The following is a 72,089-nucleotide window of genomic DNA, read 5'->3' on the forward strand; positions in this document are numbered from 1 at the left end:
AGCATATTAATATTATCACAATTAAATTTATCCTATGAATCTAATCAATTTTAAACCTAATAAAATATTATATTTTACTCGAACGGATTATAATCGGATAAACAACTAACTTTATGTTACTTAAACATTTTTAGACTCTGAACTCCTTTATTCGAGACCTCGGGGATTTCACTAGTGATGAGTGGCGGTTGATTAGTGGACATGAGGGATACGTGTGTGGGTCTTCTAATCAGAGTGAGTAGTCTTATCCCCTAAACGCCTTTCTCAAATTATGATATATTATAAATTATGTACATGCATATTTTAGCCTCCAGCATGATTATATGACTTTATCTATAGATGATTTCAGTCAAACATATTTTATCATGCATTTGATTAGACTGATCTAGGATATGAATACATTGGTGATATATAGAGATGATTGGAGATGATTATATTGTTATGATTTTATACTCAGATGATTTTTAGCATGAGTGTACATATGATCGACTTGCAGGAGTATGCATGTGTTAGATATATGATTGAAGTCTACATTACATCATTTTTCTTTTGGCTTCTTTACCACCTAAATTGCTAAGTTGCATAACCTATTGTAGTACTGGATATATGCATATGATCTATCATGTATAAGAAATCATGAAAACGTTTGTGTATGTGATATGATGGCTGGAACGGTATCTGGTCCGGATTGGTACTGGACATACTCTTAGCGTATAGCAGAGTATGGTGATGGTTGATGGTTGTACTCTTAGCGTATGAGAGAGTACAACTATCATTGATATACCCTTAGCGTATGGCAGGGTATGATTACTGATACGATCTCCCCTTGAGCTAAGGTTCGATCTCTTCCAATTCTCTGATCTAGACTAGATCTTGCACAGAACTTTAAAATAATATCTCGAAAGATACCACCATCAGATTGATGTGAAATTTGGATATCTTGTTGCCCCAGAAAAGAGCTTTTCAACAAATTAAGTTTCAGGCGAATCAGATATGGAAATCTCGAGATATCGTCTGATTAGTGGATGAACGTTAGGGTTGTCAGTTTAGGATCCATGGATAGAGGCACGAGATCCTAGGTAATAGTGGTTGGTGGAGGATCGGCGTTAATGAGGTGGCACCGGTGAAAAGTTGTGATGGAAGGGTTATGGTTGATGGAAGGGTTAGGGTAAGTGTTGGATAGATTGGAAAAAGGGCGAGGAGAGGGCCACCCCTAAGGGACTAGGGTGATTGGCCAGTCGAGGGAGGTTAGAAGCGGTGTCGTCGGAAATTGAGGGAACGAGAGCGAAGAAGATGAAGGAGGCAAGGCAAAACTCAATTCTTCAATAATCAATAATGACCTCTGGTTGCCATCCACATTCTTTTAGAGGCTAACCAACAACACAAAATTAACTCTAAACAATACAATTTCACCGACCGTGTTCGAACGCACCGAGTTAGCTCTTCTCTGGAATTGCAAACGCGATGTAGGTGTTCGAACACGTGATCAAACACGCCTGTTTTCCACTTCTCTGGATTTGTAAACGCAATGCAGGCGTTCACAGTGGATTCGAACGGGGCGTTCGAATGCACTTCACCCACGTTCACAACCGTGTTCGAACTCACTCCACCCGCGTTCGAACGCGACTTACAGAAAACTTATTTTCTTAGAAATTAAACACTAAAACAAAAATTAAAGACACTCCTAAAGTGAATCCATGCTCGAGACGACATCGGTGAAGTCTGAATCGTATCAATCCACCACACTTCCGCAACCTTGTCCTCAAGGTTTGAAATTTGGGAAGCGATTCATGATATCTGACTCTAGCTCCCATGTAGACTTGTTAGTAGGTTTGCCCAGCCACTCAATCAGCACTTTAGTCTCTAATATGGACCCATGGCGTCTTCTCCTGCAGCCTAAGACTCGGACCGGTTCAGTGGGACCATCTTCCTCTATTGGTTCGGGTAAGGCCGAACCCACCACATGGTTAGGCCCGATCTAGGCCTTCAAGCCAATACATGGAAGACCAGATGTATCCTGGTTCCTTTACGTATGTCCAACTGGTAAGCTCAGTCCTATCCGCCGCCGCGAGTCTATCGTAGGCACGCAAGACAGGGGGAGTGCACCCAAAAACCGCCTCAAAGAGGGTCATGTTGATGCTAGAGTGATGAGCGGTATTGTATGACCACTCGGCCCATGGAAGGAATTTGACCCAATCCTTTGGTCGGTCCGCCACAAAGCATCACAAGTATTGCTCTAGTCCATGATTCACCACCTCGGTTTAGCCATCCGTCTCGAGGTGATAAGCTGAACTACGGTTGATTTGAGTCTCTTGCAATCTGAAGAACTCGAACCAAAACTCGCTGATGAAGATGCGATCCCAGTCTGACACGATCGTCCTAGGCATCCCATGCATGCGCGCCACTTCCCAAACGAAAATTTCAACAACTCTTTTTGCTGAAAACGGGTGAGACAATGGTATAAAATGAGCATATTTGCTCAGCCTATCCACCACAACAAACACCACCGATTGTCCTCGGACCTCCGGTAGCTCTTTGATGAAGTTTATGGAGATGTCCTCCTAAATATGCTCCGGTATAGGTAGTGGTTGCAACAATCCGCTGGGTTTGAGCGTCTCCTATTTGACTCGTTGGCAGATTTGGCATTCATGCACATATTTCTTCACATCCGACTTCATCGCTGTCCATTTACAGTTTTGAGCCAGCCGCTTGTAGGTATGTAATACCCCTTCATGACCTGCCATAGGAGTATCATGGAAGTGTGCTATCAATAGTCTCCATAGCTCTTCATTCCGGGGTACCTTGATTCGCCGGCTCTTTAGTACTAACCCATTGCGCTCCTCGTGCTCGGGGTGGCTTGAGGGGTTCTCTCTCAACTTCTCCATGAGTCGAACCAGATCACTATCCTCTGCACTGGATCTCCGCAGATCTGAGACGAAAGGAATGGTGGGTGCTGAGAAAGAAGCGAGCTCCCTTGCGTCCCTTTCGTTTGGAAGTTCAAGCAGCGATTGACTTCCATCCAGCAGCACTTTCTGGTCATTCCTCTAAGATGTTAATATGAGGCTTGTAAAATCAAATGTCACGGGCCCCAAGCTTCGAAGCCATTGGGTCCCTAAAATAAGATTAGCACCTTGTAAGGCCAACGGATAAAGATCCAATGTGAAAGTTTGGCCTTGCACCTTCAATTTCACACCTCCACAAATAGAATCCGCTCGCAATGTGGTGCCATCTCCAATCGTCACATCAAAACCTTCTGTGGGTTTTGACATAAACCTAATATTTTTAAGGAGCCTCTTATCAATGAAGTTGTGGGTGGACCCGGTGTCAATCAAGATTCTCACTATAGATGTCTTGATTACACCGTTCACCCTTAAAGTCCTTGGTGCGGCTGTCCTAGAATAGGGTGGAGGGAGATCTTGGCCATCACGTCCTCCATAGGTCGCTCCTCAACTACTCCTCCTTGTTGCCCAGCCACACCTTCATCTTCATCTATAATCTCGTCCTCAGCCTCCTCTAATCCGTCGATTAGCTTCACCGATCCTATTGGTTTAGCACAGCGATGCCCAAGTACAAACTTCTCATCCCAACGGAAGCATAGGCCTTTGACTCTTCGTTCCTCCACTTGAGCAGGTGTGAGAGCTCGTCCCGAACCTCTAGGTGCGTACTTCACATCTTGGGATGGCTTCAAGGGTGCTCGAGGAGGTACCACTGCAGCAGCATTTCTTGGTACTCCGATGATATTTCCGGCCACTATAGTTGGTTGAGCTTGATTGCGGCTCCCTTGGCTCGTCCAACTTTGTTTCAAGTGTAACTTCATGGCCCTATGTTTGTCTTCTATGAGCACCGCACCTTCGAAAGCCTCCTTTAAAGTTCTAGGCCTTAAAGCCCTCACATCGGCTTGTATGTCTCCCCGCAGCCCGGAGATGAAAGTACTATGAAGTTGTTGATCCGTCCATGGTGGATGACATCGGCTACTTATCCTCTCAAATTCTTCTTGGTATGCCCCAACTGTGGTCTTTTGCATCGTCTTTGAGAGGAGAGCATCGAAGTTTTCATACCCTAATGCTCCAAATCGCCGTGTGATATCGGCGCAAAAGTTAGCCCAAGTTTCAATAGCCTCAATGGCATTGGCTGCTCGAAACCAATGAAGCTCCGCATCCGTAAGGTGGAAGCTCGCAAGCGTCACCTTGTATTCTTCCGTCGTACCTTGGTATGCGAAGAATTGCTCCGCCCTATACAACCAATTGATCGGATCGCCACCTTTGAACTTGGGGAATTCGAGACTCACGACTTATCCACGGATGTCGTTGTCTCATTCCGGATCATGTCCAAGTCCTTGTCTAATTGGGGGAGGATGCACCATGAAGGGTTGATGATCCCTCCTTCGGTTTTGACTAACTCGTCATGGTTCCGAATCGTATTGACCCGCCCCCGGATCTTGATCTCCAAGGTGGTCTCCATAGTGGTTTGCTCATCGGATGGGTTTACCCGCAACTGGACCTTGTGTAACCATCCTTGCTTGCCTCTGCCCATAGGGTGGTGGTAGCAGCGGCTCTTGTGGTTGCAAAGGCTGAACCGGTGGCGGTGGGTTCATGGGGGTGGACTCACGTCGTGAGGTCGATGGTGCGTTCCCGTTTGCCATGGTTCCCTTATCGCCCGTAGTTCCCACATCATCTGGTTGTTGATGGCCATTTGTTCGGATAGAAACCCCAACACGGCTTGAATACTAGGTTCTTCTGTATTCCGATTAGATTGGGTGGTTCCGCGGGTGGAAGTCCTCGCAGCTGTTTCCCCTTCCTCTATTGGGAGAATCTCTTCTTCTTCATCTTGCCATACAGCCATGGCTCTGGTTGTCGTCATAGGAAGTGCGTGTCTGAGGAATGGTGGCTCTGATACCAAGCTTGATATGATCTCCCCTTGGGCTAAGATTCGATCTCTTCCAATTCTCTGATCTGGACTAAATCTTGTATGGAACTTTAAAATAAGATCCTGAAAGATACTGCCATCAAATCGATGTGAAATTTAGATATATTGTAGCCCCAGAAAAGAACTTTCTAACAAATCAAGTTTCAAGCAAATCGGATATTGAAATATCGAGATATCGTCCAATTAGTGGATGAACGTCACGGTGGTCAGTTTAGGATCCGTGGATGGAGGCACGAGATCCTAGGTAATGGTGGTTGGTGGAGGACCGGCGTTAATGAGGTGGCACCGGTGAAAAGTGGTGATGGAAGGGTTATGGTTGATGGAAGGGTTAGGGCAAGTGTTGGATAGATTAGAAGAAGGGGGAGGAGAGGGCTACCCCTAAGGGACTAGGGTGATTGGCCGATCGAGAAAGGTTAGAAGCAACGTCGCCGGAGATTGAGGGAACGAGAGTGAAGAAGACGAAGGAAGCAAGGCAAAACTCAATTCTTCAATAATTAATAATGACCCCTGGTTGCCATCCACATTCTTTTAGAGGCTAACCAACAACTCAAAATTTACCCTAAACAATACAATTTCGCCGACCGCTTTCAAACGCGCCCGACCGCGTTCGAACGAGCCGAGTTCGCTCTTCTCTAGAATTGCGAACGCGATGCAGCCGTTCAAACGTGCGATCGAACGCGCCTCTTTCCCACTTCTCTGTGAAAAAACCCCTAGACACACGTATGTATCTAAACACTAGGCAATGATATCGCTCGTTCGCTTAAGTAAAAAAAAACCGAATAAATATTAAGAACGAAAGAAGAGATGAACGCCAAGATTTTAACGTAGAAAAACCCAAAACGGAAAAAAACCACGGATCCAAACTCGGCTCAAAACCAATCACTTTGATAGTAGCAGTTACAAGACTGACTCACAAAACAACCCGTCGATCCAAACGACTTTGTTCCTCTCAGTCTTGATCGCTAGAACCCACGATTCACTATTTCTTGTGATTGAAGACCAATCTTAGTAGCCCTCGAGATTGATCTTTCGTCTAGGTAGCCCTTAAGACGAAAGATTAAATTTTTGTAGATGAGTAAAACGTTGTTCGTTGAAGCACCAATGTAGCCTCAAGAAGTCTCCTTCAATAATCTTCTTTAACCACCTTAGAGATAGGGCATCACAATCCTTATATATGATCTTCAAGATAGAGCCAAATCCAAATCTTATCCGTACTCACGAAAATCCAATAAATTTCAAACTTCATAGGTGCGTTCGAAGGCGGCCCAGGTGCGTTCGAAGGCGGCCCAGGTGCGTTCGAACGGCCTGACTTAATCTCAGGTGCGTTCGAACGGGCTTAAGTGCGTTCGAACGCAACAGCTTGAATTCTTCAGGTTGCGTTCGAACGCGTTTGTGAACACTGCTCTCGGTCTGTGTGAATCATTCACTGCCAAATAGAGATCCTGCACTTGAGTACTAAGCTGATCGAAACGGTCAGAATACTGTGGTAACTCCCCCTCAGTGTGAGATGAGTCATCGTCAGAGCTATCATTAGAACTGTCGAGGTGCGATGAACGACCAGCGGCGGAAGAGGACGGCTTGAGAGGAGAATTTGTAATAAAGATGCCAAACAGTAACCCCTCACGAGGTGCTTCTGTAACAACCCAATCCAAAAAAAAAAAAAAAAATTCATGGGCACGACGCGACCGGCCACACTATGGCCGGCCTCGTGCCCATGCCAGCTGCTCATGCAGCTTGGTGGGGTGCCACACGCCTGCGGCCAGCTGGCCGCGGTGGGCCTCGGCGGGCCCCGGCGCCGCCACTACTCCTCCTCCACCGCCTTCCCTCTCTCTCTCTTTAAATCTCTCTCTATCTCTCTCTCTCTCTCGAGACTCTCTCTCTCTATCTCTCTCTCTCGCCGAGGCCGGTCGTCGCCACCTCCACGAGCGCCGGTGAGCTCCTCTCTCTCTCTCTCTCTCTCTCTCTTGCCCGAGGGTGGGCTTGTCGGAGCCGAGCCACCGGCGAGAGGCCGGCCGCTGGCTGGCCAGCAGCGGCCGGTGCCCTCCCCGCCGGCCCGGGTCCGCAACCGCCTCCCTCACCTCCCCTCTTTCTTCTCTTTCTCTTCTGTTCTTCTTCTTCTTCTTCTTCTTCCTCTTCTTCTTCTTCTTCTTTCTTTCCTTCTTTCTTTCTTTTTCTCCTTCTTCCTCAGCTCCTCTTTTCTCTTTCTGCACAGTGTTGGGCTCGGCCCAGCACTGTAGCAGACAGTGCTGGGCCGAGCCCAGCACTGATGGCAGTTGTAATTAATTTATTAATTAATTAGTTTATTTATGTTATTTATTTAAGTATTTTGCTTCTTAATTAATGCAAATAGATTATTTAGACATTAACTATTTTAATAATATTATATATCCTTCAATGTATTTTTATTAATGATAATTTTTATCATTAATGATTAATTAGGCATAAATATAGGTAATACTTATATTTATTTATTTACTTACTTATATGTATATTAGATTAATTGATAAATTTGTAAATTATAATTATTAGATTTATATTCTAATATTCTTATAATATACATTTTTAAGTAACTCTATTAATTTATTATACATTATTATTTTGTAGCAAATAAGATAATGATTACATAGTCCCTAATTAATCAAGATATAATTTAATTATAATTAGATTTTTATCTATATTTTATTTATAATAAAAATCTAGCCAATTATAAAATTAAGTAGAAATTCTAAAATCTAATAAATCATCATATTTTACTCAAACGGATTATAATGGGATAAACAACTAACTTTATGTTACTTAAACATTTTCAGATCCCGAACCCCCTTATTTGAGACCCCGTGGACCTTGCTAGTGATGAGTGTCACTCGGTTACCTGACGGACGTGAGAGATGCGTGGTTTGTATCTTCTGATCAGACGGTGAGTAGTCTTATCCCCTAGATCCCTTTCTCAAATTAGGATTTATTATATATTATGTACATGCATGTTTTGGCCTCCAGCATGATTATATGACTTTATATAGAGATGATTTCAGTCAAGCATATTTTATCATGCATTTAATTAGACTGATCTGGGATATGAGTATATTGGTGATATATATAGAGATGATTGGAGATGATTATGCTATTATGATTTTATGTCGGGATGATTTCTATCATGAGTATGCATGTGGTAGATTAGCATGAGTATGCATGTGTTAGATACATGGTTGGAGTTTGCATTACATCATTTTGCTCTTGATTCCTATTCCACCTAAATTCCGGTTATGCATTGACTTGTTATTGTACTGGATATATGCATATGATTTGTCATTTAAAAAGGAAAGCATGAAATGTGATTGATAGGATAGTTGATAGAAAGCGTGAGGATACCCGAGTGGGCGCGAGGGTTAGGACGCGCTTGGTGGATGATTGATCGCTCGACATGGTCGCGATCCTGTTGGCCTTACGTCCGAGGTCGTTAGTCTGTGTGCGCAGCAGACATTCGGACACATGCCGTTCGCCAGGGCATATGTGGCGAGTTATCCTCACGAGATTTCTATCAGCTAGAAGGGTGCCCGGTCTGGATGGATGTTGATACCCTAGCGGATGGCAGGGTATGGTTATATTTGAGATACTCCTTGCGGATGGCAGAGTATGCTCTGAGCCTTCGGGCATGATGTTGAGACCGGGTACCGGGTGTTGACTGTGCACAGTGGTCTAGTATGATGATATTATACCGAGATGTCGGTGATGATCGTGATGTTGAGAAATGCATATGATTTCATTATCATTCGGTTACCTGATTATCGAGTGGTCAATATGCATCATATATGGTTACATTTGATATCATAGCATAGTCATGATCGGCATGCATCATGTGTCATAGTTGAGAGATAGTTATGATGATAGATGACATGGAGATTTGTTTACTCATGGTCGAGGATTATATACTTTTATCAGTTATGACATGTTATCTTCTTTTCATTTATATATTATTGAGGATACATTCATATACTCATTCATGACATGATACTCTTTCTGATTCATATTATCCAGTACATGATTTACTCTCTGTTTGGCTTCACTGATTCGGGGTAAGGTCTATTCACTGAGCCTTTTGCTCATGACTCTCTTTATTTCTTTTCTAACCCCCTCAGATATGTGGTACGTGATAGCGACTTGAGAAGATATTTTAGAGTGATGATGAGGTGAGCTATAGATGCGAGATGGCATAGATGATAGTTTATATAGAAATTGAGTTGTACCAGTATTTGATATTTGTACTCTTTTGTATTAGACGATGATTTGTATAATACAGGTCGAATCATAGTGTACTCTTGTATCAGTTGTTTAGTTGTATCTTGATGGTTTGTTGTGGCCTGTGTGGGTCCTGCCAGATTATGTAGCGGTCTAGTGTGTATTATTGTGTATTTTGATATTCATATATTAACAGGTTTATTTGGTTAAGAGTATGATTTATTTGGTGATGGATTATGTGATCATGGATATGTTAGCAGGTGTTATTTGATGATGTCATGATTGTATGTGCACAGGAGTGTATCTGTGCGTGACGGGCCCCGCCTGACCTGTCGCGTGCGTCGCGCGTGCCGTGTGGGCGCGTGGGCGTGCACGTGTCCGTGCCGGGCGGGGGCGTTACAGTTCAGGTGGTATCAGAGCTTAGGTTTAAGGATGATCTGGCAAACCATCAAGTATAGTAGTCGTCAATTTGGTTTAGGGTTACGCTAGTAGTCGATCTCGATGAGTTTGATATGAATTGGTTGAGATAGGAATCTAGGTTGTGATGTTAAGATTATTAAGTTTTAATACTTGTCGATATTGATAGAAATAAATTGTGATATTGGTATATTAAGGATTTATCTGAGCGACTAATGAATAGGAAGAGGTATTATTAAAATCATGTATTGATATTGATATTGAGGTGTCATAGTCTGTGGAGCATAATATTGGATATATAGAGTTGTTCATATGTTGTGATAAAGTGTAGAAATTTGTAAATATGTGGATATATGTATTTTGTACAGAAGAATTATTATAAGTAGATTTGAAGTTATTCTGAGCAGATATAGCATATTTTTGAATTTTTGATCTTTTATAGATATATTTGATATTAGGAGATTGATGTAAAGAGATATGTGCGCAGAAAGACTATTTTGATCTTTATGAGGGTTATAATTATGGATTGTGGATGGATGAGTAAGACATATGATGATTTTGTATAGTAGAAAAGAAATTATGTGTTGTGATATAGCTGATTGTAGATTGTATATAGAAAATAATTTTCAGATGACCAGTATGATAAATTATGTTTGCAAGATACTTGTGTAGTAGGTATGACATTGTGATTGTATCAATAAGATAGGTGATTTAGTAGGAATATATGTTTAACAATATTGTTAGAGGATTAATGTCTCGTTTAAACCTTTGAGTTGATTACCAAATAGGGTAATGGGTATAAGAAATATGACACAGATACAGTTATTGGTTTGTGAGTGATGTCAGTAATTGAGATGTAATGTATATCTTTCTGGATGACATGATAGTAGGTTTAGTTTAGAAGTTGCTGACTATGTGAATTTGATTAGATAGAAAGAATGATAATGAAAGGAATTATATAGAGTGATGATAGTTGCTAAAGTTGATAGTCTCAGGATATATCTTGTATGACAGTAAAAATATATTATGGTTATTAGTTTAGTTTTGAAAATTGATTTAGAGAATAAGAACGTTATAGCCTGAAGATCGTGTATGTTGGGTGATGAATTTTAATTACAAGTATACAGACTTATTTTATTATGATTATTAGGTGATATTAATGATGTTGTAAAAGGATGTTGATGATACTATACGATTAAATTATGCAGTATATATAGTGGACTTTGTATAGAGGATGTGATAGAATATTAAATTGAGACTCTTGAAGAAATATGAGGTTTAATTGACCTAATTAGGAATGAGATATGTTGGTATAGATGTTAAATTGAGATATTATGTGTTTTGACATGTTAGTTGTTTCGATGATACTAATTGGTGAGATAATTTGATAGCGTTATTCATAGAGCCTATAGACTTGATTATTTGTTATGATTAAGAGATGGTTTGGAAGTTGAACTAATTGCTTCATAGGACGATAATGAAAGGAATATAGAGGACTATGATATTTCATGTACAATGTATCGATGGATGTTTATTATACTGCTAGATGATAAACAGATAATGATGTATAGGAAAGTGATTATATTAGAAATTGTTTAACCTTTGGCTTACATGCTCGATTATTACTAGAGATTATTGAGCGAGCCTTTTTGAATGATTAGATTGATTTAATGATTGTAAAGACTTACAGGTTTACATTTAAGTCTTAAGATAAAGACATTTGATTGGAAGATAATGATTTCATGATTGGTTCTATTATAGTTTGTGGAAATTTGATCGTTTAATTGATTTCAAAGTTAAGGATGTGAGAATGTTGTTATCTATATTGTTGGATGTCTTCTAATCTATAGGAATCAGTTAGTGTCAGTTAGTTTATTAACAGATCATAATAGCATTATGAATTCAGGAGGTTAATCTTAGTAACTTTAGTTCATTTATAATGATTTTATGGATTTGTTTAAGATGTGTTTCTGTATTTTTTTTAAAAGATCAAGTATGATGGATTAGTATATATTGGTTTATGAATTGAATATTATATCTGTCGAGATATTGAAGAGATTATTGGATCACTTAATAGAACTCCATGGATAGTCTTTGGATCGGAATATCGATATCATTAAGCGATATTTTGGTGGATATACTAGTAGTGATGGTAATTAAATAGATAATGATCAAACTGGAATTATGTGAATCGAGGAATGAATAGTTTAGATATAGAAGTGATTGATAGAAAGATCATTATAAAGTTTATCATGTATGTTTCTTGAGATAGTTAAATCCGTTTAGATATCGCAGATTAAGAAGGAAGATAATGTGGAGAATTAAAAGAGGATATAAATTTCATTTGAGGTTGCATTAGGATTTACATTGATAGGTTGGATTTGTTGCACTATATGTTATTCTGAAGAATGTATTATGAATACACGTTGATATTGTAGTCTTATATGGATAGGTATGATCTCTTATATTGATTTATCTAGTAATTTGTATAATAGTTTAAGCATGTGAGCAATGCACTTTAAATAAGAGAGTTTGTGCTATCGCCTAAATTTTATGAGGATATCGGATGATGCTGAGTATGTTTAGATTAGTGAGATTATTTATTTAGGAAGAGAAGCATGAGTTAAGTATTTCGGATGTTTTGAAATAACTTGTATTTATCGTTCCACTTAGTATTAGTGATAGTATTGAGGAATAATCCATTGAGTATGTTTGGGATCGGAGTGTATATTAAGCAGATTGAAGATAATTTACTTAAATAGGTTGTATCATATTACCATAAGTGATTATTGCATTACGATGTGTATTATTGTAGTTAGGAGGAAAAGTGATAAATTGGTATAGCTTGAGGTATTTTGGAGTAGAATATGGCTTAAATCTAGAAAATTTAATTTTGTAAGAGAGCTACTTGTGGTGGTATAAGTTATAGATTTGAAACAGTAAGATTATGCAGTTGTCGATTTGATTGGAAGGTAGTAGAACTAGATTTGTAGATTTTCTTACAATACCAGTGTGATCTAAATTTCGGGGTCGAAATTTTTATAAGGGAGGAAGGAAAATGTAACAACCCAATCCAAAAAAAAAAAAAAAATTCATGGGCACGACGCGACCGGCCACACTGTGGCCGGCCTCGTGCCCATGCCAGCTGCTCATGCAGCTTGGTGGGGCGCCACGCGCCTGCGGCCGCTGCCGCAGCCAACTGGCTACGGCCAGCTGGCCGCGGTGGGCCCCGGCGGGCCCCGGCGCCGCCACTACTCCTCCTCCACCGCCTTCCCTCTCTCTCTCTTTAAATCTCTCTCTATCTCTCTCTCTCTCTCGAGACTCTCTCTCTCTATCTCTCTCTCTCGCCGAGGCCGGTCGTCGCCGTCGCCACCTCCACGAGCGCCGGTGAGCTCCTCTCTCTCTCTCTCTCTCTTGCCCGAGGGTGGGCTTGTCGGAGCCGAGCCACCGGCGAGAGGCCGGCCGCTGGCTGGCCAGCAGCGGCCGGTGCCCTCCCCGCTGGCCCGGGTCCGCAACCGCCTCCCTCACCTCCCCTCTTTCTTCTCTTTCTCTTCTGTTCTTCTTCTTCTTCTTCTTCCTCTTCTTCTTCTTCTTCTTCTTTCTTTCCTTCTTTCTTTCTTTTTCTCCTTCTTCCTCAGCTCCTCTTTTCTCTTTCTGCACAGTGTTGGGCTCGGCCCAGCACTGTAGCAGACAGTGCTGGGCCGAGCCCAGCACTGATGGCAGTTGTAATTAATTTATTAATTAATTAGTTTATTTATGTTATTTATTTAAGTATTTTGCTTCTTAATTAATGCAAATAGATTATTTAGACATTAACTATTTTAATAATATTATATATCCTTCAATGTATTTTTATTAATGATAATTTTTATCATTAATGATTAATTAGGCATAAATATAGGTAATACTTATATTTATTTATTTACTTATATGTATATTAGATTAATTGATAAATTTGTAAATTATAATTATTAGATTTATATTCTAATATTCTTATAATATACATTTTTAAGTAACTCTATTAATTTATTATACATTATTATTTTGTAGCAAATAAGATAATGATTACATAGTCCCTAATTAATCAAGATATAATTTAATTATAATTAGATTTTTATCTATATTTTATTTATAATAAAAATCTAGCCAATTATAAAATTAAGTAAAAATTCTAAAATCTAATAAATCATCATATTTTACTCGAACGGATTATAATGGGATAAACAACTAACTTTATGTTACTTAAACATTTTCAGATCCCGAACCCCCTTATTTGAGACCCCGTGGACCTTGCTAGTGATGAGTGTCACTCGGTTACCTGACGGACGTGAGAGATGCGTGGTTTGTATCTTCTGATCAGACGGTGAGTAGTCTTATCCCCTAGATCCCTTTCTCAAATTAGGATTTATTATATATTATGTACATGCATGTTTTGGCCTCCAGCATGATTATATGACTTTATATAGAGATGATTTCAGTCAAGCATATTTTATCATGCATTTAATTAGACTGATCTGGGATATGAGTACATTGGTGATATATATAGAGATGATTGGAGATGATTATGCTATTATGATTTTATGTCGGGATGATTTCTATCATGAGTATGCATGTGGTAGATTAGCATGAGTATGCATGTGTTAGATACATGGTTGGAGTTTGCATTACATCATTTTGCTCTTGATTCCTATTCCACCTAAATTCCGGTTATGCATTGACTTGTTATTGTACTGGATATATGCATATGATTTGTCATTTAAAAAGGAAAGCATGAAATGTGATTGATAGGATAGTTGATAGAAAGCGTGAGGATACCCGAGTGGGCGCGAGGGTTAGGACGCGCTTGGTGGATGATTGATCGCTCGACATGGTCGCGATCCTGTTGGCCTTACGTCCGAGGTCGTTAGTCTGTGTGCGCAGCAGACATTCGGACACATGCCGTTCGCCAGGGCATATGTGGCGAGTTATCCTCACGAGATTTCTATCAGCTAGAAGGGTGCCCGGTCTGGATGGATGTTGATACCCTAGCGGATGGCAGGGTATGGTTATATTTGAGATACTCCTTGCGGATGGCAGAGTATGCTCTGAGCCTTCGGGTATGATGTTGAGACCGGGTACCGGGTGTTGACTGTGCACAGTGGTCAAACCGACTTAGTATTGAAATTTTACACTTTTCGACTTATTCTCCACAACATAACAGGAATTTTTCTTGTATTTTTTTTTATACTGAAACATATATGTGCAATGATGGCTTTCACATATGAGTAGGTAGCCCTTTTCTTGTAGTACAAATCAACAATGTGCAAGAAGAAATTCACATATGTTATTTTTTTTAATTTTGCAAAGAATGTACTGAGTCAAACTGGACTCTAAATAAGACGGCTTTCACACTAACTCATTGTAGCCCTTTTCATTGATCTTTTATGAATAAATTTTTGATGACTAAGCATGAGGTCAAACTGTGCAAATCAAGGTTAATAGTGAGTTATTTAAAAAAATAATTTTTGATATCATGCTTACTCAAGAATATACATACGTTATGAGTGCATTAAGTTTAGTTTCATTATAATAGAAGTCGAGGGAGTGACAAAATCAAAATTGATACAATATACTACAAGATGACAAAATTGACTATAATAACTCATAATCAAGAGAAAAATCATATTTTTATGTCAAGAGTATATTATTGAATCTAGGAGTGCATCAATTTTTTTATGACAAAAACTCTTGGCAAATCTGAAACTAAAACCAAAGAAAATTTCAGAGTAAAAGAAAACCAAAGAAAAAAAAACGAAACGAAAGAAACTCACAAACTAAAAAGAACACAAATCCCAATAAAATCAGTCTAAAGCACAAATCCCTAAAGAAGTACGAAGATACTTAAATCTTTGTAAATCCAAAGGTTTTGTAAACAAATCACCCAACTGTTTCTCCGTCTCAACATGTTCTAGTGCTATTGTTTTGTCTTCAACTAACTCGCGTATAAAATGATGTCGGATATCAATATGTTTTGTACGCGAGTGTTGAACAGGATTTTTCGATATATTAATAACACTCATGTTGTCACAATAAAGCACCATAGTATCTTGTTCAATGCCATAATCCTTGACCATCTGTTTCATCCATAGTAACTGAGAACAATAACTCCCTGCTGCAATGTACTCGGCCTCCGCAGTAGATAAAGATATCGAGTTTTGTTTCTTACTGTGCCAAGCAACCAGATTGTTTCCAATATAAAAACATCCACCTGAAGTACTTTTTCTATCATCACATGAACCTGCCCAATCAGAATCCGTGTATCCTGATATGATAGCACCCGAGTCATAAGTAAACCAGATACCTAAATCAACTGTGCCACTGACATATTTTATGATACGTTTCACAGCAAACAAATGTGACTCCTTAGGTTCAGACTGAAACCTACCACACACACCGACACTAAATGCAATGTCAGGTCTACTAGCAGTTAAGTACAAAAGGCTACCAATCATGCTCCTATACAGCGTCTGATCAACACTTTTTCCTGACATGTCCTTACTTAGTTTGGTAGTTGTACTCATAGGAGTTCTAGCATGTTTTGCATTTTCTAAACCAAATTTAGTCACAAGATCCTTAGCATACTTGGTTTGAGCGATAAAAATTCCTCTCTCCAATTGAGTAATTTGAAGTCCTAAAAAGAACTTCAACTCACCCATCATGCTTATCTCAAAATGACTATGCATGAGATCTGCAAACTCCTTAGCTAATAATTGACTTGTCGCCCCGAAAACAATGTCATCCACATATATTTGTGCCACAACTAAACTCTTGTTTTCATGTCTAATGAATAATGTCTTGTCCACTACCCCTCGAGTGAACCCCGCATCCACTAAAACAGTGGTCAACTTTTCATACCAAGCTCTTGGAGCTTGTTTTAGCTCGTAAAGAGCCTTTTTCAATTTAAAAACATGAGAAGGAAATTTTTGATCTTCGAAACCCTTAGGTTGTTCCACATAAACATCTTCATTCAGGATACCATTCAAGAAAGCACTTTTAACATCCATTTGAAACAATTTAAATTTTAAATGACAAGCAATGGCAAGCAGTATACGAATAGACTCTAATCTAGCAACAGGAGCAAATGTCTCATCAAAATCTATACCCTCAACCTGAGTGTATCCCTGTGCTACTAGTCTGGCTTTATTTCGAACTATATTGCCATGTTCATCACTTTTATTCTTGTAAATCCATTTTGTCCCGATGATGTTCACATTCTTAGGTCTAGGAACTAAATACCAAACATCATTCCTAGAAAATTGCTCTAATTCCTCATGCATAGCATTAACCCAAGAATCGTCTAACAATGCTTCCTTCACATTTTTAGATTCAAAAGAAGATGTATAACAAGTAAATGATACCTCACTTTGGATTTATCGTCTTGTCTTAATTGGTTCATTCACGTCTCTGATCACTTGTGACAGTGGATGATTTGATTTCACTCTCGCAGATGGTTCCGTTACGTTGCAGTCATTTTTGTTCATTTCAACTTTGTCCTCGTTATGATTCTCAATTTCCAGATCAAGCTCCTTTCCTATTTCTTCGTAATATGTATCTGCAGAAATAGAAATAGGAGTAGTTTCAGTTAAGTCAGTCGTGGATTCATCTATCATAACATTAGCAGATTCCATAACAGTAGAAGTGTCAAGTTTAAATACTCTGTAGGCTCTACTACTATTCGAATACCCCAAGAAGATGCCTTCGCTACTTCTAGTGTCAAATTTAGTCAAATATTCTCGATCACGCAAGATATAACATTTACTATCAAAAACTCGAAAATATTTAACACTAGGTTTCTTACCTTACTAGATTTCATAAGCAGTCATTTTTGTACCTGGTCTTAGATAAACACGATTTATCACATGTACCGCTGTATTGACCGCCTCTGCCCAAAACCTTTGAGTAACCTTTTTAGCGTGAAGCATAACCCTAGTCATTTCCTGCACAACTCGGTTTTTTTTTTCAACAATCCCGTTCTGTTGTGGAGTTATAGGAGCTGAAAACTCATGTTGAATACCAAGAGAATCACAAAATATAGAAAAATTTTCATTTTCAAATTGTCTACCATGATCAGAACGAATCCTAACTAGGGTTGTAGATTTTTCATTCTGCAATCTTAAGCATAGTGATTTAAAAACTTCAAAGGTTTCAGACTTCTCATGTAGAAAGGCAACCCAGGTATATCTAGAGTAATCATCGACCATTAAGAATATATAGCGTTTACCTACAAGACTTTCCATTTTTATTGGACCCATCAAGTCCATGTGAACTAATTGTAGCACACGGTTAGTGGTAGCTGCATTTACCTTCTTGTGTGAGATACGAATTTGTTTTCCAATTTGACACGAACCGCACACTCTTTTTGACATTTCTTTCATCTTAGGTATTCCTCTTACCACTTCATGTTTGGATAGAGTAAATAATTCCTTGTGATTCACATGTCCAAGACGTTGATGCCAAAGATCTGCAATATCGAAAGAGGCACTGTTACATTTCAGTTTATGTGAAGTTCCAACGACATAGCAATTATCAGATGTTCTAGATCCATAACATATAACATTACCATCATGATCTAGAATAGTACAATCATTTCTGGAGAATTTTACCTTATAATCTTCATCACAAAATTGACTGATGCTCAGTAGATTTGCTTTCAAGCCCTTAACATAAAGAACATTTTCGAGACTAGGAATCCCTGGAGTACTTACCTTTCCTTTACCTATTACCTTTGATGAATTACCATCTCCGAATGTCACAACTCCCCCTTCATGTTTTTCAAGATTAGAAAATAATGACTTGTCACCCGACATATGTCTTGAACAGCCACTATCTAAATACCACAAATCAGAATTTAAAGCTTTCAAGGCTGTATGCACAACATAACATTTCAAATCACTTTTCTTGACCCATATGGCCTTTGTTTTCATCCCATAAGTGAAAGCATTTTTAAGTTTTTGCAAAAATTTGCAATGAGGTCGAATATGCCCTAGAATGCCACAATGATAGCATGTCGGAACAAACCCTTTTCTACTCACCTTTCGTCGAGGAGTGTGACTAGAGTTTACCTTTGGTACCGTCGAAGATTCACCAGTTTGTAGATTCAACTTCAGTTTAGAAGGATTCATCCAGGATTGCTTTGAAAATGCGATTGATGGCTTCAGGTATTCTTCCTTTTGTATACCTGCAGAAACAAAAACAGTTTTATTATTATTTGAATTACCAGTGTATCCAACACCATACCTGTCTTTTCCAGAGATCTGAGCTTTTAGAATCTCGTCCAGTTTGTTCTTCCCTTTTAGAAATGTAACTTCCTTATGCAATCGCTCTAGTTCAATTTCATCAGCCTTCATTTTATTTTTCGTATTGTCAAGTTGTTCAGAAAGGTCTTTGACACGTTCAAGCTCCAATTTGTACTTCTCCTCAAATTGAATTCCTTTTGGTTCAATTACCTTGAGTCGTTGAAGTAGTCTAAGATTGCTTTTCTTGAGTTTAAATGACTCTAAGTACAAGTCATTATATGCCTTTTGAATTTCAGATTCATCTTCCTCAGTTGGTAGCATATCAAAATCATCTGTACTATCAGTATCAACAACAGAGTCAGTATTAAATAGAGAAGAGGCAAAGGCTACAAAGTTTTCTTCATCCTTTTCAGAATCATTATTAGATTCATCTGAGTCATCCCAAGTAACTTTCATAGTTTTGCCCTTCCTCTTAAGACGATTAGGGCATTCTTTTGCGATGTGTCCAAAACCAGAACATTCAAAACATTGAACTTTATTCTCAGAATTCTTATTTTTCTGTTTGACATTGTTGTTGCTACCACTTGTATTCAAACTCACAGTATTCTTCTTTTTCACAAAAGCTTTGTTTTTTTCAAATTTTTCAGCATTCAACTTGTTTGGCTTCCGAAAGAATTTATTAAACTTTTTGACAAACATAGCCAACATCTCAACATCTAAATCACCTTCATCATTAAACTCCTCTAAATTTTGTTCAATAGTGGATAGAGCCATCCCTTTAGACTTCCTTGGTTTTGAAAGACTGGACTCAAATGTTTGTAGATTTCCTACCAATTGTTCAACTTTCATAGAATCGATATCCTTACTTTTCTCAATAGCTGTAATTTTTGCTTGAAACCTTTCTGGAAGAGACCTAAGGATCTTACGGACAATTCTGTTTTCAGGAATTTTCTCTCCTAGGTTGAAACTGGAGTTGACTATATCACTTAACTTTGCTTAGAATTCATCAAACGTCTTATTCTCCTCCGTACGTAGAGTTTCAAAACTAGTAGTCAACCTCTGAAGTTTCGAAAGTTTTACAGCCATAGTTCCTTCATGAGTTGTTTCTAAGATCGTCCAGGCTTCTCTTGCTATTTCACAAGTAGAAATTCTTCTAAATTCTTCCGAGGAAACATAACTAAAAATTACATTTATTGTTTTGCTATTCCAGCCAACTTTTTCATAATCTCTCTTATCCCATGACTCAATCGGTTTCTCAATAAACTCATCATTCACCATGTACATTGGTGGACTCCAACCGTTCACAATGGCCATCCATACTCGCTCATCTATAGACTTCAAATAAGCTCTCATCTTAGCTTTCCAATATCCATAATTTGATCCATCTAGAATAGGAGATCTAATAGATGAGGGTCCATCTCTATGAAAACCCATGCCTATATGATCTCTCTCAAAGGGTGAGAGAACCTGCTCTGATACCAATTGAAAAAACCCCTAGACACACGTATGTATCTAAACACTAGGCAATGATATCGCTCGTTCGCTTAAGTAAAAAAAAACCGAAGAAATATTAAGAACGAAAGCAGAAATGAACGCCAAGATTTTAATGTGGAAAAACCCAAAACGGAGAAAAACCACGGATCCAAACTCGGATCAAAACCAATCACTATGATAGTAGCAGTTACAAGACTGACTCACAAAACAACCCGTCCATCCAAACGACTTTGTTCCTCTCAGTCTTGATCGCTAGAACCCACGATTCACTGCTTCTTGTGATTGAAGTCCAATCTCAGTAGCCCTCGAGATTGATCTTTCATCTAGGTAGCCCTTAAGACGAAAGATTAAATTCTTGTAGATGAGTAGAACCTTGTTCGTTGAAGCATCGATGTAGCCTCAAGAAGTCTCCTTCAATAATATTTTTCAACCACCCTAGAGATAGGGCATCACAATCCTTATATATGATCTTCAAGATAGAGCCAAATCCAAGTCTTATCCGTACTCACGAAAATCCAATAAATTGCAAACTTCATGGGTGCGTTCGAACGGCCTGACTTAATCTTAGGTGCGTTCGAACGGGCCCAAGTGCATTCGAACGCGACAGCTTGAATTTTTCAGGTTGCGTTCGAACGCGTTTGTGAACGCTGCTCTTGGTCGGTGTGAACGTAGTACCCGCGTTCGAACGCGTTTCTGAATGCTACTCTCGATTTGTGTGAACGCAGTACCCGCGTTCGAATGCGTTTGTGAACGCATCGCGTTCGGACACGTTTGTGAACGTGGTGTGAACTCAATAGATTTTCTCCACTAATCTTGCAATTCTTCAAACCAGAGATATTCTAGACTTGTGTAAAGCTCATATACATGAAAAAATACACTTAGAATATTTTGTACATAATTGCCAACAAATAAAAATCTAACACTCTGGATTTGCGAACGCAATGCAGACATTCACAATGCGTTCGAACGGGGCTTTCGAACGCACAATGCACACTCTTCACCCACGTTCACAACCGCGTTCGAACTCACTCCACCTGCGTTCGAACGCGACTTACAGAAAACTTATTTTCATAGAAATTAAATACTAAAATAAGAAACAAAGACACTCCTAAAGTGAATCCATGCTCGAGACGACATCGGTGAAGTCCGAATCATATCAATTACTTTCTTCTGAGATACCCTTAGCATATGGTAGGGTATGATTTATCTCCAGAGATACTCTTAGCGTATGACAGAGTGTACTCTGAGCTTGTGGCATAATGTGTATCGAGTTTAGGGCCGGGTACTGTAGTTGTAATAACCCAGATAAAAATAAATAAATAAAATAAAATAATAATATTAATAACAATAATAATAATATATAAATTAAATATAAAAAAAGAGACAAAAGAAAGAAATTAAAAAAAACATTTGTTGCATGGCACAAGCTCGTGCCATGCAAATTATAGGCGCACGTTGAAGGCGCCACATGTGCCCACAACCGCCGGCCGGGCCCCGTCGCCGTCGCAGCTACCGCCTTTCCCCTCCTTCACCGCCTCTCTCTCTCCCTCTCTTTCGGTCTCTCGCTCTCACCTATTCTCTCTCTCTCTCTCGTCAACGCCGGCCTACCACCGCCATTGCTGCCACCACCATCGCACCCTCCCTCACCGCCCCTCTCTCTCTCCCCTCTTTATCGGTCTCTCTCCAACTCTCTCTAACTCTCTCTCTCACTCTCTCTCTTACCCTCCTCTCTCTCAATCACCTCTCTCTTTCTCTCCTTCTCTTGCCGACGCTGGCCTACCGCCGCCATCGCTGCCGTCACCGCCACAACCCTCCCTCACCGTCTCTCTCTAACCCGCTCGTTCCCTCTCTCACTCTCTCTCTTACCCTCCTCTTTTTCTCTCTCTTTATCACCTCTCTCTTTCTCTCCTCGCCGACGGCTTCTCGCCGTCACCATCGTCGTCGCCGCAACCCTCACCACCTTCTCTCTCTTTAGTGCTCTCTCTATAACTTCTCGTTCTCTCTCTCTCTTACCCTCCTCTCTTTCTCTCTCTATCACCTTTCTCTTTCTCTCCTCGTCGACGGCTTCTTGCCGTCGCCGTCATCGTCGCCGCACCCCTCACCACCTTCTTTCTCTTTACTGCTCTTTCTCTAACTCTCTCTTACCCTCCTTTCTCTCTCTCTCTCTCTCTCTCTCTCTCTCTCTCTCTTTCCCTTCGCTTACCGACACTGGCCTGCCGCCGTCACCGTCGCCGCCACCACTGTGGCAGCCTAGGTGAGCCTCCCTCCCTTCCCTTCTCTTCTTCGTCTTCTTCTTCTTCTTCTTCTTCTTCTTTTCCTCTACTCCTTTTTCCTCTCTTCGTTTTACCTTCTGTGGCAATAAAACACATGTCTAAATTAATTATGTTATTTAGTTATTCTAAATTAGATTTTTAGTTTAATTTTTCGAGAATAGATATATTTAGTAACATGGTTATTAGAAAAGTGTAGTTAGTGTAATTTTAATTAATTATAATTATAAATATTTGTACATAAATATATTTTTAACTTTATATATTTTTATTAGATTAATACATGTCTTTATAATTAGGTATATATATGTACAACTTATTATACATTATTATGCATGTAATATAATAGTAGGCTTACTTAATGTTTATATTACATGATTAAGTAAAGATTATTTTATATGCAACTTTTAATTTGCTTAGTAAGGGTAGTAGTGACAAAATAATTATAGTATAATTATATAATATTATATAATATAGCTGCTTGTATTTTAAATTATATTATTGTGCATGTAGCTCTTTTACGTTTTTTTTTTATCAAAAGAGATTGACTATTATATACTTGATATATAATTAGCAAACTATGGTTTTATAAATAAATCTACAATTAGAATAATAACATATTAATATTATTATAATTAGATCCATCATATAGATCAAATTATTTAATAAAAACAAAAGAAGAAATTTTAAACCTAATAAATCATCATATTTTACACAAATGAATCCCAATTGGATAAATAACTAATTTTATATTACTTAAATATTTTTAGATTCCAACCCTCTTATTTGAGACCCCGTGGATCTTGCTAGTGAAGTATTTCAGATTCCGACCCTCTTATATATTATGTTTATGCATGTTTTGGCCTCCAGCATGATTATATGATTTTATCTAGAGATGATTCCAATCAAGCATATTTTATCATACATTTGATTAGGCTGATCTGGGATATGAGTATGATGATGATAGATAGAGATGATTAAAGATGACTATACTGTTATAATTTTATGTCTAGTTGATTTGTAGCATGAATATGTATGTGATAGATTAGCATGGGTATGCATGTGTTGACTATATGGTTGAGACTACATTGCATCAGTTTTCTCTTAATTCCTATTCCACCTAAATTTCTGTTATGCATTGACTTATTATCGTACTAGATATATGCATATAATCTGGCATTTAGAAGGAAAGCATGAAATGTGATTGATAGGATAGTTGATAGAAAACGTGAAGATACCTTAGTGGGCGCGAGGATTATAATGTGCCTAGAGATGATAGATCGCTTGACATAGTCGCGATCCTATTGGCCTTATGTCCAAGGTCATTAGTCTGTGTGCGCAGCAGACATTCAGACACATGCCGTTCGCTAGGGCATATATGGTGAGTTATCCTCACGAGATTTCTATCAGCTAAGAGAGTGCCCAATCTGGATGGATGTTGATATCCTAGCGGGTGGTGGGGTATGGTTATACCTGAGATACTCTTGCGGGTGGCGGAGTATGCTCTGAGCCTTCGGACATGATGTTGAGACTGGGTACCAGGTGTTGACTATGCATAGTGGTCTAGTATGATGATGACATATAGAGCTGACATTGATGACTGAGATATTGGAAAATGCATATAATTTTATTATCATCTGATTACCTGATTTTCGAGTGGTCAATATATATTATATATGGTTGCATTTGATATCATAGCATCGTTATAGTCGGCATACATCATGTATCATATTTGAGAAAAAGTTATGATGATAGTATGACATGGAGATTTGTTTATTCATTATCGAGAATTATATAATTTATTAGTTATGACATGTTATCTACTTTTTATTTATGTATTATTGAGGATACATTCATATATATTCATTCATGACATGATGTTCTTTTCGATTCATATTATCCAATACATGATTTACTCTCTATTTGGCATCACTGATTCGGGGTAAGATCTATTCAGTGAGCTTTTTGCTCATGACTCTCTTTATTTCTTTTCTAACCCCCATAGATATTGTGGACTTAAATATTCATATGTTAACAGGTTTATTAGGTTGATAGTATGATTTATTTGGTGTTAGATTATGTGAGCATGGATATGTTATCTGGTAGTATTAGATGATATCATGATTGTATGTGCATAGGAGTGTATCTGTGCATGACGGGCCTCGCTTGTTCTGTCGCGTGCGCCAGGCATGTCTTGTGGGCGTGTGGGCATGCACGTGCCTGTGTCGGGCAGGAGCGTTACAGTAGTCCAGCATGGTGGATGATATTCAGACATATATGATTATCTAGTGGTTGGCATGCATCATGCATCATTATTAATGTGACTAGTATCATTGGATCGTAATTGTTATACATCATATGTTGTTATATTCGATGATGTTTATTGTAATTTCATTATGAGATATATTTTTGGTTGAGGATATAATATGCTCATTCATGAGAATTGATTCCATTTATATATATGTCATTAAGGATACATATATACATGCTCATACATGGTATCATGCTGTTTGCTGATTCATATTATCTAGTACATGATTTACTCTCTATTTGGCATCTCTGATTCGGGGTAAGGTCTATTCACTGAGTCTTTTGCTCATGACTCTCTTTATTTCTTTTCTACCCACCCCCCCCCCACCCCCCAACATATTATGATACGAGATAACGACTTGAGATACCCTGAGGAGATATTTTAAAGCAAAGATGAGGTGAGCTATAGACGTGAGATGGTATAGAAGATAATTTAACCAGATATTGAGTTGTACCATTATTTGATATTTGTACTTCATTGTATAGACGATGATTTGTATAATAATACATGTCAGATTATAGTGTATTCGTATATCAGTTGTTTAGTTGTATCTTGATGGTTTGTTGTGGTCTGTGTGGGTTCTGTCAGATTATGTAGTAGTCTAGTGTATTTTATTATGGACTTAGATATTCATATGTTAACAGGTATATTTGGTTGATAGTATGATTTATTTAGTGTTAGATTATATGTGTATAGGAGTTTATCTCTGCGTGCCGGGCCCCACCTGTCCTGTCACGTGAGCCGTGCGTGCCCTGTGGACACGTGGGCATGCACGTGCCCATGCCGAGTGGGGGCGTTACAATTCAGATGGTATCAGAGCTTAGGTTTAAGGATGATCTGGCAAACCATCAAGTACACTAGTTATCGATTTGGTTTAGGGTTACGCTAGTAGTCGATCTCGTGAGTTTGATATTAATTGGTTGAGATAGAGATCTAGGTTATGATGTCAAGATTATTATGTTTTGATACTTGATGATATTGATAGAAATAATTTGTGATATTGGTATATTGAGAATTTATCTAAGCGAGTAATGAATAGGAAGAGATAGTACTAAATCATGCATTGATGTTATTGATGTCGAGATGTTATAGTCGGTGGAGCATAATATTGGAGAGGTCGACATGTTCATATGATGTGATAAAGTGTAGAAATTCCTAAACATGTGGAGATATGTATTTTGTGCAGAAAGATTATTATAAGTAGATTTAAGGTTATTCTGAGCAGATATAGCATATTTTTGGATTTTTGATCTTTTATGGATATATTTCAGATTAGGAGATTGATGTAAAATGATATATGTGTAGAGAGACTATTTTGATTTTTTATAAGGGTTACAATTATTGATTAGGGATGGATGAGTAAGATATGTGATGATTTGGTATAGTGGAAAAGATATTAGGTGATGTAAGATAAATGATTGTAGATTGTATATGGAAAAGAATGTTTGGGACGACTAATATGATAAATTATGTTTGCAAGATACTTGTGCTACTAGGTATAAAATTTTGATTGTACAGACAAGATGGATGATATAATAGGGATATGTTTGTCCAATAGAATTACTAGAGGATTAACGTCTCATTTAAATCTTTAAGTTGATGATTACCAAATAGGGCAATGAGCATAGGAAATATGCCATTGATACAGTTATTAGATTATGAATTATTTCAGTAGTTGAGACTTAATATATATATTTCTGGATGACATGATAGTAGGTTGGTTTAAAAATTGCTAATTATGTGAATATTATAAGATGGAAAGAATGATAGTGAAATGAATTATATAAGGTGATGATAGTTACTAAGTTGATAGCCTCATGACAAATCTTGTATAATGCTGAAAATATATGTTGACTATTAGTTTAGTTTTGGGCTTTGATTTAGACGATAATAATATTATAGCATGACGATCGTGTGTTTTGGGTGATGAATTTTGGTTACAAATATACAGACTTATTTTCTTATGATTATTAGGTCATATTAATGATGTTATAGAAGGATATTGTTGATGCTATAAGATTATATTGTGCAGTATATGTAGTGGACTTTGTATAGAAGATGTGATAGAATATTAAGTTGAGATTCTTGAAGAAATATGAGGTTTAAGTTATTTAATTAAAAATGAGATAGGTTGGTTCTTAATCATAGATGTTAAATTGGGATGTTATGTGCTTTGACAGGTTAGTTAGTTTGATGATACTAATTGGAGAGATAACTTGATAGAGTTATTCATAGAGCCTATAGATATGATTATTTATTATGACTGATAGATGATTTGGAAGTTGAACTAATTGCTTCATAGGACGATAATGAAAGGAATATAGAGGATTATGATATTTCATATACAATGTATCGATAGATGTTTATTATACTACTAGATGATAAACAGATAATGATGTATAGGAAAGTGATTATATTAGCATTTGTTTAACCGTAGCTTACATGTTCGATTATTACTAAGGGTTATTGAGTTGAGCCTATTAGAAAATAATGAGATTGATCTTAATAATTGTAAAGACTTATAGGTTTGTATTTAAGTCTTAAGATAAATGTTAGGTTTTTTAATTGTTGGCAATTGTGTACAAAATATTCTAAGTGTATTTTTTATATGTATATGAGCTTTACACAAGTCTAGAAAATCTCTGGTTTGAAGAATTGCAAAATTATTGAAGCAAAGTTGATGAGATCAAGTCATACCAACGAAGTTTGAAAATCTTGGACTTTCGTGAGTACGGATAAGACTCGGATTTGGCTCTATCTTGAAGATCATGAGTACGGATAAGACTCGGATTTGGCTCTATCTTGAAGATCATGACTACGGATAAGACTCGGATTTGGCTCTATCTTGAATATCATATATAAGGATTATAAAACCCTATCTCTAGGGTGGTTGAAGAAATATTATTAAAGGAGATTTCTTGAGGCTACATCGGTTCTTCAACTAACAAGGTTCCACTCATCTACAAGAATTTAATCTTTCGTCTTAAGGGCTATCTAGATGAAAGATCAATCTCGAGGGCTACTGAGATTGGACTTCAATCATAAGAAACAGTGAATCGTGGGTTCTAGTGATCAAGACTGAGAGGAACAAAGTCGTTTGGATCGACGGGTTGTTTTGTGAGTCAGTCTTGTAACAGATACTATCATAGTAATTGGTTTTGATCCGAGTTTGGATCCGTGGTTTTTTTCCCGTTTTGGGGTTTTCCACGTTAAAATCTTGGCGTTCATCTCTGCTTTCGTTCTTAATATTTCTCCAGAATTTTACTTAAGCGAACGAGCGATATCATTGCCTAGTGTATAGATACATACGTGTGTCTAGGGGTTTTTTCAATTGGTATCAGAGCAGGTTCTCTCACTCTTTGAGAGAGATCAGATAGGCATGGATTTTCATAGAGATGGACCCTCATCTATTAGACCTCCTATTTTAGATGGATCAAATTATGGATATTGGAAAGCTAGGATGAGAGCTTATTTGAAGTCTATAGATGAGCGAGTATGGATGGCCATTGTGAACGGTTGGAGTCCACCAATGTACATGGTGAATAATAAGTTTATTGAGAAACCGATTAAGTCATGGGATAAGACAGATTATGAAAAAGTTGGCTGGGATAGCAAAGCAATAAATGTAATTTTTAGTTGTGTTTTCTCGGAAGAATTTAGAAGAATTTTTACTTGTGAGATAGCAAAACAAGCCTGGACGATCTTAGAAACTACTCACGAAGAAAACTTTGTTGCCTTTACCTCTTTTCTACTTAATACTGACTCTGTTGTTGATACTGATAGTACAGATGATCTTGATATGCTACCAGCTGAGAAAGATGAATCTGAAATCCAAAAGGCATATAATGATTTATACCTGGAGTCGTTTAAACTCAAGAAAAGCAATCTTAGACTACTTCAACGACTCAAGGTAATCGAATTAGAAAGAATTCAATTTGAAGAGAAATACAAATTGGAACTTAAACGTGTCAAAGACCTTTCTGAACAACTTGACAATGCAAAAAATAAGATGAAGGTTGATGAAATTGAACTAAAGCGATTGCAGAAGGAAGTGACATTTCTTAAAAGGAAGAACAAACTTGACAATATTCTAAAAGCTCAGATCTCTGGAAAAGACAGATATGGTATTGGATACACTGGTAATTCAAATAATAATAAAACTGTCTTTGTTTCTGCAGGTATACAAAAGGAAGAAAACCTAAGGTCATCAACAGCTTTTTCAAAACAATCTTGGATAAATATCTCTAAACTGAAGTTTAATCAACAAACTGATAACTCTTCAACGGCACCAAAGGTAAACTTTAGTCATACTCCTCGACAAAAGGTGAGTAGAAAAGGGTTTGTTCCAACATGCTTTCATTGCGGCATTCTAGGGCATATTCGACCTCATTGCAAATTTTTTCAAAAACCTAGAAGTGCTTTCATTTATGGGATGAAAACAAAGGCCATATGGGTCAAGAAAAGTGATTTGAAATGTTATGTTGTGCATACAGCTTTGAAAGCTTTAAATTCTGACTTGTGGTATTTAGACAGTGGCTGTTCAAGACATATGTCAGGCGACAAATCCTTATTTTCTAATCTCGAAGAACATGAAGGGGGAGTTGTGACATTTGGAGATGGTAACTCATCCAAGGTAATAGGTAAAGGAAAGATAAGTACTCCAGGTGTTCCTATTCTTGAAAATGTTATTTATGTTAAGGGCTTGAAAGCAAATCTACTAAGCATTAGTCAATTTTGTGATGAAGGTTATGAGGTAAAATTCTCTAAAAATGATTATACTATTCTAGATCATGATGGTAATGTTATATGTTTTGGATCTAGAACATCTGATAATTGCTATGTTATTAGAACTTCACATAATCTGAAATGTAACAATGCAAAACATGCTAGAACTTATATGAGTACAACTACCAAACTAGGAAAAGACACTTTACGAAAAAGTGTTGATCAGACACTATATAGGAGCATGATTGATAGTCTTTTGTACTTAACTACTAGTAGACCAGACATTGTATTTAGTATCGGTGTGTGTGCTAGGTTTCTGTCTGAACCTAAGGAGACTCATTTGTTTGCTATGAAACGTATCATAAAATATGTCAGTGGCACAGTTGATTTAGGTATCTGGTTTACTTATGACTCGGGTGCTATCATATCGGGATATACGGATTCTGATTGGGCAGGTTCATGTGACGATAGAAAAAGTACTTCAGGGTGGATGTTTTTATGTTGGAAATAATCTGGTTGCTTGGCACAGTAAGAAACAAAACTCGATATCTTTATCTACCGCGGAGGCCGACTACATTGCAGCAGATGGATTGTTAGGTTTTTTAATTGTTGGCAATTGTGTACAAAATATTCTAAGTGTATTTTTTACATGTATATGAGCTTTACACAAGTCTAGAAAATCTCTGGTTTGAAGAATTGCAAAATTATTGAAGCAAAGTTGATGAGATCAAGTCATACCAACGAAGTTTGAAAATCTTGGACTTTCGTGAGTACGGATAAGACTCGGATTTGGCTCTATCTTGAAGATCATGAGTACGGATAAGACTCAGATTTGGCTCTATCTTGAAGATCATGACTACGGATAAGACTCGGATTTGGCTCTATCTTGAATATCATATATAAGGATTATGAAACCCTATCTCTAGGGTGGTTGAAGAAATATTATTGAAGGAGATTTCTTGAGGCTACATCGGTTCTTCAACTAACAAGGTTCCACTCATCTACAAGAATTTAATCTTTCGTCTTAAGGGCTATCTAGATGAAAGATCAATCTCGAGGGCTACTGAGATTGGACTTCAATCATAAGAAACAGTGAATCGTAGGTTCTAGTGATCAAGACTGAGAGGAACAAAGTCGTTTGGATCGACGGGTTGTTTTGTGAGTCAGTCTTGTAACAGATACTATCATAGTAATTGGTTTTGATCCGAGTTTGGATCCGTGGTTTTTTTCCCGTTTTGGGTTTTTCCATGTTAAAATCTTGGCGTTCATCTCTGCTTTCGTTCTTAATATTTCTCCAGAATTTTACTTAAGCGAACGAGCGATATCATTGCCTAGTGTTTAGATACATACGTGTGTCTAGGGGTTTTTTCAATAAAGATATTTGATTGGGAGATAACGAATTTATGATTGGTCCCATTATAATTTGTGAAAATTTGATCTTTTAATGAATTGCAAAGTTAAGGTTGCGAGTTGATCTAAAGTAAAATAAAAAATATACTAGTAAGGTTGTAATTTATATTTTTAGGATGTCTTCTGATCTATATGAAATTAGTTACGGTCAGTTATTTGATTGGTAGATCATAATAGCATGACCAATTCGGGAGATTAATCTTAGTAGCTTTAGTTCATGTAAAATATTATGGATTTGTCTAAGTCATGTTTATGTATTTTTAAAGATCAAGTATGATGGATTAGTAAATAATTGTGTGGCAATGGATTAATATTATAAATTGAACATTATATTTGTCGAGATATTGAAGAGATTATTGGATTACTTAGTAGAACTCAGTAGATAGATTTTGGATCTAAATATCGTTATCATTAAGTGATATTTTTGGTGGATATACTAGCAGTGATAGTAATTAAATAGATAATGATTAAACTGGAATTATGTGAATCGAGGAATAAATATTTTCGATACAGAAAATGATTGATAGAAAGATCATTATAACGTTTATCATGTATGTTTCTTGAGATAGTTTGAATTTAATCTTTCAGATATTGCAAATTAAGAAGGAAGATAATGTGGAGAATTAGAAGGGTGTATAAATTCATTTTGAGGTTGCATTAGGATTAACATTGATAGGTTGGATTTGATGAACTGTATGTTATTTTGAAGAATGTATTATGAATACAAGTTGATATTGTAGTCTTATATTGATTTATTTAGTATTTTGTATAATGGTTTAAGCATATGAGTGGTGCACTTTAAATATGAGAGTTTGTGCTATCGCTAAAATTTTATGAGGATATCGGATGATGCTGAGTATGTTTAGATTAGTGACATTATTTGTCTAGAAAGAGAAACATGAGTTTAGGTATTTCGGATGCTCTTGAAATAACTTGTATTTATCGTTCTACTTGGTATTAGTAATAGTATTGAGGGATAATCCACGGAGCATGTTTGGGATCGAAGTATACATTCAGTAGATTTGAGATAATTTACTTAAGCGATAGATTTGGACAGCTTGAGGTATTTTGGAGTATAATATAATTTAATTAATAAATGACAACACTTTTTATATTGTAGAATGAATGTACTTTGTCTTGCCGACCAATGGTATTATTGATGTCTATAGACATGGTATGATTACCTAACTCACCTAGATCTAGAAATTTTATTTTTTGTAAAGGACTTACTTGCGAATTGTGTAATGTTAAGGGTTAATAAGTAAACTAGTAAACAAAGTATAAGTTATGGATTTGAAAAACTTAGATTACATAATTGTCGATTTGATTAGAAGGTAGTGGAACTAGATATATGGATTTTCTTACAATATCAGTGTGATATAAATTTCAAGGTCGAAATTTTCTATAAGGGGGGAAGGAAAATGTAACAGCCTATTCCAAACAAAAAAAAAGAAAAAGAAAAACAGAAAGAGAAATTGCATGGCACAATGTGGCCGGCCTCGTGCCATGTTGGGCTGGCGCGAGCTGTGAGTGCCACGCACTCCCAGCCGCTAGCCCAGCCAACCAGGCTGGGCCAACTAGCTCTGGTGGGTCTACCGGCGCCGCAATCGCAGCGCTGACATCCTCACCGCCTCTCTCTCTCCGCCTTTATAAATCCCTCTCTCTCTCGGTTGCCCTCTCACTCTACTCTCTCTCACTCTCTTTTTCTCCTCATTGGCGGCACCGGCCCACTGCTACCTCCCCTGGAACCGCCATGCAGGTGAGCTCTCTCTCCTCTTCTTCTTTCTTCTTCTTCTTCCTTTCTTCTTCTTCTTCTTCTTCTTCTTCTTCTTCTTCTTCTTCTCCATTCTTGGTCCCTCCTCCTCTTGGTGCAATAGTGCTGGGCTCGGCCCAGCACTGTATCAAAGAGGATTATTGTTTTTTTTATATATATAATTATTTCTAATGTTAAGTAAATTAGTCTATTTAGATAATTAATTATTTTAATAATTTATACTCACTAATATAATTTTACTAAGTATTTTAGTATAATAATTTATTAATTACAATTATAAATATTGCCTATAAATTTATTTATTGTTTAGTTATTATTTATTAGTTAATATATGTAGTCTTATTGATAATAATCTTATATGTATATTTAATTCATATTTTATATGACTATTTTTAGTATATTATTATTGTCTAATAGTTTGTATAAAATGGGATACTAGACTTGCAGATTATTTTTGTATAATAGGATAATGATTATTTTGCATATAATTTGTGATTAGTTAAATAAGAGTAAGTATGACAAAATAATTAATAATAATATTATTTTGTAATTATATTTTTATTAAATCATATATATATAGTCGTCTTTAGTTATTTATAGAAAGAAGATAAATTACTATATACTTATTATTTATTCTATAATTAGCAAACTAGGCTTTTTATTAAATAAATATAAATTATGGTAATAGCATATTAATATTATCACAATTAAATTTATCCTATGAATCTAATCAATTTTAAACCTAATAAAATATCATATTTTACTCGAATGAATTATAATCGGATAAACAACTAACTTTATGTTACTTAAACATTTTCAGACTCTGAACCCCCTTATTCGAGACCCTAGGGATCTCACTAGCGATGAATGGCGGTTGATTAGGGGACATGAGGGACACGTGTGTTAGGCTTTCTGATCAGAATGAGTAGTCATATCCCCTAGATGTCTTTCTCAAATTAGGATATATTATATATTATGTACATGCATATTTTGGCCTCCAACATGATTATATGACTTTATCTATAGATGATTTCAGTCAAACATATTTTATCATGTATTTAATTAGACTGATTTGGGATATGAGTACATTGGTGATATATAGAGTTGATTGGAGATGATTATATTATTATGATTTTATACTAAGATGATCTCTAGCATGAGTGTGCATGTGATAGATTAGTAGTATGCATGTGTTAGATATATAGTTGGAGTTTGCATTACATCATTTTTCTCTTGACTTTTTTACCACCTAAATTTCTGAGTTGCATGACTTGTTGTAGTACTGGATATATGGATATGATCTATCATGTATAGGAAATCATGAAAACATTTGTATATATGATATAATGGCTGGAACAGTATCTGGTCCGGACTGATACTGGACATATTCTTAGCATATGGCAGAGTATGGTGATGGCTGATGGTTTTACTCTTAGCAAATGACAGGGTACAACTATCATTGATATATCCTTAGCATATGGCAGGGTATGATTATTTTTTTCTAAGATACACTTAGCGTATGGCAGGGTATGATTTATTTCTAGAGATACTCTTAGCGTATGACAAGGTATGCTCTAAGCTTGTGACATGATGTGTATCGAGTTTGGGGTCGGGTACCGTAGTCCAGCATAGTGGATAATATTCACTATGTAGATTATATCTGACTCTGACATATATGATTATCTAATGATTGACATGCATCATGCATCATCATTGATGTGACTAGTATTATCTGATCGTGATTGTTATACATCATATATTGTAATATTCGGTGATGTTATATTATAATTTCATTATGAGATATATTTTTGGTTGAGGATATAATATACTCATTCATGAGAATTGATTCCATTTATATATATGTCATTAAGGATACATATATATATGCTCATACATGGCATCATGCTGCTTTCTAATTCATATTATCCAGTACATGATTTACTCTCTATTTGGTATCCCTGATTCGGGGTAAGGTCTATTCACTAAGCCTTTTGCTTATGACTCTCTTTATTTCGTTTTTAAACCCCTAGATATTATGATACGAGATAGCAACTTGAGATACCCCGAGTAGATATTTTAGAGCAAAGATGAAGTGAGCTATAGACGTGAGATGGTATAGAAGATAATTTAACCAGATATTGAGTTGTACAATTATTTGATATTTGTACTTCATTGTATAGACGATAATTTGTATAATACATGTCAGATTATAGTGTATTTGTACATCAGTTATTTAGTTGTATCTTGATAGTTTGTTATGGCCTGTGTGGGTCCTGCCAGATTATGTAGTGGTCTAGTATATATTATTATGAACTTGGATATTCATATGTTAACAGGTTTATTTTGTTGATAGTATGATTTTTTGGTGTTAGATTATATATGCATAGGAGTGTATCTATTCGTCCCGAGCCCCACCCGTTCTGTCACGTGAGCCACGCGTGCCGTGTGGGTGCGTAGGCGTGCATGTGCTCGTGCCGAGCGGGAGCGTTACAAATTCACATACTACTTTTATTATTATTACATCTGATTTCATAATTAAATCACGTGCTACTTTTGTTATTATGGTATTATAGTAAATATTTACTAATATTTAAATAGCCATCAATATAAACATCTTAATTTACAAATTTCGTATATAAGTTGGTTGGCTAATAATATTAATTTCACTATCAAATCAGACATTGGCTGGAACCATTTTGATACGATCTCCCCTTTTGGCTAAGGCTCAATCTATTCTGATTTTCAAATCTGGATAGGATCTGATACGAAACTTAGAAAATGGATCCCTAAATATACCGTCATGGGATTGAGTTAAGATTTTGATATGTTGTAGGCCTGGAAAAGAGCTTTCTAACAAATCAAGTTTCAGGCGAATCGGATGTAGGAATCTCGAGATATCATTCGATTAGTGGACGAACGTCAAGAGGTCTGTCTTAGGATCCATGGATAGAGGCACGAAATCCTAGATGACGGTGGATGGTGCTGGACCGGCGTTACTGGGGTGGCACCGGTGAATAAGTAGTGGTGGAAGGGTTATGGTTGATGGAAGGGTTAGGGCAAGTGTTAGTTAGATTGGAAGAAGGGGGAGGAGTGGGTCGCCCCTAAGGGACTAGGGTGATTGGCCGGTCGAGGGAGGTTAGAAGCGATGTCGTCGGGGATCAAGAGAATGGGAGAGAAGAAGACGAGGGAGACAGGCAAAATACTCAATTAATCAATAATGACTCCATGGTTACCATCCATATCCTTTAGAGGCTAACCAAATAATTCAAAAATAACACTAAATAGTACATTTTCGCCGACCGTGTTCGAACGCGCCCGATCGCGTTCGAACGCACCTATTTCCCTCTTCTTTGGATTTATGAACGCGATGCAGGCGGTTGCAGCGCGTTCAAACGCATATATTTTCCACTTCTTTGGATTTGCGAATGCAATACAAGCGTTCGCAGCGCATTCAAACGTGCCGTTCGAATACACAATTCGCACTCTCTGGATGTGCGAATGTGATGCAGGCGTTCACAACCGTGTTCGAACGCACTCCACCTGCGTTCGAACGCGACATACAAAAAACTTAGTTTTTTAAGAATTAAGCGTTAAAACAAGAAACAAAGACACCCCTAAAGTGTACCCATGCCGGAGACGACATCGGCGAAGTCCGAATCGTATCACTTTTATAAATAGCTGATTATATTCGCAAACAACCACAAGAAAAAGAGAAAAGAAAGAAGAAGAAGAAGAAGAAGAAAAAGAAGAAAAGCTAGTGATATTACAAGTATTCTATCCGTAAGATTGACTTGCACATCTACAAAATTAGTCATTTTTTTACAGCTGAACAAAATTTTGGAAATGTTGCAAATCAGCCTGACGAAGAGAATACTCCTCGTTTCAATGTAGAAAGAGTAGAAATATATTGTACTCTTCATGCAACATATTTGTACATTTTTTTTTCATGTGCAAAATGTCCAACGAAGATCACGTGACCAAGTCATGTTAGTTGATAAACATGTGTGAACTAGCATATGCCATGTTCTATGTGGTTCTTAGCAGGGTGATCTTCGTTGGGCACTTTTCATATTTTCCAATCCTAGCCAAGAAACACATGTTCTATGTGGTTCTTGACTCTTCCTCTGATGAGTACTATAATCTTAGCATTTTTTTTATTGTCGTGCTTAATAATAAGTGTCTTTATACTTAACATATATACAAAACTGGTGTTCATTATTATACCAAAGAAATTTGTACTTAAATTACAAACTTCGTTGATATGTTTGAAGCATCTTGAACACTAGTAAATAATTGATGCTTGACACATCATGTATATGACAAATATGTGTTAACTCAAATACATCATCTATAAAACAAATTTATCCGTAAACGCATTATATATAAAACACATTGATTCCTCAACACATCATAGACACACAAAAATAAACACATGCATATCTAGATAGTTTGATAAATTGTGGCAGGTGACTGTAAGCTTCCACTACAAATTACCTATGAATTTGTGAAAGACGTAAAGTTATGCCCCAGTTCTTTACAGTTCGAGCACTTCTTCCTCTGTACTTCTTGGTTTTCACCCTACGACGGTTTCTTTTTTTTTTTTCTTCTGACCAGGTTGAAGTCTCATTAAGGGAGATAGCATTTCAATCTCATTCGAGGGACCAGGTGACCAAAATTCCCTTGATGTAGTAGGTGAAATTGAGTCCAAATATGTACCTAAATATATTTCTTTTGTGAAATATCTCTCAGAGAACTCATAAGGATCAAGATGCCTGAAGCTTAGAGCAGCAACATCGTGTGTGTATGGAATTTCAAGGATATCCCATGCACGACAACTACATGTTTGATAGGTTACGGAAGTATTCCTTCAAAATCTGAATTTATTGTAGGAAGTAGTCCACGCAATTGAGAAAAAATATTCACCAAATATTCTTCCGTAGTCATAAAATTACTAAACTAACTAGGATCAATCCGTAACTCCCTGATCTACGTTTTTTATATTTACACTCTTCACAGATTCAAACTGCAACTAGGACGAAAATACAATATAATACGGATGATGGTGGTGGTGACAGGTGGAGTGGATGTTAGGGACATGGATGATAATGGAGATGAGGGTAGATGTCGAGATCCCAATAAAGAGAGAGGACTCGATAGACGAGAAAAATTAGAAGTTAGAAAAGACCTTGCCAACGGTAGAGGTGGTAGGTTGGTGAAGAAGGAGGGAGATTAGGGTAGAGAGAAGATAGAGAGGCAAGAAACCAGTATTCCAATAGCATAATGATTTTGGTTGCCATCAACACCTTTATAGAGGTTAGCCAATAAGCCAAAATAATAATTATTAACCTTCATTCTAGTGGACTCACGTCGATCGCATTAGAACGCGACCAATCGTGTTTGAACACACAAAAGACATTCTCTGTCGATGCGAACGTGATGGGATGTTCGAATGCGCCTATTTCGCGTTCTCTGTTTTTGCAAACCTGATGCAGGCGTTTACAAAGGTGTTCAAACACGCTCTCAACCGCGTTGGAACGCGGCCTATAGAAAATTTATTTTAATAGAAACAAATAACTAATGCAATAAGAAAAGACTCTAACTAAGTATATCAAAGTTCTTTTTTCAATGTTCACAACATAACTTCTATCAAAGGTGTTAATCTGAAATTCAGAAATAGAGGACAGAATGACATTGACAAATCAAGCATTTTCACAAAAATATCTAGAGCATCTTCAATTTTTTAAACCATATGAGTACTACATTTTTCAACAAGTGCTATTCGATTAAAATATAATTCAGTTATGTTTTGTCTTGTCGTCTCCATCAAAGATTATACAAACATAGCCTTCAATTGACGAATATTATTGTTTAGGCTATCAGACATATTGATTGTTAGTGTAAACTATCTTTTACCTAGAAAACAATAATTAGCCCACGTACTTGTAGGAATTTTACTTATGTAAGCATACTGTTGAGGAAACTCTTATTTCATCTTCTCCATGAGGTAATTAAATTCCATGTCTCTATAAACTTGTGTTGCTACCTAAAATTTATTGCATTGAGGAGAACCCTTTGGACCATTTGGAAGGTTTTGGGAGAGGCGCATCATACAATATCCATGACAAGCTTTAGGAAATACATCATCCAATACATGAATCAGCCTCTTTTATCTATATAATAATATCGTCATATGTTCGAACGGTTTAATTGATATCCGAAAATGATATAAAAACTAGGTCCATGGTTCAGTATTTTCAGCTTCGACAACACAAAATGCTATTGGACGGATTTGATTATTGGCATCCAAACTTGTCACCGCAAGTAAGCAACTTTTATACTTGCTTGTTAAGAAAGTCGCGTACATGCCGAGCAATGACCGTAAGTGTAAGTAACTTGAATTAACGCAAGCATACACTAAAAGCCCAAATTACACGCTTAAAACGTTCACAGTCAGCCCATTAAAGTTTAGTCACTGTATCAGGATCCCTCATTTTAAGCTCATAGAAATAGCCTTGCAACCACTTGTAATGTTCCTCATAGCTACCACGAATCTCTTCTATTGCCTTCTATTTAGCACGATAGCCTTATAATAACTTACTGAAACACTATATTTTTTCTGCATTTCAAGTTGAATCATTTTTTATGTGTATACTTCAGTACTCTTCAGCACCTACTTACGTACTTTATTGCGTATGAATAAACTTGTATATTACTTATGATCCCTCCAGATATACCTCTACTACATGTGTGTTGTCTAATAAGATACTTTATTCTGAACGTATCAACACCTGCTATTCCTATAGCCTTTATCTTCCATGGACATTCCTCTAAACTATATCGGGCAATAAACTTCTAAGGGTTAGTTTTAATAGGTTTTAATTCAAATCTATGTTTGATAGCAAATGATTTCAATGCTTTTGCAAACTCTGATGAGTTTCTAAATATCTATCATATAAATAAATCATCTGATGTGATATATTGTGCCACTTCAACTTTAGGAGTTTCTAAATGTTGTACTTGAAATATGTTCATTATCACTATAAGGTTGGACGGACAAGTTTGTAGAGATAGATCAATAGAATCAAAGATAGGGAATTCTTCTTGAAGATTGCGATCTGTTTTCTCATTTAAAGACGAATCAGTACAATTAATAATAGAAAATTCTTCACCAAGATTCTCATTGTCGTCATGGAAATCAATAACATTTGCTGTGACAATATTATGAGGATCATGTACAGGAGAATTAATCTCTCTATCTAGTACATATTGTCCATTTAAGTTGAAGGGCTCATCATTAGGATAATTGAGAAGAGATGATCCTTTTGCCCCTAAAGTATCCAAGTTAATATTACTAGGATTTGGAACATTTAAAACAATAGGCAGCTGCTCATTTATGGAATTTTTCATCTGGATTGTCCTAAAATAACATTAATAACATGATGATGTCAAATATTAAGAAATTCGTAGCTAAATTCATAGTTTAATTATGAGATTCGTAACTAAATTCATCGTTTAATTATGAAATTTGTAGTTCAATTACAAATTTAGCTACTATATTTGTAGTTTAATTACGAAATTTATAGATAATTAATAGTTCAATTACGAAATTCATACCTAAATTACGAAATTCATAGCTTAATTCGTAGTTCAATTATGAAATTCTTAACTAAATTACGAATGCTGTCATTAAAGTACGACATATGTTAATTAATAATGACTTTTATGTTTAATGTCGTCACTAAAGTAGGCAAAAAGTAATTTTCGTGCATCTGTTCAATGTAATCATAAACATAAAATATTAACTCACCCGAATAAATTCTTCTCTTTCCTTATTCCAAAAATTTGTATGGCTCGACATTGATTATACATTTTTACAACATCACTATCTTCGAAGATATCAATAAATATATCGTGGTTGTCAAAGGGAATAGAACTTCAAAGAAACTTCAAACTCATCTGGAGGGATTCATATCACTTTGGAGAACTTCGACTTCAAATCTAACAAAGTGATTGTCTGCTTATACTTTTGTGAACGATACAACTGCCCTCATAGTGCAAATTTCTTTTATTATCGTTCAAAATAATAGTATCATTATAGTGAAACAAAATCGTCACATTACGGTCAGATAGATATTCTATTCTTATGAATATAATAAATGAAACAAAGGTGAGACAAGATGATGAAGATAAGTTTCGAAATGCACAAATTGAAAGAAGAAGAAGAAAAAGGAGAAGAAAAAGAAGCTCAATTCATTCCTACAACGTTTAGTCAATCATCTTCACGTTAAAAATATTGCTTTCTCTGTCTATGACATGTAACGAGAGACTCGAATACAAAAAAAAAAAAAAACAAAGTTGAAAAAAATAATAAGAAAAAAAAAATCTCTAAGTACAAGAAAAACTAAAAATAACCCTGTCAAATTAAAAACCAAATAAATTTTTAGTACAAAAAACCATAAACAATAAGAAAAGATAAATGCTTCCAACAAATGGATTCTTATTTCACATGACAAGTAATTTAGTTAAACGTTCAATACAAGCTGGTAGATAGTTAAGGACTGAAAAAGAGAACTTTTATTCTCAATATCCACAAGGTAAAAAAAGGAAAAGGAAAAGGAAAAAGAATAAGAATAAAACAAAATCAAAAGAAAAACCACTTCTTGGTCTTCGCCGTGGCCTTCCTCTTCTCCTTCCCCAGACTCTCCTCTTCCTGCTCCTCCTCCTGCTCTTTATCTTCCTCATCACCATGACTACTGCCATCCTCATCCTCACCCACCTCACCATCGCTGCTATCTTTCGACTTGGCATCGAGCCGAGCCACATCCATCGCCCACTGCAACACCTTCTCCACCTCCTTCTCCGACCCCTCACCACCACCATCGTCACAGAACCCACCACGATCCGCGACAGGATCCGAACCCGGAGATGCCTTGAGTGCAGCGAACCTAGCCGCGAGATCGTCGCCGAGGATTCTTCCCACCTCCTCATCGCCGTGCTTTCTGCTCTCCGAGGGAGCTGAGGATTTGACGGGTTGGAATCTGAGGGCCTGGAGGCGGCGATCTAGGTCGGGATCTAAGGAGGAGGAAGAGGAGGAGGAGATCGGGTGGGAATTGACCTGGAGCCGGAGGAGGAGATCGTCCTCGGCGGCGCGGAGGAGATCGTCCACGTCGGCGTTAGGGTCGATAAGGGAGCTCTTCTTGGATTTGGCGGCGGTATTCCTCCTGCCGTTCATCTTGCTCGTGTGGTAAGGCGATGAGAGAGAGATCAAGAAATGGAATTCGATTTGAAGAGTTCGGAATTTGGGAAATCTCGCAATTCTTAGAGCGTCAACTTAATGGATCCTAAGTACTTACCCGATTTGCAAACATATGTCTCGGTTGGACCTGTCGGATGCTAACTTAATTGAGATGATCATTGGACGTGCAGCGCCTGTGTCGGACTAGAACGCTATAGACATTATCGGCATCACTCACTAGACCATGCATGGGCCGGGCGTAACATAATGGGCTAAATTAAAAACATTATATAATGGGCTTTCATGAAGACATTTTAATTTCTTTTTATAAAAAAAATAATGAAAATAGACATACATAATAGGTTGGGCCATGATCAAGCTTAATGGGTTGGGCTTTCATGTTAAGTCGGGTAGGCAAAAAGGCCTAGCCAATTCTGCCTATTTACCATCTCGAGCTCTAGTCAGCCTGGGATCAAATCAGGTTCAGATCAAGCCGGACTTAAGCTAGTTAAAATCAAGTAGGTTTGGCCTAGGCTTGGACCGATCGTTCCAATGATCACCACTACCACAGGATAACAAACACAGTAATTAGGACATTTGAGAAATAGAATTAAGAGTGGACACGATTAAGATTGTCGAATATATGAATGTGTTACGCGTGCATTTTACAATGCACCTAGATTGACCTACGCAGGATTGTGCCAATTAAATTTCAATCCTAATTTTAAATCTAAGTTAATTTTAACCAAACAACAACTAAGAAACTAAGGATGTTTCATTTTTTTATAAATAAAACAAAAAAGTGAAATATATAAAATATTCCTCAGTTTGGTCTTAAAAATCTGATTCCCTCATATTTTATTATAATCTTTAAAATTTACTTAAGGATATTAATTTAATTAGCATATATATTTAACTTCTTAATGATTTGTCAAAAAAAAACTATTTTAGAATGTTTTTAAGGAATTAAAAAACGTGCAAATGTTAAATGCTAAATTTTTATATGGTAGAATGTGAATATAAAGACAAAAATTAAGGCCTTTTTAATACATTACTAAGAAGATAGGGTGATTCGTATTAAAAGCACACTTTATTTTTCTGATTTTGTCGGAGAGACCCAATTTTTGTTTTCTTTGCATGATTAGCCATTTCATTATTTCTTTTCCAGACTGTCCTCAGAAAAATGGAACGAGAGATATACAAGTCATTTATTCGTTATATTAAATGTGTCTTACACTTGATTAAAAATATTGTTATTCTATTCTAATAAAAAAATTATATTTTTCTTCTCCCTCCTTAAGGAGCAAAACTTCTGTTCTTCTTCGTACCGCCTTCTCTCTTCCTTCTTACAAGTAAAAAAAATCGCTCTTTTACAGATTCCCGTTCTATTTTTATGATTCCTTAAAATTCTAAGAGGAAATTACACTTAACTTCTTAAACTATTATTATCTTTTATATCCACACCCTGAGCTTTTTTATATCTGCTTAGATCTCCTGAACTTAAAAAGAATATCCACATAAGCCCCTTAATTCTTTAGTCTATCTGATAAAAAAATTCTTAGTTTATGTGGTAAAATTTTTTTAAAAAAAATATATATAAAAAATAATAATAATTCAAAGGAGCTATATAGAAAATTAATGATAGTTCCTGAGAGCTATATAAAAAATAATAAAAGTTTACAGAAGCTAATATAATTAACCTACAATATAATTAGAACATAAAGAAGGAATATATTTTGTGGTGGCCTATAACTTTATTCATGAGTCATCAATGTAATACATTATCAAATAACGTATTATATTATGAATTAGCGTAATACAAAGTGATTCAACATAATACACTGAAAAAAGTTAATTTTTTTTTATAGAAGTCCTTAGACATAGAATATTTATTTAAATTCGAAGTTAGTGGATTAGTCTATTCTGTCAAGATACAATCTTGAATCGATAGATTAGTATATTGACTCGTGTACCTTACTCCAATCGAACGAAGAAAAGAAATCCACATTTACAATCATCCACAATATAGTAGATTAACCAATCGACCTTATCAATCTGCACGTTGATGGTCTTAACCATAAAGAGACAATCACTAAAGAGCCAACACCTACTATGTCTCCAATGCTTTGAAATAAGCTTGAGTCCTTCCAAAACAACTTATGGTTTCCTAGCTAGGCATTATCATATTGACTGAGGATTACACATCTGGTTCAGCAAAACTAACTAAAATAAGCATATTGACTGAAGAGACCCAATCTCCCATAAATGCCTTCGCACCAATAAGTATGTTGCGGTTCTTCATTAAGATACATATTAGATATGACCAACCTGCTTCGAATTGGATCATTTTATGTTTTTGATTTGGAAAAATAAGACGACTTCTAGCGGATGCATTCAAACATGACCAAAAGGTGTTCAAATGCCCGTATAGCATTCACACATACATAACCTTATATTTGGCTGTTCGACATCGAAGGGCGTTTCAATGCCCATTAGTTAAGTTGTTTCATATTAGGATTTGTTTAAAGTTTTTAGATGATTAGCTAGCCTCTAATATGTAGAAAAGCAATCACCTTGAGATTATTAATTATTGGAACTTTAGTTTTGCATCTAGGGTTAAGCCAATCTTCTCCCTCCTCCTTCCTCCCCCTCGATATCTACCTCGAGCTTCCTTCTATGGCTGAGGTTAATTTTCCGTCACTTCTTCCTCCTCACTCTACCGACCGGCCATACCTTGAAGCTTCCTTCTCCTCTATCTTATTCAAGATACTATTCCATCCACTACAGCCAACATCATCTCTCACAACCCTAACCACATCATCCACATCTATCTCGTCATCTCCTAACCTTTGGTCATTATTTTTCTATATCTTTTAATCTACATACCCAATCAACGAGATTCTAGTTGCATTGTATTTCTAACTTCCAGAGAAACAATATATTTGAATCTCAGATCATTTCAACAATTCAATAGACCCCTATTGCCTTCAAAAGTTCTATATTAAGTTCTTTCCAGAATAGCAACTCGAATCGACAATCATCTTCCACGAGGGTAAATGCAACAAAATACTAACCTAACATGCTAGAATTAATTCAAGTATGTTGTTAGGTTTTATTTGTACTAGGCAAATTGTGTTTCAAAATATATGAGCATATGCACAAGTTATGACGAGTTATGAAATATTTGATAAAGAATATTAAAGTGAAAGATTAATTTTAAAGTCAAAGTATTCAAAATGATTTTAAAATCGTTATTGAAGTGATTAAATAGTGTCATGTTGGTTGAAGAAGTATGAAATTTTATCTAAAAACATAGGAACAGGCACTCTGCATTCAATTGTCTAGGCTGCTATTTGAACATGGCGTTCGAACGCATTTTGGTCCTGTTCGAACACACCCTACATCCTTTAACACCGCATTCGCTCTGTGTTCGAATGCGAAATCAGGCGTTCGCACATATAGATAATACGTTTTAGCCGTTCGAATGCACTCGGGTCGTGTTCGAATGCACCCACGTACCATGCAAGTTTTTGGACTTTCAAGAGTTCTATTTTGACTTAGATTTAACCTTATCTTATTAATCTATATAAGAGTTGGGATGTCCTAACTATAGAGATGTGGGTGATTGCTTTTGAAAAGGATTTCTTAGAGCTAAAATGTTCTTCCACCAACAAGGTCCATCTGTTCTCCAATGCACTAAACTTTCATCTTAAGGGTCATCTAGACAAAGGATCAATTTCGAGAGCTACTGAGATTGGAGATCAATCACAGGAAGTAGTGAATTATGGATTTTAGCAAGCAAGACTGAGAAAAATAAAGTCGTGAGGATCGACGAGTTGTTTTGTAAGTCAGTCTTGTAACTGTTACAAGTTTAGTGATTGGTTTTAATCTAAGTTTGGATCTGTAGCTTTTTCTATTTGGGTTTTTCCATGTAAAAATTTTGGCACTCATCTTTGCTTTACTCTTTGATATTTATTCCGTATTTATTTAAGTAAAGGGTTGATATCATTGCCTAGGGTTTATATACATACGCGTGTCTAAGTTTGTTTTTTCATATGTAATGCCTCCACCTGCTGGCCACGTTTACTCCCGCACGGCATGTGTGATGCACATGATATGGATGGGCGAAGTCAATCACATAAAGACAAACCTATACTTGAGATAATCCATTCTAAAAATAAATTATTACTACAATTCAAACAAACATTTTAATATATAAACATCTAAATTTACAACAATAATACTGGATGGCTACATAATTTGGCAAGGCTCACAGATGCTATAATAAACTATCATATTACACCTAGTACGCAAATAAAATTAATTCAACTTGTATTATACAAATCACAGTCTAATGTGCTTAGTTGAATAATCTAAATTATATTGTATCCATAGGATTGGCACTAATTTATTCTAATATGGGTAGGAAAATGGTAAGTTTTCAAGTTAGAGATAAGCCTTTTCCTCACTATTTTATAGTAGATATGCTATTAGATGGTATGCATGCTACTAGTAGTGGTGGATCTGGAAGCTCAAAAGGCAAGGATCTAACCAATGAAAGCATATCAACTTGTTACAAACTAGATCCTATCTAAATGTAAGAAATTTATAAATATTTATGTGGTGGTAGTCTCATGAGTTAGGATTTTAATAACTCTAATTTCATGTGAATCCGACATCAATATAAAAAGCTAAAAATAAAAGAGTGGAGAAAGGTCTAAATATGACAGAACAGTAAATATCTGACGTTGCAGCTATCGTCAGAGGGTGGTGGACGGTCGTAAAGTATGGCGGAGGTTCTAAGGCTATGATATACTCGTAGAAAGATAAAGGTAATCTAACGACAACGGTAAAAGATAAAGATGATAAGAAATATTTGGCTAAACTCAGATTCATTCAATGATAATTATCAACACATGTCCACTCCTATTTATAGGAGTAAAAATTCTAGCGGATCAGATTCACATGTGGATTATCTTATATTTTTGAAACTTAAAATAATAAGATAAATCTAACTAACTTAAGTTGACTTAAACAACTCGACTGACCTAACCCACATTGTTGGATTGTAACAATCCAGCATGCTTCTGACACTTTATCCTCAAGGTGACTAGTCTCTCACGTCTTTATACCCATACAACTTACCGTGCCAATTAGTGGACTCATGTTCATCCTTTTCGAGTCTATCTAGGAATATGACATGGGTTGATTAATGCTTGCATTTATGATCGAGGGTAAATTGGTCATCACAGTAAATACACAAGTCTTTCTTTCTACACTCCTCCAAGTCATAGGGTATAAAGTAGAATAAGATCATCTGTTAGTTAGGCTGAGCCATCTGTGCAAGCTGAATCAAGGTAGATGCAATCTCTAGTGGGCTGTGGGCATGGGCCATCTTTTTTCTCTTCTCCTTGCGGATCTGATTCAATTGATCCAACTTGGGCTCTATCAAAAAAGCTTCGAAGAAGACATCATCGAAAATAGTTGGCCTTAAAGCCTTGAACTCAATCTAAATGTCAAATCTGACCCCACTAATGAATATTTGCTTTCGGGCTGAGTCTGACCAGTTAGTGACCCGATTGCAAATCCACTAGAATTCTTCTCGATAAGCTCAAATTGTTGTTGACTAAGTCAGCTTAGTCAACATGGCCTGAAAATCCTCATATTGGGTCGGACCGAAGCAAGCACAAATTGCATCTGCAAAATCTTACCAAGACTTGAATGGTCAAGTCCACTCAGTCGACCAGTACCACCTAATCGCCATGCTCTCCAAGTGAAATGATGCTAACTGGACCTTCTGGTGAGTGAGTGTATGTGAAAATTTACTCCGCTAGATAGGTCTAGTATAATGAATCTCCTCTAGAGAATTTTGGAACATCATGCTTGACGATTCGAGATTGGATCTCAAAATGTGACTTGTTAATACCGACCAAGTGACCTCATGGTCGAGGCTAGTCACATAGGTCATAGGTCCACAAGTTCGGCTCATGTCGTGCATAGGCTACATACGGGTTCGGTTGAGTCTGATGGGGCGGGCCCATTGGGCTCATAGGCCCACCAATCATCCTTAACCCATACTCATACTCTGGGTTATGTACACAAGTTTAAAACTAGTTCACATGATGTGGTCAAACTAGTTAGCAAAAAATTGACCTGCCTCAAAAATTGTGCACTTCATCACCTTCATGCAAATAACCTAACCCTAACCCTAGGGTTAAATTTGGAATTTGGCCTAGCAATGCTACCATAGGTTGCATGGGGGATGGCGGTGGTTGGGTTCGGTCTTGGATCGCTAGTATAAGATGGTGGAGGGAGATTATTCTCTACGATTCTAGCTACTCCTTGCGATGGTGGAATGCTAGTATAAGACGGTGGAGGGATATTATTCTCCATAGTTTTGGCTAGCTGCATGGGCCACCACGGCACACCTCTAGTGGTCCCCACTGATCCTAGTGGCTGTGGCTAGTACCCTTGGCCCTATTATAGTGGAGCTACGGTGGTGGGATGAATGGTGTGCGGCGCTCTGTATGAGGTGGGGCTCGGGAAAGGCTGCAGCGTATAAGGGTATCGCGCTTGGCCATCCAACGCTCACTAGTGGCTATGAAGTCAACCATGGGATTGTAGTCGGTTAGTGGAGAGAACTGCCACAGGTGGTCTATCGGCTGTCTCTTGCTACAGCCGTCGACCGTCTCTTACGGCAGCCGCTGGCTTGGCTCGGGCATGAGGATCCCGTGGAAGAGACTTGGCATTGTGGCATGGGCCAGTGGGGGCTGAATCGCCGTCGGTGGAAAGCTAGAATTTTTGGCTCTACCTTCCATAATGGGAGGAGAAGATGACCTTGCCCCCTCTTTGGCCTGCTACTTTGACGTTTCTATGGCGGTAGTCTGAGTTTGTGGTGTTTGGACAGTGTCCACGGTGGCTAGAGGAGGACTTTTCGTCATGGTTTGGGACTTCCCTCCACCTCTCTCCTAGGTGGAATCCTCTAGCCGTGGCTAGCCATTTCCACCATGGGTCGTGGTGTTGGCAGCGCGGGGTGGCCGTGCTGGGCTTGGAGAATGGCCATTAAATTTTAGATCACCTTTTCGATCCCCTTGGAGCTCTCTTTTGTTGACTTTATTAATGTCCTCACCCACATGGGTGGCTCATCACTAGCGGCTGCAAGTAGTGGTGGAGGCACTGGGAAACACCCATAAGAACATAGATGAGTCCCTAATCTTCCAAGGTTGCTCCTTCCTCGTTCATCTTCTTCGATATTATGCTAACTATCAGCTAAGGTGTTAGGTTTTTTATTTATTGGCAATTTTGTACAAAATATTCTAAGTGTATTCTTTCATGTATTTGAGCTTTACACAAGTCTAGAATATCACTGGTGTGAAGAATTGCAAGATCATTGGAGAAAAGCCTCACGTTCTCACCGCGTTCACAAACGCGTTCGAACGCGGGCACTGCATTCACAAACGCGTTCGAACGCGGGTACTGCGTTCACACAGACCGAGAGCAGCGTTCACAAACGCGTTCGAACGCAACCTGAAGAATTCAAGCTGTCGCGTTCGAACGCACTTGGGCCCGTTCGAACGCACCTGAGATTAAGTTAGGCCGTTCGAACGCACTCGGACCGCGTTCGAACGCACATATAAAGTTTGCAATTTATTGGATTTTCGTGAGTACGAATATGACTTGGATTTGGCTCTATCTTGGAGATCATATATAAGGATAGTGTTGCCCTAACCTAGGGTGGTTGAAGAAGATTATTCAAGGAGACTTTTTGGAGGCTACATCGGTTCTTCAACAAACAAGGCCCTTCGTATCTACAAATCTTAATCTTTCGTCTTAAGGGTGATCTAGACGAAATATCAATCTCGAGGGCTACTGAGATTGGACTTCAATCACAAGAAGCAGTGAATTGTGGGTTCTAGCGATCAAGACTGAGAGGAACAAAGTCGTTTGGATCGACGGGTTGTTTTGTGAGTCAGTCTTGTAACTGCTACTATCATAGTGATTGGTTTTGATCCGAGTTTGGATCCGTGGTTTTTTCCCGTTTGGGTTTTCCACGTTAAAATCCTAGCGTTCATCTCTACTTTCGTTTTTAATATTTCTTCCAACTTTTACTTAAGTGAACGAGAAGTATCATTGCCTAGAGGTTAGATACATACGTGTGTCTAGGGGTTTTTCAATTGGTATCAGAGCGGGTTCTCTCACTCTTTGAGAGAGATCAAATAGGCATGGATTTTCATAGAGATGGACCCTCATCTATTAGACCTCCTATTCTAGATGGATCAAATTATGGATATTGGAAAGCTAGGATGAGAGCTTATTTGAAGTCTATAGATGAGAGAGTTTGGATGGCCATTATGAACGGTTGGAGTCCACCAATGTACATGGTGAATGATGAGTTAGTTGAGAAACCGATTGAGTCATGGGATAAAACAGATTATGAAAAAGTTGGCTGGAATAGCAAAGCAATAAATGCAATTTTTAGTTGTGTTTCCTCGAAAGAATTTAGAAGAATATCTACTTGTGAAATAGCAAAACAAGCCTGGATGATCTTAGAAACAACTCATGAAGGTACTATGGCTGTAAAACTTTCAAAACTTCAGAGGTTGACTACTAATTTTGAAACCCTACGTATGGAGGAGAATGAAACATTTGATGAGTTTTATGCAAAGTTAAGTGATATAGTCAACTCCAATTTCAACCTAGGAGAGAAAATTCCTGAAAATAGAATTGTCCGTAAGATCCTTAGGTCTCTTCCAGAAAGGTTTCAGGCGAAAGTTACAGCTATTGAGGAAAGTAAGGACATTGACTCTATGAAAGTTGAACAATTGGTAGGAAATCTACAAACATTTGAGTCCAGTCTTTCAAAACCGAGGAAGTCCAAAGGGATAGCTCTATCCACTGTTGAACAAAATTTAGAGGAGTCTGAAGATGAAGGTGATTTAGATGTTGAGATGTTGGCTATGTTTGTCAAAAAGTTCAATAAATTCTTTCGGAAGCCAAACAAGTTGAATACTGAAAAGTTTGAAAAAAACAAAACTTTTGTGAAAAAGAAGAATACTGTGACTTCGAATACAGGTGGTAGCAACAACAATGTCAAACAGAAAAATAAGAATTCTGAAAATAAAGTTCAATGTTTTGAATGTTCTGGTTTTGGACACATCGCACAAGAATGCCCTAATCGTCTTAAGAGAAAGGGCAAAGCTATGAAAGTTACTTGGGATGATTTAGATGAATCTAATGATGATTCTGATAAAGACGAAGAAAACTTTGTAGCCTTTGCCTCTTCTCTGCTTAATACTGACTCTGTTGATGATACTGATAATACAGATGATCTTGATATGCTACCGGCTGAGGAAGATGAATCTGAAATTCAAAAGGCATATAATGACTTGTACCTGGAGTCGTTTAAACTCAAGAAAAGCAATCTTAGACTACTTCAACGACTCAAGGAAATTGAACCAGAAAGAATTCAATTTGAGGAGAAGTACAAATTGGAGCTTGAACGTGTCAAAGACCTTTCTGAACAACTTGACAATGCGAAAAATAAAATGAAGGCTGATGAAATTGAACTAGAGCGATTGCATAAGGAAGTTACTTTTCTAAAAGGGAAGAACAAACTGGACGAGATTCTAAAAGCTCAGATCTCTGGAAAAGACAGGTATGGTGTTGGATATACTGGTAATTCAAATAATAATAAAACTGTTTTTGTTTCTGCAGGTAAACAAAAGGAAGAATACCTGAAGCCATCAATCGTATTTTCAAAGCAATCCTGGATGAATCCTTCAAAATTGAAGTTGAATCTACAAACTGGTGAATCTTTGACGGCACCAAAGATAAACTTTAGTCACACTCCTCGACAAAAGGTGAGTAGAAAAGGGTTTGTTCCGACATGCTATCATTGCGGCATTCTAGGGCATATTCGACCTCATTGTAAATTTTTGCAAAAACCTAGAACTGCTTTCATTTATGGGATGAAAACAAAAACCATATGGGTCAAGAAAAGTGATTTGAAATGTTATGTTGTGCATACAGCCTTGAAAGCTTTAAATTCTGATTTATGGTATTTAGACAGTGGCTGTTCAAGACATATGTCGGGTGACAAGTCGTTATTTTCTAATCTTGAAAAACATGAAGGGGGAGTTGTGACATTCGGAGATGGTAATTCATCAAAGGTAATAGGTAAAGGAAAGGTAAGTACTCTAGGGATTCCTAGTCTCGAAAATGTTCTTTATGTTAAGGGCTTGAAAGCAAATCTACTAAACATCAGTCAATTTTGTGATGAAGATTATGAGGTAAAATTCTCCAAAAATGATTGTACTGTTCTAGATCATGATGGTAATATTATATGTTATGGATCTAGAACATCTGATAATTGCTATGTCGTTGGAACTTCACATAAACTGAAATGTAACAGTGCGTCTTTCGACATTGTAGATCTTTGGCATCAACGTCTTGGACATGTGAATCACAAGGAATTATTTACTCTGTCCAAACATGAAGTGGTAAGAGGAATACCTAAGATAAAAGAAATGTCAAAAAGAGTGTGCGGTTCATGTCAAATTGGAAAACAAATTCGTATCTCACACAAGAAGGTAAATACAGCTACCACTGACCGTGTGCTACAATTAGTTCACATGGACTTGATGGGACCAACAAAAACTGAAAGTCTTGGAGGTAAACGCTATATATTCTTAATGGTCGATGATTACTCCAGATATACCTGGGTTGCCTTTCTACGTGAGAAGTCTGAAACCTTTGAAGTTTTTAAATCACTACGCTTAAAATTGCAGAATGAAAAATCTACAACCCTAGTTAGGATTCGTTCTGATCATGGTAGAGAATTTGAAAATGAAAATTTTTCTATATTTTGCGATTCTCTTGGTATTCAACATGAGTTTTCAGCTCCTATAACTCCACAACAGAACGGGATTGTTGAAAGAAAAAATCGAGTTGTGCAGGAAATGGCTAGGGTTATGCTTCACGCTAAAAAGGTTACTCAAAGGTTTTGGGCAGAGGCGGTCAATACAGCGGTACATGTGATAAATCGTGTTTATCTAAGACCAGGTACAAATATGACTGCTTATGAAATCTGGAAAGGTAAGAAACCTAGTGTTAAGTATTTTCGAGTTTTTGGTAGTAAATGTTATATCTTGCGTGATCGAGAATATTTGACTAAATTTGACACTAGAAGTAGCGAAGGCATCTTCTTGGGGTACTCGAATAATAGTAGAGCCTACAGAGTATTTAACCTTGAAACTTCTACTGTTATGGAATCTGCTAATGTTATGATAGATGAATCCTCGACTGACTTAACTAAAGCTACTTCTATTTCTGTTTCTACAGATACATATTACGAAGAAATAGGAAAGGAGCTTGATCTGGAAATGGAGAATCAGGACAAGGACAAAGTTGAAATGAACAAAAATGACTGCAACCTACCGGAACCATCTGCTAGAGTGAAATCAAATCATCCACTGTCACAAGTGATCGGAGACTTGAATGGACCAATTAAGACAAGACGACAAATCCAAAGTGAGGTATCATTTACTTGTTATACATCTTCTTTTGAACCTAAAAATGTGAAGGAAGTATTGTTAGACGATTCTTGGGTAAATGCTATGCATGAGGAATTAGAGCAATTTTCTAGGAATAATGTTTGGTATTTAGTTCCTAGACCTAAGAATGTGAACGTTATTGGAACAAAATGGATCTACAAAAATAAAAGTGATGAACATGGCAATATAGTTCGAAATAAAGCCAGACTAGTAGCACAGGGATACACTCAGGTTGAGGGTATAGATTTTGATGAGACATTTGCTTCTGTTGCTAGATTAGAGTCTATTCGTATACTGCTTGCCATTGCTTGTCATTTAAAATTTAAATTGTTTTAAATGGATGTTAAATGTGCTTTCTTAAATGGTATCCTGAATGAAGATGTTTATGTGGAACAACCTAAGGGTTTCGAAGATCAAAAATTTCCTTCTCATGTTTTTAAATTGAAAAAGGCTCTTTACGGGCTAAAACAAGCTCCAAGAGCTTGGTATGAGAAGTTGACCACCTTTTTAGTGGATGCGGGGTTCACTCGAGGGGGAGTGGACAAGACATTATTCATTAGACGTGAAAACATGAGTTTAGTTGTGGCACAAATATATGTAGATGACATTGTCTTCGGGGCGACGAGTCAATTATTAGCTAAGGAGTTTGCTGATCTCATGCACAGTCATTTTGAGATGAGTATGATGGGTGAGTTGAAGTTCTTTTTAAGGCTTCAAATTACTCAATTGGAGAGAGGGATTTTTATCGCTCAAACCAAGTATGCTAAGGATCTTGTGACTAAATTTGGTTTAGAAAATGCAAAACATGCTAGAACTCCTATGAGTACAACTACCAAACTAGGTAAGGACATGTCAGGAAAAAGTGTTGATCAGACAGTGTATAGGAGCATGATCGGTAGTCTTTTGTACTTAACGGCTAGTAGACCTAACATTGCATTTAGTGTCGGTGTGTGTGCTAAGTTTCAGTCTGAACCCAAGGAGTCACATTTGTTTGCTGTGAAACGTATCATAAAATATGTCAGTGGCACAGTTGATTTAGGTATCTGGTTTACTTATGACTCGGGTGCTATCATATCGGCATACACGGATTCTGATTGGGCAGGTTCATGTGATGATAGAAAAAGTACTTCAAGTAGATGTTTTTATATTGGAAACAATCTGGTTGCTTGGCACAGTAAGAAACAAAACTCGATATCTTTATCTACTACAGAGGCCGAGTACATTGCAGCAGGAAGTTGTTGTTCTCAGTTACTATGGATGAAACAGATGGTCAAGGATTATGGCATTGAACAAGATACTATGGTGCTTTATTGTGACAACATGAGTGCTATTAATATATTGAAAAATCCTGTTCAACACTCGCGTACAAAACATATTGTTATCCGACATCATTTTATACGCGAGTTAGTTGAAGACAAAATAATAGCACTAGAACATGTTGAGACGGAGAAACAGTTGGGTGACTTGTTTACAAAACCTTTGGATTTACAGAGATTTGAGTATCTTCGTACTTCTTTAGGGATTTGTGCTTTGGACTGATTTTATTGGGATGTGTGTTCTTTTTAGTTTGCAAGTTTCTTTTGTTTCATTTTTTTTTGTTTTCATTTACTCTGAAATTTTCTTTGGTTTTAGTTTCAGATTTATCGAGAGTTTTTGTTATAAATAATAAAAATAAAAAAAAAATTGATGCACTCCTAGATTCAATAATATCCTCTTGACATAAAAATATGATTTTTCTCTTGATTATGAGTTATTATAGTCAATTTTGTCATCTTGTAGTATATTGTTTCAATTTTGAATTTGTCACTTCCTCGACTTCTATAATAATAAATTTTTAATGCCTCATAACGTATGTGTATTCTTGAGTGAGCATGATATCATGAATATTTTTTTTAAATAGCTCTCTATTAACTTTGATTTTCACAGTTTGACCTCATGCTTTGTTATCAAATATATTTTTATAAAAGATCAATAAAAAGGGCTACAATGAATTAGTGTGAAAGCCGTCTTGTTTCGAGTCCAGTTTGACTCAGTACATTATTTGCAAATTTAACAAAAAAAAAATGATATATGTGAATTTCTTCTTGCACATCATTTGATTTGTACTACAAGAAAAGGGCTACCTACTCATGTGTGAAAGCCATCATTGCACATATATGGTTCAATAAAAAAATTACAGGAAAAATTCCTGCTGTATTATAGAGAATAAGTCGAAAAGTGCAAACTTTCTATACTAAGTCGGTTTGACTACTGTGTTGCATCATTGTTTATATAGTAAAGTTTGTTTAAGAAGATTGGTTCATGTTATCTATGCTCATCTTGCATATGTATATCGTTATGATCAATCAAGATTAATGTAATTTTGAGTGATGCATTCGAATTGATTATAATATGCTTTTGATGATTTGATTGATCTTGTATGACTTATCTCATTTAATTGTCATATTCTATGCCTTGATTATATTTTGGAATTCTAGAAGTGCATCTCCAAAAATATTTTTACCTTGTTTTTAGTTTAAAAAAAAAAAAAAGGGCGTTCGAACGAGGATTGTTGAGTTCAAACGCGCGGACTGGTGCGTTCGAACGCACGCATGGGTTCTTTAAATATTGCGTCCGAACCCAAGGGTTTCATCTTCCATTCTCCAAACCCTAAAAACCCTTCATTTTCCCCTTCTCAAATCTTCAAGATCTTGGTGTTTTTCATCGAATTTTTCACTTCAAATCCTTTTTGGGGGTCGATCTCCTCCGGATCTAGTGTCTTTCAACCAAAATTTTGAGTTTCTCCCCACATTTGCAAGGTATGATCATCCATTATTCTTTTTCAATAAACTTGTTTGATTTTGAGTGATTTGTGCGTTCTCAACTTTTGATCACGTTAATGTTCAACTCTTGATGATTTTTGTGAGATTGAACGTGATATCTTAGCATTTTTCAAGTGCAAGATGTTTTTCCTTTTGGGGCTTCATGGTTTTTCCCATTTTTCTTTGGATTTCTTGCTATTTTTTTTTGTTGCTTTCGGAGATGTATTGAATATTGAAACGTGTTTTCTTTTCAAGAATGCCTAAGAAAACGACGGTGACCAAGAAACCAAGGCCGCCTTCCTCGCCATCCTCGGCTCCCAAGTTTTCTTCATCAACAGCTGAGGGTCGTTACAAGCATAATTTTGGCACCCATCCTGTTATTTGTGAAAGACCCGTAGTTATATCTGATTTTTCTGAGTTGGGGATTGAACAGATTTTTACTGAACGTGGATGGTTATCAGTGTGTCGGATGAGCGGGACTGCTTATGTGGAAGTTGTTCGAGAATTCTTTAGTAATGCCACGATTTATGATCACTGTATACGTTCTACTGTTCGTGGTGTATCTATATACCTGGATTCCGATGTTATTCGTGCTGAACTGAGTTTGTCTGATGGTGAGTTTCAGTATCCGACGTCTGCTCCTCTCCCTGATATAAATGACTATGCCGGTACAGTCCTGATCAAAGGGGAACGTTGGAAAGGTAACATGATGCCACATACAAGGCTGACATCTGTGGCTCGCATGCTTCACCTCTTTTGTCTGTACAATGTCACCCCCAAGACTCGACATTCTAGCATTAGTTTGGATCGTGCGTTCCTTCTTCATGCCATGTTATCGGGAGTCTCTATTGACTTAGCTGTAGTGATCTATGATTCCATTCTCTCAGCTGCACAGAAAGAAGCACCTCGTGAGGGATTACCTTTTGGCATTTTTCTTACCACTTTGTGCACTCAGAGTGGGGTGCGAGTAGATGCTTCGAAACCTTCTCTTACTTCGCAGAAACCATTGGATCGGATCTGAAGCGGAGTCAAGCTCACGACCAGCCGTCTCCTCTCAAACCGTCCTCTTCCGCCACTGGTCGGTCATTGCATCTCAACAGTTCTGATGATAGCTCTGCTGATGACTCATCTCCCACTGAGGGGGAGTTACCACAGTACTCGGACCGGTTCGATCAACTTAGTACTCAAGTGCAGGATCTCTATTCCGCGGTGAATGATCTACGTACTGAGCAAGTCCGTCAGGGAACTGTACTTGATTCCGTGTTGACGATTCTTCATCGTCAGTTTCCTCCAAGTTCCTAGTCTTTGGCATTTGTGCCAAAAAGGGGGAGAGTGTCTCAGTGTTTAAGTGTCTAGGTGTGTAGGGGGAGTATGGGCATAGGGGGAGTTTAGTGGAGTTTACTTGATGGTTGAACTTGGCATTTGAAACTTAACTTAACTTGAAGTAATTGTGATAACGTGTGTTTAATCTTTGTCTGTTTAAATTTTTGCTCTTGTGATAACTTGTGTTTTGATTTTTTTTATTTCAAGTTATTTTCACTTGATCTTGGATTGGTATATGTTTCCTTGCAGGGATTGATGTGCAAAATATTCTAGACTTGTTGATTGCTCAGTTTGAAGTCATTGTAATATCTTGTAACCTAAGTGTTTTGTCACAAATTGCCAAAGGGGGAGATTGTTAGGTTTTTTATTTATTGGCAATTTTGTACAAAATATTCTAAGTGTATTCTTTCATGTATTTGAGCTTTACACAAGTCTAGAATATCACTGGTGTGAAGAATTGCAAGATCATTGGAGAAAAGCCTCGCGTTCTCACCGCGTTCACAAACGCGTTCGAACGCGGGCACTGCGTTCACACAGACAGAGAGCCGCGTTCACAAGCGCGTTCGAACGCGAGCACTGCGTTCACACAGACAGAGAGCCGCGTTCACAAACGCGTTCGAACGCGGGTACTGCGTTCACACAGACCGAGAGCAGCGTTCACAAACGCGTTCGAACGCAACCTGAAGAATTCAAGCTATCGCGTTCGAACGCACTTGGGCCCGTTCAAACGCACCTGAGATTAAGTTAGGCCGTTCGAACGCACTCGGGCCGCGTTCGAACGCACATATGAAGTTTGCAATTCATTGGATTTTCGTGAGTACGAATATGACTTGGATTTGGCTCTATCTTGGAGATCATATATAAGGATAGTGTTGCCCTAACCTAGGGTGGTTGAAGAAGATTATTCAAGGAGACTTTTTTGATGCTACATCGGTTCTTCAACAAACAAGGCCCTTCGCATCTACAAATCTTAATCTTTCGTCTTAAGGGTGATCTAGACGAAAGATCAATCTCGAGGGCTATTGAGATTGGACTTCAATCACAAGAAGCAGTGAATCGTGGGTTCTAGCGATCAAGACTGAGAGGAACAAAGTCGTTTAGATCGACGGGTTGTTTTGTGAGTCAGTCTTGTAACTGCTACTATCATAGTGATTGGTTTTGATCCGAGTTTGGATCCGTGGTATTTTCCCGTTTGGGTTTTCCACGTTAAAATCTTGGCGTTCATCTCTACTTTCGTTTTTAATATTTCTTTCGACTTTTACTTAAGTGAACGAGAAGTATCATTGCCTAGAGGTTAGATACATACGTGTGTCTAGGGGTTTTTCATAAGGAATGTCAACTCTGATACCACTATTACAAATCAGATCTGGATAATACACCTTGCTAGAGTATTTTCTTATTGCATTATTTATTTATTTTTATTAAAATAAACTTTCTATAGGTCGTGTTCGAACGCAAAAGGGGGCATGTTCGAATGCCTTTGTGAATGCTTGCATTAGTTCATAAAAACAAAGATCATGGTATGTGCATTCGAATGTGGTCGGGTGCGTTCAAATGCCTGCATGCGAATGCCTACATTAGTTCACATCCATAGAGAACTTTTGTGCGTTCGAACGTGGTCGACCCTGTTCAAACGCGATCAGCGGGAGCCCACTAGAATTAAGGTTAATAATTGTTATTTTAGCTTGTTGGCTAGCCTCTATAAAGGTATTGATGGTAGTCAAAATCATTATAATAAATGAATATTGGTTTCTATCCTCATCTATCCTCTCTCTAGTCTCTCTACCCTAATCTCCCTCCTCCCTCTTTACCAACCAGCCACCTCCACTGTTGGCAAAGTCTCATTTATCTTCTAATCTATCTCGTTTGTCGAGTCCTCCCTCCTCCTTGGGATCTCGACCACTTCTTCCCCTTCGTCCTTATCCCTTAACTACATTGATGCGAAGTGGATCAGATCGGATCGCATCAAGGAGAGATTGAGCTCAATGGATTAAGTCTAGTTATCTTATATACTTATTTGCTTTAATTAGAATCTTATTAGGTTAGAATTTGTTAGTTAACTAATTCAGCTCTATACAGTTTGGAAAAAATATTCGAAGGATATTCCACAAGCGACCAAATATTATGGAACTACTTGGAAAAGATTGAAGACATCATGATCTACAACTTCTGTATTCAAGGTTTCTCCATATTCAGACTCTATCTATGGCAGAATGAAGAATCAATCCGAGAAGGATAAGGAAAGGCTGATTTAGCTAAGTTATGTTTATCTCTTATGTAAACAAGCACTTAAGGCAAGTCTAATTAAGTCATGTAAGCCTCCAAGGGAAATCTTAGTTTGAGTCATATTTAGGGTTAGTCTAAGATAAGTCCTAATTCGAGTCGTATTTAGGGTTAGTCTAAGGCAAGTACTAGTTTGAGTCGTATAAGCCTTAAAGGCTAGTCTGAGTAGAACTCATTGTACCCCACTCTATATATAGAGGGCTAGGCTTCTTTTTTGGGTAATCCAAGTAAATCCAAGCATTGAGAATTAATTAAATTTAGTTATTTTCTTATTACCGCATTTACCGTTTTATCGTAACCGTTAGGTTTTCTTTATTTTTCTAGGAGTATATTTAAATTAGAAACCCTAATTCTACCTCTAAACCATAGCCACCACCACATCCAGCAGCCACCCTATTATATGGCTGTCCACCACCACCCTTCGACGACCGTCGTAACATCGGATATTTACCGTTACCCTATTTTGACCTATCTTCACTGTTTTATTTTTAACTTTTTCATCTTGACCTCCAATTTAGGTGAAGCCAGATCCATTAGAATCCTAACTCATGACGCTACCACCAAATAAATTTTCATAATTTTCTTACTTCCGGATCAGTCCAGATCTGGTTCGTAACATACATTAATCATCCACCCTCATCTCCATTATCATCCATAACCTTATCATCCACTCCACCCATCACCACCACCATCACCCCCACTCTAGCATATTTTAATCCTAGTTGCAGTTCGAATCTACAAAGGGCATAAATACAAAAAATATAGATCAGGAAGTTATGGATCGATCAACCTTAGCTTCGTAACTTTCTGACTACGGGAGAATATTTGGTGAATATTTTCCCTCGATTGCACAGATTGCTTCCTAGAATCAATCCAGATCTTGAAAGGATCATTCCGTAACCTATCACTGGATTTATCTAAATATAAAAAATTTATGTAGTGGTAGCCTCATGAGTTAGGGTTTTAATGACTCTAATTTCACATGAATCTAACATTGGTATGAATATTAAAAATAAAAGAGTGAAGGAAGATCAAAACGGGACAAAATAATAAATATTCGACATTGCGGCGGTGGTCGGAGGGTGGGGGATGGCCGGTGTGGGATGGCCAAGAGTGGTGGTGGACGACCATACAGTAAAATGGTGGTTAAAATTTGGAAGCTTGAAGGTTTTACGAGTATGATCTACTTATAGAAAAATAAAAGCGATCTAACAACTACGATAAAAGATAAAGACAATAAAAGATATTTGACGAAATTCAGATTCATTCAATGATAATTATCAACACATGTCTATCCGTATTTATGGGAGTAAAAATCTAAGCGAATCGAATCCATATGCGGATTATCTGATTTATTTGAAACTAATAATAAGATAAATCTAACTAACTAACAAACTAACATAAGTTGACTCGACTCGAATCGACTCAACTGACACGACTGACTTCATGCACATGATCGGATCATAACACCAATCCACATGGTGTGGATTTTGTTCCTGCATCTGCATCAAGGATTTAGGAGTTGATGTTAAATGGTGTGGATTTTGTTCTTGCATCAACCACACAATGGAGAGGCAACATTGCCAATACTTCGGTGGATAGTGGCACATTAACATCTAGTGGTAGGCGACCATGAGTAGAGCATGATCCAAGACACAGTGGAAGAAAAAAAGAAACTAGTATTGGAAGCTTGTCAATCCCTAGCCAATGTACTAAGTGAAAAGGATACCACCAAAAAAAATTGTATCTTAGAGCTTACAGAGGGCCATTACATAGTTCGTGAGTGCATAGAGACAGTCAAGTCATTGCCAAATATAAAGAAATTGAGAAGATTTGTAAGGCTGTCAAGACAAATGTGCTAGCGATGTGTTTATGAGCTCTGGGGATCAAGAAATTCAAATGACGTGGATTATAGAAAATCTAGGACTAACATCTGCTCCAAATGAAGCATCTGTTCCAAGACATTTGAGCACCTCAAACATCTCATAAGCTTTCCCAATAACTTTATGGACTTCTTAAATCATTTGTATCAATATGGCGGTGAGTACAATGATTGTTCAAATCATTAATTTTTATTGTGTTTTTTTAAAATAAATAAATAATTTCGTGAATGGATGTTTAGATAAGACATTTTTATGATTATAACTAATTATTAGTTATTTAAGAAGCATATTTTCAATTGCATTTTTTTTATTTTTTAACTACCCTAACTATATTTTAGTTCTCTAATAGTTAGTAATTTATTTATTTTCTATACATGGAAGATTATGCTATTATTTTGAATAATTAAAAATACCTTAGTGGTTGCTGTTACAATTTGCTCTTGTTTAGATCAAGGGTTTAATTTTGTGAGTTGCACCTTAATTCGTGAGGGTCTTATATCTTGAGAATATATTACTTTTGTAATTTCTAATCACAACAGGTGAATGATAAATTTGTTTAAAGATAGATTAATCTTCGCCTGACCTGTTGCAAGAGTCTAGCCATTTGATTTTATTAATCTTCAATTTTCAATTATTTCCAACAATTCTTGAACAAACTTTCTTACTTGGTGATTTCAAATGTTTACTTCGAATAGTACATTTTTATCTATATTACCGCATGACAAACTTGATCATTTGATGAAAATAACTATATGCAAGGGAAGGAGAAAATTTGGTTTGTTCTTACAGTGATGAAGACACGCTGTGCTGAGTTTTGACCGAGAGGTCTACTGTAGAAGAAAAAGTCCCAAAGTAAAAATAGGGCGAAGATAATATTTTGTGCTGTGGTACTATTCTTGGATACTTTACCAATCATCTATTTGATATATATTCTTATATATAGACTATAAAAGAGATTTGGATAGCCTTAGAGAATAAATATAAAATAAAAGACTTTGATAACAAAAGCTATTTGTTAGTGATCCTAACGGATATATATGTGTAACTTAATTGTATTATGTTTAACAAGGTCATGTGTGACAACCTTAATGTTGTACCAAACTATGTATTGTATATTTAAGAAAGCCACGGTGACCTTGATGTTGTTATAATTGAAAAAGTTTTCTAACTAATTCTGCAATTGATATGTACTTTGACTTCAACCTTCAGTTAATGTAAGGACTATCTCCTTCATTTTAATGTACAGTATTAAATATTATTGGAGACATTAGATTCTATGATACATGCATTCAAGAGGGGAACATCTTCATAATTCTTTTTGATATGTTTTGGCATGCATTAGACTCTTTCGTTCAATGCCACAACTTGATCAATAGGGAAGCTATTAAATTTGATTAAATGATGAGTAATTTTAACTTTGAGAAAGCATTTCGAACAGTAGAGCGAGAGTGCATTTGAAATCATGGGTTAGCATTTGCTACTTTGGCCCGCTAACATTAGATGAAATGCACCACTGTGGCAATTTTTGTCATTCTGCTAATCTTGCAATTCTTGCTTGTCAAATTCTTGCAATGTTAACCTTGATCGGTGAGTGGCAATAATAGCAGCAGGAATAGGCATTCTGTCCCTCACCAAAAGCATATTAACATAACTTTTGACAAGAATTCTTGCTTGTAAATTTCTCTGTCCAGCTTCATGCAATTTGATGAATGAGTTATCTACATATAATCCTAAAAAAGCATTATCCAGAAGGAGTTGAATAAAAATGGACCTAAGACAGACTAATTATTTTTGTGGAATGTTGGAACATCTCCGACGGCACTCTATTTGAAACACCATGTCCAACTATGTAAAAAATATAGAAAATTGCTTCTCAATTGTCATATTTAGTTTGTGATACCATATTTTCTCTTATAAGAAAATCACACAATATCGAGAACAGCAGATGAGACACTTAACCATCTCATAACAACAACTTATAACAACGAATACGAATAGGATGGCTATTCAAAATATCAACATATCAACGACTAACTAATGCCTAGAAAATGGTCTTGTCTTATAAGGCAAATTAGGTCATGAACATCTTATAACATCAGCTATTAAGTTTTCTATAAATAGAATCTACTTTCTCCTTATCAAATGATATTCATATAAGAGCTATGCTAGAAGATGCCACGACATTCAAGACAAATTTAATGATACATTGATTACACAAAAAAAAATAACACAGTAAAATAATTATATTTTTTCAGACAAATCCAAGATGAGAAACTACATAATACACATCGAATCAAATAAAATAAAAAAATTAATCAAAATTTGACATGTAAAATAAATTTTTTCAAATTTTGTCTGACATGAATCTTTCCAAATTCGATTTTAATTATTTTATTAGAACGAAAATAAATTAGACTCAGATTAGAGATGTCAAAACATATGAAAATCAAGCACTTTATTATAATGCATAATTTTAAATCTTAAATTCAATGAAATCCATCATGATATAGATAACTTGTGAATAATCAATTTAGATGTCAAATACAAGATGCATAACAAATACCTAAGATTTGCAATAACAAGCTTCAATTTAAAGTTAGGTGACAGTCTCCATGAATCTTTTTAAAGCAATTTTCATGCACTTTGTGAAGCCTCGCGGAGTCAAGATTTTCTTAAATATTTATATTAATGTGGCTTTTATGCTAATCCTTTTCAATGCATTAATATTATTTTTTTTAACATGCAATTGTGACAAGATTAATGTCAACCTAAAATGATCAAATATAGACAATATGCAACCTATTAGATAGCTTGGATCTTAACCAAATTTAGATTTGATACGCATGCATTCAGATAGGTCCGTGATAAATATGACTTAAAAAGGTAATTTTTCAAAATAAAATATTTTAGATATTTTCAAATTTTCAAAATTTTTCTAAAAATTATATGAACTCGAAAAGGAAACTAATCCCTTTTATAAATATGTCGAAGAAAAAACCAATAAAATTCAAGAAATAAAAAAACATGGCCAATAAATAGAAATTATGAGATCTGCCAAAAAAATCTTAGCCCCACTTACCTTATTGATCACTTATACTTATACTGATCACCCTATTAGAATGCACATATACTGCCTCTTTTGCGCGCAGCTTCAGTATTTGCTTCTTGAATTTGTCATCCGTGGTCTCACTTACACTACTCATGATTTGCTTCGTCTTTTTGACAACCTTTATTTTACTTTCTTTTATTTTTTCCTCGGTATCACACTTATGACACATGTAGTCCTCGCAAAATCCTGTATTCGAATGACAAGTGTTCATAAGAATAAAGCACCTAGTAGTAGTGTGACTTCTAATACTCATGTAGGACTAAAAAGTATCCTAACATATTTATTTCTATTCATAGCATGTATATCATAACATCCATTAGTCTTTCAAATATTGGAGTAGAATGTAAATCCCCTTGCTTTGTCGAAGTCAATGGTGCATCCAAGGTGCTTTTGGAGTAATTAAGATGTGCTTCAAAATTCTACGCAGCATACTATAAAGCTGTCTTTACGTATTAAAGTGCAATGTCTTTCGTCATGGCATGTTTGTTATCCACTTTATCCAACAAGAAGAAATTAGTGATCTTTTATTTAAAAATGACAATGACATCAACCTTGGATTTGAAAATAACGTATTTGGTGAGGATCCAAATAGTGAAGCAATAGTGGGTGAATCTCAGCAAAGTGAGCTTAGGCGCAATAGTATTATAAATTAAATATGGCAGAATAGAAAAATTAACAGATACATGCTATTAGAACAACATTCTTATTTAAGACTTCTTTTTATATATGTGATAGACAATTTGAGACTGGTATGGGAAGTTTGTGCCTTAAAATTTTCATAATTATTTGGTATACATGGCATACTATGTGTTGCATGTGGGTCAAAGACCAAGCATATATACCACATGATATGAATATCATGCCCAAGTTAATGGATATTTGGGAGCATGCTATCATAAGTTCAAAGTTCTCCAAGAAAAATTGATTTATATTCTTCAATGTCTACTACTAATTTCAAACAAATTGATCATCCTAGATACATTAGTCCAAGCTCAATAAATCAGTATGTTCTCGATCCCATATAAGTATTAGTACTTATTTTATCATATTTGTTACACTTTTATTTAAGTACTATTTATGGTGATATATTGTTTTATATTTTGAAGTTCATATTCTCAAGTTAAACATTGTAATATATGATGATCCACTACAATAATATTGACTAATGCTGACATTTCTAATTGTCAGAAAAATAATTCCTAAATATTGAGCAATAACTTTCTCAATGATCACGATACCTTGCAAAAATGCTTTTAAATGTGGTGTCAACAATTTTTTTGCTAACTCTATATATATATATATATATATATATGTATGTATGTATGTATAAATGTATGTATGTATGTATATATATGTATATATATTTTCTACCATTTATAACTTATGGCAAAAGAAATTTAGAGACTATGTAAGTGTATTTAATGAATGTATTTAATGACACTATATAAGTGTCAAAAATTAGTTGATAGTTATAAAACTATTATAGACGTTTACAAATTTCGGCAAATATAGTTTCGCATATATTTTGGGATATCTACAAGGACATATTCACTGGCAATTATAATTGCCAGAAATAAACTGCCCGATTGATAAATATTTTTAGCGACATTCTAAGATACCCATAAATACATTTGAATGATATTTAAAAACATTGAGACATACATATTTAGTGACATTTATCGATATTAAATTTGTTCACGAAATAAATTCCAAACAATTTGCAAATGTTGGTAGCAAACTTAACTAATATATAAATTTACTATAATAATTAACCAATTCTACGCACAAAACATATAAGAGAAGTAAAACAAATTATCAAAATAATGAAAGTTCACGTATTAACTGATATGTCAACCTTGTAACTCAATCATTTGAACGTTAAATAAGAAAATCAAATCATTACATGTTAAGTCGCCATTGTATATAATTATCCATTCATCATAAAGAAGTAAAAAAAATAAAATATTGTTTTCATCAATTATCATGCTGTGACTCTATCTTTAGATGTTATAGCAAAGATCACTTCATCTTCCAATATCTTTAATCAGCAAATTAAACATGATTAATATAAAAATAATTATTTCCCAAGCATTACAATTAAAGTTAAATATGACAAACACGAGTGAAGAAATATCCCTCATTACTTTGTATATTCAAAAGTTTAAATTAAATTTTCAGTAGGAGCCATCGCAACTTCAATGTAGACCTAGTTCTAAATAAATAAATAAATTTGTAGTTGGGCACGACGTGACCGATCACGTTGTGACCTTCTCTACCTCCTATCTTTCCTTTATCTACACTTTTCTAAGGAACCCAAACAAATTAAGCAGACAGTAGAGAAGGGAGCCTATAGGCCACAAAGAATCCATCCATCATACAAATAAAAAGGGGGTAACCATCCCCTACAAAAGTACATGCTTAGAGTAGCTACAATACGGGGACATAAATCCCTTAACATGAGTTCAAAATAAAGCATGAAAGTAAAAGGCCTATCGCTCTACTAGCTAACTACTACCAAGCATCCTGCTAGGCTACAAGTCAATGTGTATCCAATATTAATATGAAATAAGCCTAACGCTCAGTAAGTGACACTATCACTAGTTAATCATCATGAATAATAATATGCCTGGCTTAAAATAAGTTAATGAAAAGAGCAATATGCAAGTGAATATATGACATAAATTGAAGTATACATGTCATGAAATGGCAAGCATGGTCCGACAAGACTATAGTTATTTTATCCATTGTTTATATATGGCATGCCTCCTATATAAGCCCTTAGCCATCCAGACTTGCTTAACAATCATAGTGGCCCTCAAGAGAACGTAGACCCTAGTGGTAGAATCGCTTACCCGTAACTAGGCGAATAGCATGACTAGTCATCTACCTCTGTAGACTAAGGACCCTAGTCGTAAGCCCATCAACGAAGCAGTATTACATATCGAAGACGGGCTTTGAAAGGATCGAGAAGGAGATCCAAGCCTTGACGGCCATTCTCCTAGCCCAGCACGTCCAACTCACACTGCCAGCACTGCCAGCACGATCGACCATGGCTGAAACTGGCCCCCACGGCATGAATGATCCAAGCCATGAAGGAGGGGACCCCCGCCCTCATATATAAAGGCGTTCGAATAGGGTGTTAGAATGCGACAATCGAAGAAAAAAATTATTTCAGTAATACACTATGCTTCCACCATCTTGTCCTTAATGTGTGAAATTAGGGAAATGATCAATGATGTTCGACTCAAGCTCCCATGTAGACTTGTCGGACGGCTTGCTAATCCACTCCACCAGGATTTCTATCTCTAGTCGTCTTGCTCGCCATCTCCTATGCTAAGCCAACACACAAACTTGCTCTAGAACTCTCATCTCTTCAATCAGCTCTAGTAGATCCGACCCCACCATCTAGTAGACGCCTACTCGAGTCCACAGCAAGAACATGCGGAATATGGGATGCACCCGCGACCCCTTCGGAAGCTCCAATCTGTATGCAACGAGGCCAACTCGCTCTAGTACGCGAAAGGGCCCAAATTAGTAATGCGCCAAATTTTGATTGTGCACCAGTCTCAGCGACACTTGCTGGTAAGGTTGAATGCACACAAACACAAGATCTCCAATCGCAAACTTTAACTCATAGTGTCGGTGGTCATAGATTTGCTTCATGCGATTTTGTATCGATGACATATGAGTCCTAAGCCTCTATAAGGTTGCATCTTGATCTACCTTTATCCGCACTACTGTCGCCTCTGGGTCATATGTTCGTAGGGAAGTGGGGGTTTGCCATACACTGTTTCAAACAACGTTATCCCTATGTTGGTGTGAAACACAGTGTTGTATGACCACTCTGCCTAAGGAAAGTAATCACGCCATCTCCTTGAACACTCTCCAATGAAGCACCGCAAATACTACTCAATGCCCCGGTTAACCACCTTGGTCTGGCCATTCATCTGACGGTGGTAAGCCGAACTAAGGTTTAATTGCATCCCTTAAAGTGTGAAATACTCCGTCCAGAAGTTGCTAATGAAGACTTTATCACGATCGGACACAATCGAGCGCGTCATGCCATGAAACTTAGCCACAGTGCGCATGAACACCTCTACAATTGCCTTTGTCAAATATGGGTGCGCTAGGGCTGAGAAGTGAGTATACTTGCTCAACCTGTCTACCACGATAAAAATGGCAAAATACCCTCTCACTAATGATAGCCCCTCAATAAAATCTATGGAGATATCCTCCCAAATGCACTCCGGAATGGGCAAAGGCTATAGTAGTCCAGCCGGCCACAAGGAATCGGTCTTTGCTCACTAACAAATATCACAATCCCTCACGAATCTCTTCAACTCCTTCTTTTATTCCAGTCCATGAATAGCTCTGGGAGAGCCTCTTGTAGGTCCTCAAGACACCCTCGTTGTCCCACCTCAAGTGTGGAATGGAAGAAATCCATGAGTGACCTTTGCAAAGCAGCCCTCATATGCTCTCAAGCTTAGGATAACTCAAGGGGTTGCTCTCCAGCTCATATATCAACTTGGACACTTCTAGATCAGTGGCGCATGTAGTCTTTAAATCAATAAGGAAGAAAAATATGGGTGCAGAATAAGTTGCTAGCTCGGCAAGCATGGGCTGCTGTGAGAGCGCGTTCGCTGCCCTGTTTTCCGTTTCCTTTTTGTACTATAACTCATAGTCGTTTTCTAGCAGCTTAGTGACCCACCTCTACTGCACAAGAGTGTGTACTTATTACCCTATGAAAAATGACAAACTCCGCTAGTCCATTCAGATCGCAAATTATCGTCCAATCAAGTATGGTGTCCACTTGGTCACCATGTGCAGGATTGCGAGCCTCTCTCTCATATGTAGAAAGCTGCTGCGACCTCCCTAGTAAGGCCTTGCTGAGATAAGCAATAGGTCTCCTAGACTGCATAAGAATAGCCCCAATATCGGACCCGGATGCATCGCACTCAATCATAAAAGGCTTTGTAAAATCGGGTAGTGCCAATACTGTTATGAATGCCATAGTAGTCTTAAGCTCCTCATATGCTTTCATCACTGTATCGATCCACTAGAAGGCGTCCTTCTTCAGCAATGAAGTGAGGGATGCCGCAATCTTCCTATAGTCTACCACAAATCTGTGATAGTACCCTGTTAGGCCAAGGAACCCCCGTAGCTCATGAACCATCGCCGATTGCAGCCACCAAAGCATACACGACAGCTTGTTGGGTCAACTGCAACGCCCTCTGCTGAAATGATGTGGCGGAGGTACTCTACTCTGCGCTCTCCCCAAAGGTATTTGCTTTTCTTCACCTATTGAAAGTGATCTACCAATAGTCCCAACACTGATCATAGGTGAACTAAGTGCTTCTCCCAGGACCTGCTATACACCAAATGTCATTAAAAAATACTAACACATATCACCTAAGGACTGGGCGGAATATGTCATTCATCAACCTCTAAAAGGTCGCCGGTGCGTTCGTCAGTCCAAACGGCATTACCGAGAACTCATAGTGTTTATCGTGAGTCCAAAATGCCCGTTTTGTGAATGTACTCCACTCGCACACAAATCTGATGATAGCCGGTGTGGAGATTGAGCTTTCTAAAATATGACGCTCTTGTCAACTGATACACTTAGTTAGGATCTTTTCTTATTGCATTAGTTGTTTATTTTCATTAAAATAGAATTCCTATAAGTCGCATTCGAACGTCCTTGCAAACGCCTACATCAGGTTCGCAAATACAGAGAACGCATATTGTGTATTCGAACGCAGTCGAGCAAGTTCGAATGCCTACAACGCGTTCACACATACAGAGATGGAGCTTTTGGTGCGTTCGAACGCGATTGGGCGCATTCGAATGCGATCGACGAAAATCATCTAGAATTAAGGTTTCATATTATTTTAGGACTTGTTGGCTAACCTTTATAAATATGTGGATAGCAGCCAACTTCATTATGCTATTGGATTATTGATTTCTTACCTCCTATCTTCTCTCTAATCTCTCTCCCTACTCCCTCTTCACCATCCTTCTATTTCTACTGTTGGCAAGGTTTCTTTTAACTTCTAATCTCCCTCGACTGTCGAGCCACCCCTCTTCTTTGGGATCTCGACCACTTCATTCCCTTCGTCTATATCCCTTAATCACATCCACCATCCACCTTCATCTCCATACACATTCATAACCCTAACATCCACTCCACCCGTCACCACCACCATCACCCACGTTATTTCGTGTTTTTGTCCCTACTATAGTTCGAATCTGTTAAGGATGTAAATATGAAATTTGTAGATAAGGAAGTTACGAATCTAACCTAATTAGTTTAGTAATTTTATGACTACCAGAGAATATTTAACGAATAGTTTTCCACGATTGTGTGGACTGATTCTTGTAATACATTCAGATCTTGAAGGCATCATTACGTAGCCTATCTTCGGTACGAGAACCTATCAAATTGGAATTAGAGTTTAACAATTGGTATCAGAGCTAATCAATTGGTACCAGAGCTTATCATTGGTATCGGAGCCTATCAATTTGGTATCAAAGATTATCATTGGTATTAGAGCAGGCGGACCTCAGACCTCCATTAATAGTTGAAATAAGGAAGATGATATCAATAAGGAGACTTATGGAGAGTACACCGATAAGGGAAGACTTAATCCACGATGACCCTAACCATGAGGTCAATTCTTTTGGAGCGACCACAGTAGGACCGAGTTAATGTTCCAAACATTGTTGCATAGAGTTGACACAATACAAAAGGATCACAATGAATTCAAGGAATATGTCATGAACCGATTAGGTTCGTCATCTCCTCGATGACGATCGAAGTTTCAAGAAGGACCAGCGGTAGGACCTCATCGAACTGATACCCCACAGGTCTAGGTGCATCATATGAGTGTCAATGATCCCCTCTTACCTATGCCTACACATCGATGGTGGTGGAACCCGAGAGGCATGCCGCACTGGTGCGCTTTGTCGATAAGGAGGATTGGCACTATATGGATAAGATTGATCCCTATGGAGATGGTGATGGACGTGTTCAGGGATTTAGAGAAGGTGATCAACATGCACAAAGGT

At 37.0% G+C, this 72,089-nt stretch overlaps 1 protein-coding gene across 1 annotated transcript; it reads right to left on the reverse strand.

The window, feature by feature from the left end:
* Window positions 1-41,349: 41,349 nt before the first annotated feature.
* Window positions 41,350-42,180, reverse strand: LOC140772661 (uncharacterized). Its single transcript, XM_073114837.1, has one exon. It carries the CDS (start codon window positions 42,068-42,070, stop codon window positions 41,480-41,482), a length of 591 nt encoding a protein of 196 aa, XP_072970938.1. The 5' UTR covers window positions 42,071-42,180; the 3' UTR covers window positions 41,350-41,479.
* Window positions 42,181-72,089: the final 29,909 nt, after the last annotated feature.

Source organism: Typha angustifolia, chromosome 2 (assembly GCF_048772165.1).
Source record: "Typha angustifolia cultivar Huaian chromosome 2, ASM4877216v1, whole genome shotgun sequence".
Classification (NCBI taxonomy): Eukaryota; Viridiplantae; Streptophyta; class Magnoliopsida; order Poales; family Typhaceae; genus Typha; species Typha angustifolia.

Bases quoted from the DNA above. Each gene is read 5' to 3' on its own strand.
- LOC140772661 (XM_073114837.1), bottom strand. From the start codon at position 42,070: ATGAACGGCAGGAGGAATACCGCCGCCAAATCCAAGAAGAGCTCCCTT.